The following is a 64,070-nucleotide window of genomic DNA, read 5'->3' as shown; positions in this document are numbered from 1 at the left end:
CTAACCCTAACCCTAACCCTAACCCTAACCCTAACCCTAACCCTAACCCTAACCCTAACCCTAACCCTAACCCTAACCCTAACCCTAACCCTAACCCTAACCCTAACCCTAACCCTAACCCTAACCCTAACCCTAACCCTAACCCTAACCCTAACCCTAACCCTAACCCTAACCCTAACCCTAACCCTAACCCTAACCCTAACCCTAACCCTAACCCTAACCCTAACCCTAACCCTAACCCTAACCCTAACCCTAACCCTAACCCTAACCCTAACCCTAACCCTAACCCTAACCCTAACCCTAACCCTAACCCTAACCCTAACCCTAACCCTAACCCTAACCCTAACCCTAACCCTAACCCTAACCCTAACCCTAACCCTAACCCTAACCCTAACCCTAACCCTAACCCTAACCCTAACCCTAACCCTAACCCTAACCCTAACCCTAACCCTAACCCTAACCCTAACCCTAACCCTAACCCTAACCCTAACCCTAACCCTAACCCTAACCCTAACCCTAACCCTAACCCTAACCCTAACCCTAACCCTAACCCTAACCCTAACCCTAACCCTAACCCTAACCCTAACCCTAACCCTAACCCTAACCCTAACCCTAACCCTAACCCTAACCCTAACCCTAACCCTAACCCTAACCCTAACCCTAACCCTAACCCTAACCCTAACCCTAACCCTAACCCTAACCCTAACCCTAACCCTAACCCTAACCCTAACCCTAACCCTAACCCTAACCCTAACCCTAACCCTAACCCTAACCCTAACCCTAACCCTAACCCTAACCCTAACCCTAACCCTAACCCTAACCCTAACCCTAACCCTAACCCTAACCCTAACCCTAACCCTAACCCTAACCCTAACCCTAACCCTAACCCTAACCCTAACCCTAACCCTAACCCTAACCCTAACCCTAACCCTAACCCTAACCCTAACCCTAACCCTAACCCTAACCCTAACCCTAACCCTAACCCTAACCCTAACCCTAACCCTAACCCTAACCCTAACCCTAACCCTAACCCTAACCCTAACCCTAACCCTAACCCTAACCCTAACCCTAACCCTAACCCTAACCCTAACCCTAACCCTAACCCTAACCCTAACCCTAACCCTAACCCTAACCCTAACCCTAACCCTAACCCTAACCCTAACCCTAACCCTAACCCTAACCCTAACCCTAACCCTAACCCTAACCCTAACCCTAACCCTAACCCTAACCCTAACCCTAACCCTAACCCTAACCCTAACCCTAACCCTAACCCTAACCCTAACCCTAACCCTAACCCTAACCCTAACCCTAACCCTAACCCTAACCCTAACCCTAACCCTAACCCTAACCCTAACCCTAACCCTAACCCTAACCCTAACCCTAACCCTAACCCTAACCCTAACCCTAACCCTAACCCTAACCCTAACCCTAACCCTAACCCTAACCCTAACCCTAACCCTAACCCTAACCCTAACCCTAACCCTAACCCTAACCCTAACCCTAACCCTAACCCTAACCCTAACCCTAACCCTAACCCTAACCCTAACCCTAACCCTAACCCTAACCCTAACCCTAACCCTAACCCTAACCCTAACCCTAACCCTAACCCTAACCCTAACCCTAACCCTAACCCTAACCCTAACCCTAACCCTAACCCTAACCCTAACCCTAACCCTAACCCTAACCCTAACCCTAACCCTAACCCTAACCCTAACCCTAACCCTAACCCTAACCCTAACCCTAACCCTAACCCTAACCCTAACCCTAACCCTAACCCTAACCCTAACCCTAACCCTAACCCTAACCCTAACCCTAACCCTAACCCTAACCCTAACCCTAACCCTAACCCTAACCCTAACCCTAACCCTAACCCTAACCCTAACCCTAACCCTAACCCTAACCCTAACCCTAACCCTAACCCTAACCCTAACCCTAACCCTAACCCTAACCCTAACCCTAACCCTAACCCTAACCCTAACCCTAACCCTAACCCTAACCCTAACCCTAACCCTAACCCTAACCCTAACCCTAACCCTAACCCTAACCCTAACCCTAACCCTAACCCTAACCCTAACCCTAACCCTAACCCTAACCCTAACCCTAACCCTAACCCTAACCCTAACCCTAACCCTAACCCTAACCCTAACCCTAACCCTAACCCTAACCCTAACCCTAACCCTAACCCTAACCCTAACCCTAACCCTAACCCTAACCCTAACCCTAACCCTAACCCTAACCCTAACCCTAACCCTAACCCTAACCCTAACCCTAACCCTAACCCTAACCCTAACCCTAACCCTAACCCTAACCCTAACCCTAACCCTAACCCTAACCCTAACCCTAACCCTAACCCTAACCCTAACCCTAACCCTAACCCTAACCCTAACCCTAACCCTAACCCTAACCCTAACCCTAACCCTAACCCTAACCCTAACCCTAACCCTAACCCTAACCCTAACCCTAACCCTAACCCTAACCCTAACCCTAACCCTAACCCTAACCCTAACCCTAACCCTAACCCTAACCCTAACCCTAACCCTAACCCTAACCCTAACCCTAACCCTAACCCTAACCCTAACCCTAACCCTAACCCTAACCCTAACCCTAACCCTAACCCTAACCCTAACCCTAACCCTAACCCTAACCCTAACCCTAACCCTAACCCTAACCCTAACCCTAACCCTAACCCTAACCCTAACCCTAACCCTAACCCTAACCCTAACCCTAACCCTAACCCTAACCCTAACCCTAACCCTAACCCTAACCCTAACCCTAACCCTAACCCTAACCCTAACCCTAACCCTAACCCTAACCCTAACCCTAACCCTAACCCTAACCCTAACCCTAACCCTAACCCTAACCCTAACCCTAACCCTAACCCTAACCCTAACCCTAACCCTAACCCTAACCCTAACCCTAACCCTAACCCTAACCCTAACCCTAACCCTAACCCTAACCCTAACCCTAACCCTAACCCTAACCCTAACCCTAACCCTAACCCTAACCCTAACCCTAACCCTAACCCTAACCCTAACCCTAACCCTAACCCTAACCCTAACCCTAACCCTAACCCTAACCCTAACCCTAACCCTAACCCTAACCCTAACCCTAACCCTAACCCTAACCCTAACCCTAACCCTAACCCTAACCCTAACCCTAACCCTAACCCTAACCCTAACCCTAACCCTAACCCTAACCCTAACCCTAACCCTAACCCTAACCCTAACCCTAACCCTAACCCTAACCCTAACCCTAACCCTAACCCTAACCCTAACCCTAACCCTAACCCTAACCCTAACCCTAACCCTAACCCTAACCCTAACCCTAACCCTAACCCTAACCCTAACCCTAACCCTAACCCTAACCCTAACCCTAACCCTAACCCTAACCCTAACCCTAACCCTAACCCTAACCCTAACCCTAACCCTAACCCTAACCACCCTAACCCTAACCCTAACCCTAACCCTAACCCTAACCCTAACCCTAACCCTAACCCTAACCCTAACCCTAACCCTAACCCTAACCCTAACCCTAACCCTAACCCTAACCCTAACCCTAACCCTAACCCTAACCCTAACCCTAACCCTAACCCTAACCCTAACCCTAACCCTAACCCTAACCCTAACCCTAACCCTAACCCTAACCCTAACCCTAACCCTAACCCTAACCCTAACCCTAACCCTAACCCTAACCCTAACCCTAACCCTAACCCTAACCCTAACCCTAACCCTAACCCTAACCCTAACCCTAACCCTAACCCTAACCCTAACCCTAACCCTAACCCTAACCCTAACCCTAACCCTAACCCTAACCCTAACCCTAACCCTAACCCTAACCCTAACCCTAACCCTAACCCTAACCCTAACCCTAACCCTAACCCTAACCCTAACCCTAACCCTAACCCTAACCCTAACCCTAACCCTAACCCTAACCCTAACCCTAACCCTAACCCTAACCCTAACCCTAACCCTAACCCTAACCCTAACCCTAACCCTAACCCTAACCCTAACCCTAACCCTAACCCTAACCCTAACCCTAACCCTAACCCTAACCCTAACCCTAACCCTAACCCTAACCCTAACCCTAACCCTAACCCTAACCCTAACCCTAACCCTAACCCTAACCCTAACCCTAACCCTAACCCTAACCCTAACCCTAACCCTAACCCTAACCCTAACCCTAACCCTAACCCTAACCCTAACCCTAACCCTAACCCTAACCCTAACCCTAACCCTAACCCTAACCCTAACCCTAACCCTAACCCTAACCCTAACCCTAACCCTAACCCTAACCCTAACCCTAACCCTAACCCTAACCCTAACCCTAACCCTAACCCTAACCCTAACCCTAACCCTAACCCTAACCCTAACCCTAACCCTAACCCTAACCCTAACCCTAACCCTAACCCTAACCCTAACCCTAACCCTAACCCTAACCCTAACCCTAACCCTAACCCTAACCCTAACCCTAACCCTAACCCTAACCCTAACCCTAACCCTAACCCTAACCCTAACCCTAACCCTAACCCTAACCCTAACCCTAACCCTAACCCTAACCCTAACCCTAACCCTAACCCTAACCCTAACCCTAACCCTAACCCTAACCCTAACCCTAACCCTAACCCTAACCCTAACCCTAACCCTAACCCTAACCCTAACCCTAACCCTAACCCTAACCCTAACCCTAACCCTAACCCTAACCCTAACCCTAACCCTAACCCTAACCCTAACCCTAACCCTAACCCTAACCCTAACCCTAACCCTAACCCTAACCCTAACCCTAACCCTAACCCTAACCCTAACCCTAACCCTAACCCTAACCCTAACCCTAACCCTAACCCTAACCCTAACCCTAACCCTAACCCTAACCCTAACCCTAACCCTAACCCTAACCCTAACCCTAACCCTAACCCTAACCCTAACCCTAACCCTAACCCTAACCCTAACCCTAACCCTAACCCTAACCCTAACCCTAACCCTAACCCTAACCCTAACCCTAACCCTAACCCTAACCCTAACCCTAACCCTAACCCTAACCCTAACCCTAACCCTAACCCTAACCCTAACCCTAACCCTAACCCTAACCCTAACCCTAACCCTAACCCTAACCCTAACCCTAACCCTAACCCTAACCCTAACCCTAACCCTAACCCTAACCCTAACCCTAACCCTAACCCTAACCCTAACCCTAACCCTAACCCTAACCCTAACCCTAACCCTAACCCTAACCCTAACCCTAACCCTAACCCTAACCCTAACCCTAACCCTAACCCTAACCCTAACCCTAACCCTAACCCTAACCCTAACCCTAACCCTAACCCTAACCCTAACCCTAACCCTAACCCTAACCCTAACCCTAACCCTAACCCTAACCCTAACCCTAACCCTAACCCTAACCCTAACCCTAACCCTAACCCTAACCCTAACCCTAACCCTAACCCTAACCCTAACCCTAACCCTAACCCTAACCCTAACCCTAACCCTAACCCTAACCCTAACCCTAACCCTAACCCTAACCCTAACCCTAACCCTAACCCTAACCCTAACCCTAACCCTAACCCTAACCCTAACCCTAACCCTAACCCTAACCCTAACCCTAACCCTAACCCTAACCCTAACCCTAACCCTAACCCTAACCCTAACCCTAACCCTAACCCTAACCCTAACCCTAACCCTAACCCTAACCCTAACCCTAACCCTAACCCTAACCCTAACCCTAACCCTAACCCTAACCCTAACCCTAACCCTAACCCTAACCCTAACCCTAACCCTAACCCTAACCCTAACCCTAACCCTAACCCTAACCCTAACCCTAACCCTAACCCTAACCCTAACCCTAACCCTAACCCTAACCCTAACCCTAACCCTAACCCTAACCCTAACCCTAACCCTAACCCTAACCCTAACCCTAACCCTAACCCTAACCCTAACCCTAACCCTAACCCTAACCCTAACCCTAACCCTAACCCTAACCCTAACCCTAACCCTAACCCTAACCCTAACCCTAACCCTAACCCTAACCCTAACCCTAACCCTAACCCTAACCCTAACCCTAACCCTAACCCTAACCCTAACCCTAACCCTAACCCTAACCCTAACCCTAACCCTAACCCTAACCCTAACCCTAACCCTAACCCTAACCCTAACCCTAACCCTAACCCTAACCCTAACCCTAACCCTAACCCTAACCCTAACCCTAACCCTAACCCTAACCCTAACCCTAACCCTAACCCTAACCCTAACCCTAACCCTAACCTAACCCTAACCCTAACCCTAACCCTAACCCTAACCCTAACCCTAACCCTAACCCTAACCCTAACCCTAACCCTAACCCTAACCCTAACCCTAACCCTAACCCTAACCCTAACCCTAACCCTAACCCTAACCCTAACCCTAACCCTAACCCTAACCCTAACCCTAACCCTAACCCTAACCCTAACCCTAACCCTAACCCTAACCCTAACCCTAACCCTAACCCTAACCCTAACCCTAACCCTAACCCTAACCCTAACCCTAACCCTAACCCTAACCCTAACCCTAACCCTAACCCTAACCCTAACCCTAACCCTAACCCTAACCCTAACCCTAACCCTAACCCTAACCCTAACCCTAACCCTAACCCTAACCCTAACCCTAACCCTAACCCTAACCCTAACCCTAACCCTAACCCTAACCCTAACCCTAACCCTAACCCTAACCCTAACCCTAACCCTAACCCTAACCCTAACCCTAACCCTAACCCTAACCCTAACCCTAACCCTAACCCTAACCCTAACCCTAACCCTAACCCTAACCCTAACCCTAACCCTAACCCTAACCCTAACCCTAACCCTAACCCTAACCCTAACCCTAACCCTAACCCTAACCCTAACCCTAACCCTAACCCTAACCCTAACCCTAACCCTAACCCTAACCCTAACCCTAACCCTAACCCTAACCCTAACCCTAACCCTAACCCTAACCCTAACCCTAACCCTAACCCTAACCCTAACCCTAACCCTAACCCTAACCCTAACCCTAACCCTAACCCTAACCCTAACCCTAACCCTAACCCTAACCCTAACCCTAACCCTAACCCTAACCCTAACCCTAACCCTAACCCTAACCCTAACCCTAACCCTAACCCTAACCCTAACCCTAACCCTAACCCTAACCCTAACCCTAACCCTAACCCTAACCCTAACCCTAACCCTAACCCTAACCCTAACCCTAACCCTAACCCTAACCCTAACCCTAACCCTAACCCTAACCCTAACCCTAACCCTAACCCTAACCCTAACCCTAACCCTAACCCTAACCCTAACCCTAACCCTAACCCTAACCCTAACCCTAACCCTAACCCTAACCCTAACCCTAACCCTAACCCTAACCCTAACCCTAACCCTAACCCTAACCCTAACCCTAACCCTAACCCTAACCCTAACCCTAACCCTAACCCTAACCCTAACCCTAACCCTAACCCTAACCCTAACCCTAACCCTAACCCTAACCCTAACCCTAACCCTAACCCTAACCCTAACCCTAACCCTAACCCTAACCCTAACCCTAACCCTAACCCTAACCCTAACCCTAACCCTAACCCTAACCCTAACCCTAACCCTAACCCTAACCCTAACCCTAACCCTAACCCTAACCCTAACCCTAACCCTAACCCTAACCCTAACCCTAACCCTAACCCTAACCCTAACCCTAACCCTAACCCTAACCCTAACCCTAACCCTAACCCTAACCCTAACCCTAACCCTAACCCTAACCCTAACCCTAACCCTAACCCTAACCCTAACCCTAACCCTAACCCTAACCCTAACCCTAACCCTAACCCTAACCCTAACCCTAACCCTAACCCTAACCCTAACCCTAACCCTAACCCTAACCCTAACCCTAACCCTAACCCTAACCCTAACCCTAACCCTAACCCTAACCCTAACCCTAACCCTAACCCTAACCCTAACCCTAACCCTAACCCTAACCCTAACCCTAACCCTAACCCTAACCCTAACCCTAACCCTAACCCTAACCCTAACCCTAACCCTAACCCTAACCCTAACCCTAACCCTAACCCTAACCCTAACCCTAACCCTAACCCTAACCCTAACCCTAACCCTAACCCTAACCCTAACCCTAACCCTAACCCTAACCCTAACCCTAACCCTAACCCTAACCCTAACCCTAACCCTAACCCTAACCCTAACCCTAACCCTAACCCTAACCCTAACCCTAACCCTAACCCTAACCCTAACCCTAACCCTAACCCTAACCCTAACCCTAACCCTAACCCTAACCCTAACCCTAACCCTAACCCTAACCCTAACCCTAACCCTAACCCTAACCCTAACCCTAACCCTAACCCTAACCCTAACCCTAACCCTAACCCTAACCCTAACCCTAACCCTAACCCTAACCCTAACCCTAACCCTAACCCTAACCCTAACCCTAACCCTAACCCTAACCCTAACCCTAACCCTAACCCTAACCCTAACCCTAACCCTAACCCTAACCCTAACCCTAACCCTAACCCTAACTTACACCAAAATTCATTCAAAATTGTAGATAAATTTAAAATGTGGACCTATCAAAATAACAAGAGGAAAACATAAAAGAAAATCCACAAGGCCTTGAGTTTGGTGATGAGTTTTAACACACAACACCACAAGCCAATCCGCAAAAGAAAAAAATTGATAACATGAACTTCCAAAAATTAAAACTTCTGCTCTGTGAAAGACCTTGCTCAGAAAACTGAATGACAAGATACAAACTGGGAGGAAATGTTTGCAAAACACATATCTGGTAAAAGATCTGCACTCAAACTAGACAAAAAAATGTCAGAACTCAACAATAAGGAAACAAGCATCCTAACTGATAATGGGTAAGGATCTGATATACAGATACAAAAATATGCTCGACCTCATCATTAGGGAAGAAGAAGTTTAAACAACAGCGACAGCACTCTGCACACCTATTACAAATGCTAAATTCCAAAAACAAGAATATCAGTTGCTGGAAAGTGAGGAATGGCAGCAATTGTTCCCCTCGGAAGACAGTTTGGACAGTTTTTCCAAACCTAAATAAGTCTCGTGTTAAGATCCAACAATCACACTTCTAGTGCGACTAGACAACTGCTTTGAAAAACTATTTCCAGACAAACACTCCCATGCAGTTATCCACAGTAGCTCTATTCATAATGGTTACAAACTTAAAGAAGCCAGGATGTCTTTCCATAAATGAATCCATAAGGAAACTGAGTGCATCCATGCGAAGGAAGCAGAATATGCCACCCAAAATATGCCTCTTTGGCACAAGCGTTATTTGGGCTGATTAATTTTAAGAAACCGCAAACATGAGAGAATCTTTGAAAACTGGGTAAAAGTTGTCATTTGGTGACTGAAATGTACACTTACAAAGGAAATCTCCATTTCAAAGCCTGTCTCCCTCTGTATCAGGAACAGAATGACTAAATCTCAGACTCTTACCAAAAGAGAAGGCACAGATTTAAATCTGTGTAACAACCATACCCTCGTTTACAGTGCTCACCTGATAACATCCCTTACCCAATCTCCCCCCTACCCAAAATCTGGTCGTTAGCTGAAGATGGCATTTAGAGTGATGGCTGGGCCACTTCACAGAGTTACTCTGTTTTCCTGGGTATCTCCCATGAATACAGGATGTATGCGTGATATTAAACTTTGACTTGCATTTCTCCTGTTAATCTATTCAGCAATAAAAAGAAATGAACCATCACTCCATACAATGACATGGATGAACTTTACATGTATTTTTCTAAGTGAAAGAATCCAGCCTGAAAAGTTACACACAAGTGACCCCATTTGTAGGAGAGTCTGGAAAAGCCAAAATTTGAGATGATAAAAAGATCAAGGGGTGAATTCCATGATATTTTAATGATTTACACCTCCCACCATGCATTTGTCAAAACTCTAACATCTTGGGGCACTTGGATGGCTCAGTCAGGGGAGCATGAAACTCTTCATCTTGGGGTTCTGAGTTCAAGCCCCATGTTGGCTATTTTTAAAAATAAAATATTTTAAAAACACGAACAAGCATGTTTATAGCCCCAAGAATAAATCATAATCTACTGAAATTAAGTTATTTAGGATGTAGGAGTGTAACAGGAGGGTGTAGGGGCCAAAGCCAGGCTGCCCCATATGTGCCACTTTGGCATATAGATCATTTTAAATAAAAGTTACTTAAGAGACAGCCTATGCCATGAAGACACTCGGACCCTCCTCTATCCCCCTGGAAGCAGGAAATCAATCTCCACATGAAGATCTCTCTGTACCAGGAGGTGAAAAGACTTCCTAATCACTGGAGATGGGAAATTTAGAGCCCAGAAGCCTGCATAAACAACTCTTCTTACTTTTTTACTAATTCACTACCCCAGTCAGAACTCTGTTTAGAACTCCTTACTAATGGAGACTCCCAAGGTTGTTTTCTTTCTTTTGGGAATTCCTCAAAAGAGATTTATTTTCTCTTTGTCCGCAAAATATAAAACCTGCCTGCCTTGGTCATTTAATCATGTGTACATGATTAAACTTTGTGGGTTTTCATTTTCTCCTGTTACTCTGCTTCATGTCAATGTATAATTCCCAATCCAGCTGAAAGAACCTTGAAATGAGCAAAATCTCTTCTGCCCTTCAGTGTAATACAGAATATGACAAATAATCTAACTGTATTGGAAATGTATGAAAAAAGACTCACTGTTGGTTGTATGGCAAAAGATGCTGACCTAAATTAACCTTGGAAATGAGTGGAGTCTGTAGACTAAAGGAAAAATGTACTGTATATACACAGTGGACTCTATTTCATAAAATTCTTTCCCATCAGGGTGGTAACTAACAGTTCTGAAAATACCACATGCGTCAGGAATGGAACAATGAATTAAATACATGGCAGGTGGTGAGAGCCAACGGTCACAATTGGAGTAGAAAGTTACAGATCAACAAAGGGAGAAGATCACAATATGACCAGGTTGGAGACATCAGCATGAACTTGTCTTTGGCTTAATATGGATACAGGCAGTACCACATAGAAATCTTTAAGTATGTGTGTTTACATAAGTTGGAATACATGCATATATGCCCTGCATCATCTGCTGAGCACAATCAGTTCCCACAGGTAATATTTTAAACCATTCTCTAATAAAAGGAGCCCGAGCTCCTTGAAGGAACTGCTGACACTAGGACTGAGACAGTAAATGTAGGAGCCAGGATAATTTTGAAGTATCAGAAACTAAGGAAGTACCAAGAAAAACCCTACAAGGATGGAGTGATATGCACAGAAAACAGGAGCCAATGGGAAGCACCGGTAAAAATAAATGATTTGCTAAAAAGAAAGCACAGGCCCAAAATGGAGTCACTTATGTTAAAAAGACTCAGGTCAGCAAACGAGGACTTACTACTAACCCAACTGTAGTTTCACACCCCCCCACAACCATGTAAACTTTAACCAGTCAACTGAATAGTCCCTTCCGTTCCCCTTAGGAGGGCAACCTTACCTAAAACAATGCATCTTTTGCTAATGATTTCCTTTCTTCAATCCTGTCTTTTATTTTTTTTAATTTTTATTTTTATTTAATTTGATTTTTTCTTTTTTTTAATGTTATTTTTTTTCAGTGTTCCAACATTCATTGTTTATGCACCACACCCAGTGCTCCATGCAATACGTGCCCTCCTTAATACCCACCACCAGGCCAACCTAACCCCCACCCCCCTTCCTTCCAAAACCCTCAGTTTGTTTCTCAGAGTCCACTGTTTCTCAGGGTTCGTCTCCCCCTCCAATTTCCCCCAACTCACTTCTCCCCTTCTCCTAATGTCCTCTGTGATATTCCTTATGCTCCACAAGTAAGTGAAACCACATGATACTTGACTCTCTCTGCTTGACTTATTTCACTCAGCATAATCTCCTCCAGTCCCGCCCATGTTAATACAAAAGTTGGGTATTCATCCTTTCTGATGGAGGTATAATATTCCATTGTATATATGAGCCATATCTACTCATCTGTTGAAGGGCATCTTGGCTCTTTCCACAGTTTGGGGATTGTGGCCATTGCTGCTATGAACATTGGGGTATAGATGGCTCTTCTTTTCACTACATCTGTATCTTTGGGGTAAATACCCAGTAGTGCAATTGCAGGGTCATAGGGTAGCTCTATTTTTAACTTCTTAAGGAATCTCCACACTGTTTTCCAAAGTGGCTGCACCAACTTGCATTCCCACCGATGGTGTAAGAGGGTTCCCTTTCTCCACATCCTCTCCAACACTTGTTTCCTTTTCATCAAGATAAACAGCTTCTGCACAGCAAAGGAAACAGTCAACAAAACAAAGAGGCAACCCACAGAATGGGAGAAGATATTTGCAAATGGCACTACAGACAAAGGGCTGATATCCAAGATCCTTAAAGAACTCCTCAAACTCAACACTCAAAAAACAGATAATCATGAGGTGCCTGGGTGGCTCAGTCGGTTAAGCCTCTGCCTTTGGCTCAGGTCATGATCTCAGGGTCCTGGGATCAAGCCCCACATCAGGCTCTCTGCTCAGCAAGAAGCCTGCTTCCCCCCATCTCTCTGTGTGCCTCTCTGCCTACTTGTGATCTCTCTCTCTCTCTCTCTCTCTCTCTCTCTCTCTGTCAAATAAATAGATAAATAAATAAAATCTTTTTAAAAAAAAAAACAGAAACAAAACAAAACAAAACAGATAATCATGTCAAAAAATGGACAGAAGACATGAACAGACACTTCTCCAAAGAAGACATACAAATGGCTAACAGACACATGAAAAAATGTTCATCATCATTAGCCATCAGGGAGAGTCAAATCAAAACCACATTGAGATACCACCCTGTCTGCTTTTAAAAGCTTTTCTTTCCATGCAGGGCAAAGGAGGTCCTTTCTATTTGCTAGATGGGATGCTGTCCAATTGTTCAATAAAGCCAATGTGATCTTTTAATTACTCAGTTGTATGTTTTTATTAATAGGTTTCACAGTATTTTTTTTTCACAATTGGGGTTGAATAGACCTCTTCTAACAGAATTCCAAATAATAGATGTAGACACTGTCAAGACCTGTGAAGGAGGAGAAGCTAACTCCCCTCCCCTAAAGTGTGTGAGCTCCACACAGTGTCTTCCTGCTCACAAAGACACACCATACACACATGGGAGAGAGTAATTTCATGGTGGGGAAGCATGACCAACACCACCTCAGCCAGATGACCAGTGTTAACACACACAGTTAACACAGTGACAAGTGTTCCCTTGTTATACCGTGATGACAGAGCACTTTACCTCTATGATCCGCTTCTTCAAAACCTACAACCCCAGTCTAACCATGAGAAAAATAAGTAAATCCCAATGCAGGTCTATGTACAAAATGCCTGTCCTCCTCAACATGGCCAAAGTCAGTGAAACAAGACAAGTCTGAGGGACTGTCCCTGCCAAGAAAAGCCTAAAGAGACGTGATGTCAAGTGGTGCCCTGCATGGAATCCTGCATGGGAGCTGGAAAATGTAGAACAGAAGGAAACTGAATTAAGTATGGACTTTAGTAAATAATAACATATCAATATTTTCTCAATTGTGACAATTCTGATGAGAAATAGAGAGGGTGGGAGAGATGGCATGGCTGGGTGATGGATATTGGGGAAGGTATATACTATGGCAGGTGCTGTGAATTGTGGAACTGATGAATCACAGACCTGTATCCCTGAAACAAATGATACATTATATGTTAATTAAAAAAAAAGATTCATCCATATTAAGAAAATAGAAAGAGGGGCACCTGGGTGGCTCAGTGGGTTAAGCCTCTGCCTTCGGCTCAGGTCATGATCTCAAGGTCCTGGGATCGAGCCTCACAAGGGGCTCTCTGCTCAGCGGGGAGCCTGCTTCCCCCTCTCTCTCTGCCTGCCTCTCTGCCTACTGTGATCTCTGTCAAATAAATTAATAAAATCTTTAAAAAAAAAGGAAAATAGGAAGAGAGTAGAAATTAAAGGTCAAATAAGAGAAACTTATTGCATCAGACAGGGAGCCTAGAAGAAATGGGTAATTTCCTAATAAAAATGCACATTAACAAAATGGACCCTGAAATAAGGAAAAAACGAACAGACCAATTAACCATCCAGGGGCCTCTCCCTCCTGCTGGTTCTCTCCTCACTGTTCTGGGGTTTTCCTCTCCTGGGACAGAGAAGGAACAGGGACAGAACCGTTCCAGAGTTCCTCTGAGGCCTGACCCCACTGTCTTATCTTGCCCCAGCCATGGCCTGCCCAGTGAGAACACTGTGCATGGGAAGTCTCAGATTGTCAATCCTGATGCGTAAACTAGCAGTTTTTGAATGGCAAGGGACTGGACACACTTACCAAAGTAAAATAAATCAGTATTTTTTTAATGGTAAAAATACACTAATACTTGCAAGAGACAAGTTAAGAGTGGGTTTGGACCTGGTAGGCCCAGGGGCTCACACTCTCACAGTGTGAGCTGGACCCTCTCCAACCCTCCAACCTGCTAAGTGCTCTGGGGAAGCCCCATTCACAGGCACAGTCTCTCTCACTGCATCTGGGGCCTCTCACAACTCCAGGCTGACATCCACTCACCATCCATTCTACTGGGAAGGGTTTCCCTCTCTTGGGTTCCATGAAAAGTCATGGCTTTAAGTGTTTTGGGCCTGGCTTGAGTCACACTCTCATCCTTGAAGCCATCAGAGACCCAGAGGACAGAGCACAGGGTTGGGTATACTTGGATCATATGTCTATCTTTGAGGTGGGTGAAATGTGGGGTCTGCCCTCTGGAACTGTTTGGATGGGAGGCAGGTAAGATGTGGTCCCCAAAGGGAAGCTGAGATGCTGGATTTGGACATGAGAACAGATGCTGGGCTGGAAAAGCAGTAGGTTCCACATCACTGGTGGGTGACTCCACAGCTGTGGCATCCGAAGCCCAAGGAAGGAAGGGGTGCATTGAGGGTCAGGGGCTGCAGCCACCCATCCAGTACTCTTCCTATCCTCCCACAATGGCAAGACGCTCTTCCAACTGCTGAAAAAGCAGCTTTGCTGTTGCTGGGAAACTCAAGGCTCCTGCAACTGGGCATTGGGTCCTCGCATCTCAGAGACTGGAAGGCACACAGACCTCATTCATGTCCCTGGGAGGAGGGAGCACAGGAGTCACAACCGCCACCCCCCCACACATTAATCACCCATCCCCAAAGAACACACTGGCTCATTTTCCAGTCTCTTCTCTCTCCTTTACAGAGTAGAGACCAAATGTGAGGATGGTAAGGAAATTATTGCTCAGTGAAGCCGTGGAAGACTCAAGATTGTTCCACAGCACGAAATCCGCACTTGGCAGGCCTTCTAGGGTCATGCATGTGGCTGTCCAAGACCATGCAGCCTCGGCCAGAAACTGCCCACTGGGAGACACAGATTCTCCTATATCCTTAATTCCTAGCAAACATGCACGTCAAATATTTACATTATAACCAGAGGCTAAAGGACCGCAGGGCCAGTGTGCTGTGTGGCTATTGTGGCCACAGGCCACATTCAAAGTCTGGAGGGTTATTACTCTCTTGGAATGCTGGGAGGCCACGAAGGAGGAGTTGCTTGTCTCAACCACACAGACATTGGGAATGGAAGCATCCCCAGGGGCTGTCTACACTGCCCACGGACCTTTTACATTGTCAAGAGCACAGTCAGCTCAGCGAATGATCATGGGGTTATCAGGACCTAAACTGGAGGACCAGAGATCCTGCCTGGATGGTCAGAGGCCAAAGACAGTCTTGAGACCTAACTGCCTACTGCTATTGCTTGTCTGGGACAAAGGATCCAGCTGGTGCCAGGAGGGCACCACCAGCCCACAAGAGGGCTGTACATGGGGGCGGTAGGCCACTGTAGCCAGTCATGTATGTCCGTATGTGTCTACTGAGTGCCCATGCGGGTCGGGGCCATGCTGAAACCTGGGGCTGCCCAGGCAGAGTAGGGCCAGTGGCACCCTTCCCAGGTGAGAGGGTAGAAGAACCTTGTATAACCTCTAAGGCTTTCCACACCCTTGACTGCAGTTGAGTTGGATCTGAAACAGACATCTCACACTTCTCCTGTTAGGAGTGAGGGGCTGAAGACCAATGCTCCAACTCAGTATCTGATGCACATGTGACCCTGGGTGAGTCCTGCCCAGCCAGGAGGGCCAGAGAGATGGGGAGAGGGTGGAGAAAGCCAGTGACAGAAAGCCCTGACCCTCATCTCCAGCCTGGCCCTGACCCTAACCCATAAACCATAAAATCCTAATCCTAAATCTTAACATTTTGTTTACACATTCACCACATAATGGACATTTGCATAGTTTCTGCATTTTGGCTTTTGTTAACATTGCTAGGGGTTAGGGGTTCCAGGTTTAGGGCTTGGGTTTGGATTTGGGCTTCAGGGTTCAGGTTCAGGGTTGGCATTAGGGGTTTCGGTTTGCAGTTCAAAATTCATGGCTAGAGGTTTAGATTGGGGTTTGGGCTCAGGGTTCAGGATTCCGGTTAAGGGTTAGGGTAAAGGTTAGAGGTTACAAATTTTCTTTGGTTTGTCATCACAGATAAAAAATTTCTTCCTAAAGTCTAAATCTGAAATCTATTTACTCTGGGTGCCATGAACAGGTTCAGAATTAGGGTCCCAGTAACTCCTACCGAAAGTGTCCTGATGCTCTCCTGCCAGGCGCACAGAGGCCGCCTCTTCCCTCACACACATACCTGTCGCAGAGCGGGGTGAGCCGATGCTAAACCCGGGATCACTGTGTGACTCATGGAGGTGTGGAACCAAAACCAGGAGTCGTGGAATATGAAACAGGAGACAGATAATTCATGGACCCTATTCTTCCACAATAACAAAGACCAAGTTTAGCTCCCAAAGAATCTGATAATGTTTCTCAGGAAGGACTATGGTACTATTGATGAAAAATGAAGAAACCCTTTTAAAAATTTTTAAAAAGAAAGAACAAGTTTTATTTGAGCCCAAGTTAGGACAGCTGCTGAGCATATACAATCTTCACAAAGAGTGTGCTGGGCGGGGGGAGGAATAGTTGGTGTGGGGTCACATATGATTTTTATATAGTTACAAATCATCATGACCAAGCACATTCCAGACAGTTTTACCTTTATCTTATGTTTTTAGTATATGTCAGATTGTGTGACTTTAATTTTATGGGAACCAGGGAAGTTTCTCTTTCTTATCTTGTGCTCAGAATGCTCCTTTTTGGTTTTTTGTTTGTCTGATGAAGCAGATGTACCATGTGCGCTCAGGGCAGAAATAGAGCCCATGCTTTGAAGTTCCACTAAGTCATTTCGACCCTGGTAAATGTGAAGTGTAGCTTTTCTGGTAGTCCAAGAACAAGGCCCACAAACATTTAAAAGGAAAATTTCCTTTATCATTAATCACTACTTGTACCAAAAGAGGGTCGCCTCCCCCCTCCCCCCTGCCTTGCCTTAAACTAAGAATCACAGGAGGATACTGCTTTTGTTGTCAAAAATAAAATTTTATTGGGCGCCTGGGTGGCTCAGTTGGTTAAGCAACTGCCTTCAGCTTAGGTCATGATCCTGGACTCCCAGGATCAACCCCATATCGTGCTCTCAGCTCCATGGGGAGTCTGACCGTCTCCCCTCTCATGCTCTCATGCTCTCTCTCTCTCGCTCGCTCGCTCAAATAAAGAACAAAAAAAGAAAACTTAAAAGAAAATAAAATTTTATTAATAATAATTAGATGCCAGTATACAGTTTGTGGGGGTGTCACCAACATTTTCAATATGCAAATACATACAATGCAGGTAATGTTGTAACACAGCGTTCACTGGAGTAGCAACTACAAGGAGGGCTAAGAGAATAAAAATGTATTTACCCTTACACTCAACAAAAGCATGTTTATGGGCATTTTATGAGGATACCTATCCATAAGACCTAACATCTCACCATAAGGAATTCATCCATCAGAATCATCAAGGACAACAGCCTGCTGCCCTCTGTAACCCACCATTTACCTATAGGCTTGTAATACACACTCCAATCACCAGAGACACACTTCCCAGCAACAGAACAGGACTGACCCACTCCAGGGAACGAATTCTTACAGGTACAGGTATCTTACAATCCTGCTCCTTGGAAATTCCAGCCATTAGAACAAAGTCACAGAAACCATGCCCCAACTTCATAAAAAAGACCGGCATCTCACCAGCCAGATGCCGCAGACCACCACCCCCCTCACGAGGCAACTCCACAGTGGCCCCCAAATCTGTCCTGTTCCCAGGGCTACAGGGGGCACCACATTCTCCCAGTACTCCATCCTTAGAATAAGACTTTTTATTATTCTCGTCAGTCCTGTGCGCAGGCTCAAAGTGAGCCCTACGAAAGCCAACACCGTCGTGAGAGCACTCAGCCTCTCACGCCTACCCTAGCAGGCCCTCTGCCTCACCCCTCTACCAACTACGAAATATCTGGAACAAGTCTGGCCATACCCCACCCACGGGGTATTTCACGCACAGTGAAATGACACTGACTCCTAGGTAAACTGGAGATCCAGGTTGGCCAGGGCTGCAAACCCCACCCCTACTGCCCACACCCCCTTACCCTATCCATTCCAGACCGGTTTCCACTTTGTTCGTTCTCAGCTTCTGTCTCTCCAGAATACGTAATACTAAGCCAAACCCGGGACCTACTCCGTACTATAAATTAATAGTCATTCCACCAACCTCCAGACATCCCCACGCCATCCCCACCAGCAAAGGTTCCTCTGCTTTGGGCACTTGGGACCAGAGCCCTGCGGAGGCTCTGTGTGGGGGAAAAGAGGAATGCTGCTCCCAGATTCTCCTGCCAGCCCTCCAGGAAAGGGTTTTTAGAGGTATTCCAACTCACTCACCTTGCCACGGCTCGTCACCTGTCGCAACCCGACAGGAGTGGTATTAATTAAATGACCTTAAATGGCCTCGGGTGATTTCAAAAGTGCTTTCTGACTCATTAAATAAGACGATCAGTTGCAGTTTGGAAATCCACTGCAGTTTTCGCGCAGTGATGCTCAGGAGTGGAGGTGTGAGCATGAGTGAGTCTGAGGCTGTCCTTACGCGGTCAGCCACCGTAATGAAGCAGAACGCACCTCATGATTACAGAACTTTGATTTCATTGGTGCCAAACAGTCCAAGATGATCAAAAAGCAGCATTTATGCTTGTCATACTCTTCGCCTTTTTTTCTTTTTAAAGTCAGCTTAGGTATCATTAAAATGCGTCACAGGACCTCTTTGTCACCAAGCCAGTCAAACAGAGAGCCCTGAAAATACTTCCAAGAAGCCTTCCCTCCTCTGCTGCCCTCTGGGAGCAAGACCCGATCGCCTCAAACAAGAAACTACCTCCCCGAGGACAACTCAGCTCATCTCCAAGTTCCAAGGTCCCCTTTCTCCACCGCATCTCAAACCTTCTGAACTACGTACGTCTCTTCGGCGGGTGCTTCATTCCCGGGGAAGCAGCAATCGTGCGGTCACCTGGGTGCACGGGACAAGTCCTGTGGCCTGAGGACGGCCCCGGGTCCCCAGTCGTCCAGGACACACTTCAAGGAGCCGCCCCCGCCCCCCCCCCCCCCCCCGTCTGGAAGCCTCGCTTCCTGCGCACCAACACGTCAGCCTGGGCCGAGGTTGTACCACACACTCTGGTCCCCGCAGTCTTCGGTTCTGCGGTACCTTCTGCATTTTAAATTCTGAGAAGTCGGCGGCCTCAGCAAAGAAGAAACACGCACCTCCCCGAGGCCTTTTCCTGGACTGCCTCCAACTCTCGGGACAGTGAGAAAAGTGACCTTTCCCGTCGGCCAGGCCGCTGCTCACGACCACAGAGCGGGACGACGCGGGAAAACGAGGCGGCGGCCCAAACACACGTGAGAAGGCAAACGGGCTCCACCCGTTCCACGCACAAAGCTCCCCGAAAGGCCCAGCGGCCCGCCTGAAGACGGAGAGGGGCGGCCTCCTAGCTACGTCAGCCACTCGTTCCCTGAAACCCACCCTCGGGGACTGGAGAGCGTCCCTCAGCGCGGCCGGACACAAGCAGGGCGACAGCCCCTCGCCGTCCGCGCCGCTCAGAGACCCCCGACCCAGGACTCAACCCCAGTCGGCACCCAGGTACCTCGGCGGGGGGGGGGAGGGGGGGAGGGAAGCAGGTCACGTCACTTCCGGAGGCAGGGCGGGCCGCTCGACACGCTAGCGTACTTCCGGCGAAGCGGCGCCCGGCGATCAGCAACCTGATTGGGCCGCGCCGGAGGGCGCGGGACGCCAAACTTGCTTCCCATCAGCCCCCGCCAGACCGTCCGGCGGCCGCGCGCACGCCCGCGCGCCCGCAGCCCGCGCCTGCGCCGCGCAGCCATTGGGGAGGCCGCCGTGCCGCCGGGCCTCGCGGAGCAGCCGGGGACCGCAAGCGCGGCTCCCGCCGTCCTTCCCGTGTGTGGACGCCGCCGCGGCCCACCGGTGAGGAGCAGGGCGGGCGGGCAGGGGCGTCGCGCGGGCCGGGGCGTCCCGCAGGCCCGGGTCTGAGGAGGCCCGCCCCGGGCGTGCACCGAGGAGCAGGCCTGCTCCGGGTCCGCCGCGGGGTGGGCCTCGGGGCGGGGGGCGATCCGCGCGTTGTCTGCGGGAGGCGGGAAGCACTGTGCGGGACACCACGGGGAGGTCGGAGCTGGCTCTGCGAGGGAGGCGCTCGTTCCGCTTCAGTCCGGGACAGGGTTCTCGCTGCCCCTCGTCGGCGTGAGCTTTTGTCATTGTTAGAAACGAGCTGGGCAGCCCGGAGGAGGAGACCCGAAACCCCGGAGCCGGCCAGGGGCTGGCGTCCGGGTTAGGGGAAGAGCTCCTGCCAGCCAGCGACAGGAGCAACCGGCTTGCAAACGGGTCTTCTCCACCGAAGGCATCGGATGGCCCCGTGAGCACATCGCAGGATGCGCATCAGCCGTCAGAGTCCGGGAAATAAAACCAGAGCGAGGTACCGCGCCACACCCACGGGGGTGGCTGCGAGCGGAGACAGATCACAGGTGTTGGGGAGGGCGCGGGGCGCGTGGCTGGCGGCCACGAAGAATGCTGCAGCCGGTGACTGTAGAAAAGGGGGTCGTGGTTCCTCCGATTTCAGCGCAGAGTTACGTAGGATCCAGCAATTCCGCTCCTGGGTTCGACTCCGAAGGGTTGAGAGCAGGGACTCGGAGCATTCGTTGTACGCCAGTGTAACCAGCAGCTTTGTTCAGAATGGCCAAGGGAGGAAGTGCTCCGAATACATATCAACAGATGGACGGAAAGTAAATTGTGGTTGCACCGTGGGATGGGATTCATCCTTAAAAAGGAAAAGGATTCGGGCGCCTGGGTGGTGGCTCGTTGGTTACTGCCTTCGGTTCAGGTCGTGATCCCAGAGTCGGGGGATCGAGTCTGGCATCCCGTTCCCAGCTCCGCAGCGGGGAAGGACCTTCTCCCCTCTCGTGCTCTCTCTCTCAAATAAATAAAATCTTTGAAAAAGAAAAAAAAGAATACAATTCTAATGCATGCTGTGGTATAGACGTTGGACGTGAAGTAAGCCAGCACACAGGACTAGTGTGTGATGCCGTTCGCTGGGACAGAGAATGGAATAGAGATTACCAGGGGCCAGTGGGAGTACGGGAATGGGGCGTTCCTGTTTAATGGGTGCAGAGTTTCTGTTTCTGGTGATGAAAAGTTCTGGAAATGGATAATGGGGATAGTTGTACAGCATTGTGATATACTATATCACTAAATTGTGCATTTGAAAATTGTTAGAATGGTAAATTTTGTTGTATTTTACCATAATTTTTTTAAGATTTTATTTATTTATTTGACAGAGAGAGACACAGCAAGAGAGGGAACACAAACAGGGGGAGTGGGAGAGGGAGAAGCAGGCTTCCGGCAGAGCAGAGAGCCCGGTGCGGGGCTGGACCTAGGTCCTCGATCCCTGAGATCATGACCTGAGCTGAAGGCAGACGTTTAACAACTGAGCCACCCAGGCACCCCTATTTTACTATAATTGTAAAAATACATGGCGGGAGGCACCTGGGTGGCTCAGTCAGTTGAACCTCTGACTCTTGGTTTCTACTCAGGTCAGGATCTCGGGGTGGTGGGATCAAGCTCCACATCAGGCTCTGCACTCAGTACAGAGTCTCCTTGTCCCTCTCCTTTTCTGTCTTTCTCAAATGAATACATAAAGTCTTAAAAGAGGGACGGGGTCAAAACCAGAGACAATAAGAAGATCAGTGTTTATGAGGATCACAGGGAATTGTTCTGGCTATGAAATTATTCTGTTCCATTGTGTAATGCTGGGTATGTGACACTGCATTTGTGGAAACCCATTGGCTTGTGCAACAGGTAGAATGATCCCCTAACTGAATTCTGCACTTCAGTAAATAGTAATATATCAGTATTTCTTCCTCAGTTGTAACAAATGTACTAATACAGAATGTTAATAATAGGAAAAATAGTGTGCAGAGGAGGAAAGAAGGTAAATAAAGGTAGAGAAGTTTCCTTTCAATATTTTCTTTAACCTAAAACTAAAAAATAAAGTTTACTAATTTTTAATTAATTAATTTTTAGTGGTAAAGAGCAATGCTAGTGGGTATATACTAGTTGAACCCAATTAGCCTTAAACATGCTATCCATACTGAGTTTTTTTTTTTTTTTTTTTTTTTAATTTGACAGAGAGCTCACAAGCAGGCAGAGAGGCAGGCAGAGAGAGAGGAGGAAGCAGGCTCCCCGAGAGAGCAGAGAGCCCGATGCGGGGCTCGATCCTAGGACTCCGGGATCATGACCTGAGCCGAAGGCAGCGGCTTAACCCACTGAGCCACCCAGGCGCCCCCCTGAGTTTTGTTTTTAAAAGCTAGAGCATCAGAAAGTTTTTAATGAGGACCAGGTGTTAGACTTTAAGGAAGCTACTGAATAGGAGATAGGTGTGGTGTGGTGGTGGACTGGCAAACCACTTAGAACTTTTTTTAGGGACAGCATATAGTCTGTAGAGGCAGAAGGTAGGATCAGAGAAACTATTCTTAGTCTGGACTGTGTAGAGTTTACTTTTATATTTAGGCTTAGGAGCTCTGAAATTTAGTGGGGGGTGGGGAATGGTAGGATCTTAAAGCTGGGAGGAATCTCAGTGTCTAGCCTCTACCCAGGAGCTAAATTCTGGACTCATTGTCGCAGCACACCCATGGGAAAGACCTCATGATGTTTCAGCAGAGATCCAGAATCAGGAAATCAGAATCTTATGTGGCTTCCTCTGACCTAACTGTTGTGATCTCAGGCCCACTTTTCTCCATCAGCATCAGTTTTCTCAATTGTAAAATGAAGAGTTTGGACTCCAGTCCCTTGAGGATCCTTTCAGTCCTGTACTGGCCATTGCCTTGTAATTACAAAGGGCTCCTACCTGGCAAAGCAGCTCATTCTAGTCCATGACTGAGTAGTTTATAAAACTTTATCTTGAGCTAGAATCTGTTTTCCTGCTAGTTTCCACTTGTTGCTTCTAGGACACATTACGTATTATCCACAGTTCTTCCATTTTTGAAGTTGATCAGTTTCTTTACTCACAAAAGACATGTTTTTAAAGACTGGCTGCCATCCTGGCTACTTTCTTTTGCATGTTGCTTAGTGTTATGAACTCAAAGTGTCCTTCCTGCCCAGAACTGGAGACAGTGATCCATTGGGACATTCTGCCCCGTGTAGACTGTGGAGTGCAGTTTTCTGTGGATTCATCTTCTTGATTTTGCCCATTATACTGCCTTGTCAAGGTCTTATAGATTCCAGTGCATTAGTTTAGTCAAGATAAATTAGAAAGAACATAGATAATCTGGTCCTTTGTCAGAAGCTGATTATTTGCTTCATCTTGATCACTCTACTTACTGTCTAGGTCTGAATTTCCTCAGCTATCAATTGAAGTTTTGAAGTAGGTGGTCCCTGAAGTCTTTCTACTCTAAATCCCAGTGATTTGAAAACTAGATGGTAGCTCAGGTCTCTTTTAGTTTTAAAATCCTGTGAATCTAAGGTCAGGTCTCCAGTCTTCATGATGGGATGTTTTAGAGGTAACAAACAGATACTTTCTGAGCATATACCATGTACCAGGGATGTGCAAGGGTTGCAGGGATGAATGGGTAGTCCCTGCCCTCTAAGAGCCGGACTCTTAGAGTACCAAAGAGTGATGGCTACACTGGGGGTGTGCACACAAAGAGGGTTGGGGACAGGGGGGACAGAAGGGGGATGGTACAGGGAGCAGAGCATGTGGGCCATTTTTTAAGAAGTAATTCTGCCTGAAGGATGGAGAGACTTGCCTGAGGGCTGGGTGGCAAGATGGGGAGTGTAAAGAAGAGGAAATGCCTGTGTGAAGGTCCAGAGGCTTGGTTTGTCATGGAATTATGGGTGGATCAGTATTTAGAGAATGTGGTCCAGTCACGGCCAGACAGATGGTGAAGAGCTCCATATGCTATGGTATTGGGGATACTTTGAGGAATTGTGGGTAGGCAAATGCCATTAGGTTTTTGTGTTTGGGACATGGCTAGAAACTGTATGGAGTGGATTGCAAGGAAGGGAGACTGGAGGCAGGGAGAGCACAGCTATCAGAATGACCACAGGTAGAGAAATGTGCCAGAACTTATCAGCAAAAGTGTGTTGTGAGCTATTACCTAGCTTGTTTGTGGCCAGTTTTCTTCCTTTCTATTCAAATTAAAAACTTACCCAGACCCTGATACTTTCTCTTTGAAACCCACATGTGAAGAGGCTGGAGTCCTTGAGTTGTCGCTGAAGCACCACTCTCCTTCCTTGTTTCTCGAAGCCTCTTCCTTTGCCCTTTAGTCCTGTTGAATATCTTGTCCCTTCCTCACTGCCTGGTACTTTGCTGCCCTGCAGTGTAGTGTGGATAATAGACAAAACATCAGCTGTTCCTCTAGTCTGTGGTCACAGCAGCAGTCTGCTGAGTGCTGTCCTGTCAGCTGAAGTGAAATAGTGGGTTTGAGAGTGCTGTGGTTATAGACAAGGACGTTAATTCCTTAGTAGGTTTTAAAATAGAGTTAGATGTGTTTGGTATCATGGGTAGTATCCATGGTCATCTTTGGTATTATTTCATTAAAGCAAGTGGGTTGGATCCCTGCCGCTGTCGCGGGGAGCAGAACAGTGAGAGAAATAGGCAGAATTCTTCTGCAGGGGTACAGATTAGCACAGAAATCTAGTTTTGATTACACTTGCTTTATTTTTTTTTTCAGGTCCAACTCTCATCTTTGTTCTTCATGTAATACAGGCTATTTTCTGTAGTTCACTCAGAAGCCATGTAGACTTGCCTGCCCTTTGAAGACATACTCTTAAGACTTCTAGGAATATAAGCTGGTAAGTCTGCCAGAGAAAAGCCTCTTGTTCTTTATTTCTTTCCTGCTTTGAATGTACTTGTCCTGGATTTACAGTGTTGTTCTTTTTTTTTTTTTTTTTTTTTAAGATTTTTATTTATTTATTTGACAGAGACCACAAGTAGGCAGAGAGAGAGAGAGAGAGAGAAGCAAGCTCACTGCTGAGCCCTGATGCGGGGCTCGATCCCAGGACCCTGAGATCATGACCTGAGCCAGGGGCAGAGGCCTAACCCACTGAGCCACCCAGCCACCCCTACAGTGTTATTCTAACAATTTTCCATATGTTTTTGTTTGCCTTTTAACATTTAGGAAAATATTTTTCAGATGTGAACATTTTTTAAAAGTGCTTATGCTCAAGGAAGATGCATGCGCTCGTACATAGTGGTACGTGAATGTGTGCTAGATACGCACATACAGAGTTCAGGGTTTGAGAAGTGGATTTTGTACAATTCCTGTTTTTGTTTTAAGTAAGAGGTTATTAGGGTATGATAATGAGTCCTAGGAGTAGGCAGGTTTGGGTAGACTGGCCAGAAGAGTTGATGGTAGGAAGAGGAAATGGGGGGGACAGGTGGGAGAGATGGGGAACACTGAAGTCTGAGGAGTCATGGAGTTTAACACAGACTAGAGGGAGCAGGATGGTTGAGGAACTGACTGAGTGGCACTAGATGAAGAGGCGAGAAAGCTGATGATTCAACAAACAGTACGAATAAGTACTGTACATATAATAAGTACAGTACAAATAAGGACGGAAGGAGTCAGTCCGATCTGAGAAGCTGGGGTGGCTGGAGGCTGCGGGAGGCGACAGCAGTGGGAATTAGCCTCAGTGATACTCATCAAAGAAGAGTAATTTACAGGAGCAGCTGCAAAATGTAGGGTTAGTGTAGAATTTCCAGAGAGGCAAGAAGCAGATGCAGCCAATGGAGAGCAGAAATAGGGAGAAATGGGGTAGAGCTTTGCCCGTAGAAAGGAGCCGTAACACTTGGGCCGCAGTCGGGATAGAAGGTGCGGCTGAAGAGGAGACCAGCTCTCTACTTGTCTAGCACTTCTAGACAGTCAGTTTTTCACTGGGTAAGTTTGCCAGAAACACCTTCTAAAAGCCTTCCTGACGATAGAATAGTGTGCCCAGTAATTTCTGTGGGAATAAAAGAAAATGCTTTACTCTTACAGTTCATAATCTGATCCCTATATTGTGCTTACTGGGCTTATTGATGACCCTCTATTTTATGAGTTAGTATCGGTAAAAAGTTGATGAGTTAACATACAGGAAAGGAAAAAAGTTTTGTTGATGGGACTTTAAATTAGGCAAAGTGAGGAGAGAGGTCACTAAGTAAAAATACTTTCTCCTACTGTACACCAATTTGTTTGTTTCTTTTTAAGATTTTATTTATTTGGCAGAGAGAGAGGACAAACAGGGGGAATGGCAGGGAGAAGCAGACTCCTGCTGAACAGAGAGCCCAACCTGGACCCTGGGATCAGGACCTGAGCTGAAGGCAGGCACTTAAGTGGCTCGACTGAGCCACTCAGGTGCCCCTGTACCCCACTTTCTTGAGAAGGTGGGGAACGTCTCCATAGTTAACAGTTGGTTTAAGCTTAAGAAACTCAGATCATGAAAGTACAAAGCCTTGCTTCCTGTAGTGAGTAGGACTTGAGTATATTTCAGATGAGATACTGTGTGTTGGTCAGCCTAACTGTACCATGGTCATTGTGGAACATTTACTTACCAGAAAGTGAAGTATTTGTTAGATGCTACCCTTGTAGTTTCTAGTTTAATAATCATAGCTGACACTGAGGGCTCACCACGAGATACTGTTCTACATATGCTACAGAATATTAACATCCACTGGAGAGTCCAGGAAACTGAAGCATAGAAAGATTCAGCAACTTAACAAAGCCATGGAGTGAAACAGGACTCACTCAAACCCAGCAAGCCTGAGGTCTTAACCTCTGTGATGTAATATATTTGATGTAGGGCTTATTGTACTATAATGATGTACTTTAATATCTAATGTCCACCTTATTTAATAGGAACATCCCTCGACTGTTCATTATGGCCACTTATGGCCAGATGGGGTTATTGAGATACTGCAGCCTTTTAACATTCTCGTGGTTTTATGAGACATTGGGCCTGAGGGCATCATTAACCTACATGTTCTTTCTACATGTTTTCCTCATTGTGTTTGTAAGTTGAAGATCTTTTCAGAGGTCTTTCCTCGGTACTAAGTGATCATGTTCTTTTTTTAGTCTGTATAGCCCTAAAAACAATTTTCTAAAAGCCAGGATGGCTGCAGGGTAATTCAGGAGGGTCTACTACTTTCTGAAAAGCACTTGTTTCCTCCACTGTCTTCTCACCTTTTAGACCGCTCCCCCAAAATGCAGATGACACACTGGTGATATGGGTGACAGAAAACCGTGTCATCAATAATAACCTCTTCAAAACAAGTTATCAAAATTAGAAATGTTAAATTTTTAAGTTAATATTTTTGAAATCATCAAAGCGGGAGCCTCTGAGCATAAATAAGTGTCTCTAGTCTTTACTGTATCTTGAGGAGCAGTAATGTGGAAGGAACACATTTTTTTAACCTTGTAATTACTATTAGCACAGAAAACAGTGCCTGCTCTTGGTGGTGGCTGATACTTTTGGTAAAGGATAGGACATAATTTAATGAGGAAGGACTTTATGATTCACTTGGATAAACTCACTGTGTATATTACAGATCTCCTTTAGCACTTGTTGAGTTCCCATGTGGAGGGGAGCATACCAGACGGCACCGGTAGAGAATCGGAGGGAGTCAGAGGTACCTGGCTGGCTCAGTTGGAAGAGTGTGAGCCCCATGTTGGGGATAGAGATTGCCTAAAAAAATTTAAAAATAAAACAGAGTCCAGAATGGATTCCTAAACACAAAATTTAGTAAATGCTAAAGGGAACATTACAGATCAGTGAGAAAAAAGGTTGCAGAGACAACCGAACTATCCATTTGGGGTGGAAAAAAATAGGCCGAATCCCTGTCTCTTTTTACCAGATAGAGTAAAAATACAAATATAAAGGGGTACCTGGGTGGCTCAGCCGATTAAGTGTCTGACTCTTGGTGTCAGCTCAGGGCATGATCCCAGGGCTGTGAGATTGAGCCCCAAGTGGAGCTCTGCCACCCAGGGCATCGAGCCTGCTTAAGGTTCTCTCTCCCTCTGCCCCTACCCCCCAAAAAGTACAAATGTAAAAAGAATGAAATCCTCAAAATCATAGGAAAAAAATATTGATTGCTTTAAAAAGTAATGGAGCAGGAAAGCATAATATATAACAGTCATAAGGAAAATGCCTTTAAGTTTTTAATTTTTACATAAACTAGCTGTGTGTGAAAAAAAGCACATATATATGTACACATACATACCATAAAGTCAAGAGACATGATAAACTAGGAAAATACTTAAAGGGATGACTTCTTTGATACAGACTATTTACAGGTAATTAAATGGACAAGGCACAGCCTACAAAAGAAACACATATGGCTAATGAACAAGGGAAAATGTTCACTCTTTCTCATTAAAGAAAAGGACCTTAAAATAATGCTGCAACTCCGGTCTTTACTTAGAAGTTTAATAATGCTCAGTATTGATGAGGGAGTTGGGGAATTATCCCTGGTATATACACTCTTGGTTGGTATGTAATAGTACTGTAACTTGTTGAGAGTTTTATGAAATGTATCGATTTTAAATGTAAATCACCTTTGAACCAGGTAATTCACTTCTAGGAATTTTCCCTTCAGAAATACCCCCAATTCAAGGTATGCAAGGAAATTTAGTGCTTATTCTCTATATAAGTAGAAACATACACACTTGGCCTACTTTGGTTTCTAGAATCTCTGAAACCTTCTCCTCTTCTCGCCCTGAAGCCTCAGGAGCCTGGTCTTTCTCCAGAGCCACTTTCTCTTCCTTAAATGAAAGCAGTGTGTTTAATATCTCATTCGTGTAGGATGTGTTTGTGCAAGATTGTGTATACATAGAACAAGTGATACTGTGTAAATATGTTGTTCTGCATAAATGACTACATTTTTAACTATGAGCTCCTGTACTTTTCAGCACCCTCGAAGACTTGCTTAAACTCCTAATACTGGCAGGCAAGTTCCTGCCTCAAGGGTGTCATCCATCCGAATTGCCCTTTGCTAGGCAAACTGCTTTTACATCATTCCAGATCTGTGCTTGAGCGTTTTTCCTTGACAGCCATCTGTGCACACCTGGCTTTGCACCTAATGTAAGCACCACAGTATAAGACCTCTCTTTAACCCACGTGCCTAGAAAAACAGGGCATAGAAAATAGTTCATTTATTAAATGAATAAATAAAATACTTGATATTGGGATGGATGAAACATTATAAAATGTGTTGATATTTTTAAAAAGTCATCTTTTCATGTTTTAGTTTTAGTTTAACAAATGCTCTCTGAAGTGGAGCTAGTTTCTTGCTCAGCCTTAAATTGCCTACCGTTAATTTCGGTGTTGGCTAAGCTTTATATGCTGACAGCTACCTTGTTGATTCTGGGGTTCAGAGTTAAGATGTAAGGCACATGCTAGGTGATTCTGGGGTCAGGCTTGGGTCACCTGGGTGAGGCACCTCTCTGAACCTGTTTCTTCATCTACAAATAAAAATAATACTGAGTCATGGTTCTAGGAGGATTACATGAGGTGATACCTCTAAAAGTCACAGTTCCTGGACCTCAGTTAAAGGTTAGTTCCATCTTTCCTTTCTCTTCAAAATCTTTATTGAGGTATCTGATAAATACACATGCCATTCCAGACTTAAAATTACACAGTTATAGAATGGATAGAGAACAGTGTTTTTTTTTTTTTAAGTTGTATTCCCTGAAAATAATTTATTTCTGCTTTATTGCAGTACTGTTGAAAGGTTTTACAGAATATAATCGTGTGTGTTGTGACAGTGAGAGAAATGGAAGTATTCCAGGAAATCCGTAAACCATCATCACGTTTGGAGTGTGACCACTGCAGTTTCCGAGGCACAGATTATGAAAATGTGCAAATCCACATGGGCACCATCCATCCAGAATTTTGTGATGAAATGGATGCTGGTGGGTTAGGTAAAATGATATTTTACCAGAAAAGTGCAAAGCTGTTCCACTGTCATAAGTGCTTCTTCACCAGCAAGATGTACTCCAATGTGTACTATCACATCACCTCTAAACATGCAGGCCCAGAGAAGTGGAATGAGAAACCAAAAAATCAACTAAACAAAGAAACAGATCCTGGGAAAAGCCCTCCTCTTTCTGAACACCAGAAAACACCCTCTAATTCAGAACTCCCAAAACCCATACCTGCCCTCTCCATAGAAGCACAGAAACTTGGCCCAATTTTATCTCCAGAATCCCCAAAACCTACACCTCTCACTTCCCTGGAGCCTCAGAAACCTGGCGCTATTGTTTCTCCTGAGCCACAGATACCTTCTCTTCCTTCTCCTGAGCCTCCAAAATCTTCCTCTGTTTCGTCTCCTGAACTTCCAAAATCAGTCCCTATTGTTTCTGAGTCTCAGAAACCAGTCCCTATTCCTTCTCCAGAACCACAGAAACTTGCCCCTATGTCTCCTGAGCCAGTAAAGGCCACTCTTACTAAACCCCAGAAACACTCCCATTTCCCAGAAACACTGGGGCCACCTTCAGGCTCATCTCCAGAGTCACCAGTTTTGGCTGCTTCCCCTGACCCTTGGGGTCCATCCCCAACTGCATCTCCAGAGTCTCGGAAACCAGCCCGGACTATCTCCCCTGAGCCAAGGAAGCCATCCCCATCGGAGTCTCCGGAACCTTGGAAGCCATTCCCTGCTGTCTCTCCAGAACCCAGAAGACCAGCTCCAGCTGTGTCACCAGGTTCTTGGAAGCCAGGGCCACCTGGATCCCCAAGGTCTTGGAAATCCAGTCCTTCAGCATCGTCAGGACCTTGGAAGCCAGCTAAACCTGCTCCATCTGTGTCTCCTGGTCCTTGGAAGCCGATTCCTTCTATCTCACCTGGACCATGGAAACCAACTTCCTCTGTATCCCCCGCATCCTGGAAGTCTTCATCAGTCTCACCTGGCTCCTGGAAGTCTCCCCCTGGGTCTCCTGAGTCGTGGAAGTCTGGCCCTCCAGAACTCCGAAAAACAGCTCCCACCTTGTCACCTGAACATTGGAAGGCAGTTCCCTCAGTGTCCCCTGAGCTTCGTAAAGCAGGACCGCCCTTGTCTCCTGAGCTTCGCAAACCAGGCCCACCATTGTCCCCAGAGATCCGAAGTCCAGCGGGATCTCCAGAGCTCAGAAAACCTTCAGGGTCTCCAGAGCTTTGGAAGCTTTCTCCTGATCAGCGAAAAACTTCCCCTGCTTCACTTGATTTTCCCGAGTCCCAGAAAAGTTCCCGTGGTGGTTCCCCTGACCTCTGGAAGTCTTCCTTCTTTATTGAACCTCGGAAACCTTCTGGACCGTCTGAGTCCCCTAAGGCAACCTCCGATATATGGAAACCTGTTCTCTCTCTTGATCCCGAACCTAGAAAACCCGCCCTGTTTTCTGAGCCCAGCAAAACAGCCCCTCCAGCATCCCCTGAACCACGAAAACGTGCTCTTTTTCCAGAGCCCCGGAAACATGCCCTTTTCCCTGAACTTCCCAAATCTGCTATCTTCTCAGAATCTCAGAAGGGAGTTGAGCTTGGTGATGAACTACAGACAGATGCCATAGATGATCAAAAGTGTGATATTTTGGTTCAGGAAGAACTACTAGCTACACCTAAGAAACTCTTAGATTCTGACACCTTATTTCCATCCTCAAAGAAGCTCAAGAAAGACAACCAAGAGAACTCAGATGCTGAGCTGAGTAGCAGTGAGTATATAAAAGCAGATTTAGATGTGCTAGACAGCAAGGGCCAAGAATCCAGCAGTGATCAAGAACAGGTTGATGTAGAATCTATTGATTTTAGTAAAGAGAACAAAATGGACATGACTAGTCCAGAGCAGTCCAAAAATGTCTTACAATTTACTGAAGAGAAGGAGGCTTTTATCTCTGAGGAAGAGATTGCAAAGTATATGAAGCGTGGAAAAGGAAAGTATTACTGCAAAATTTGTTGCTGTCGAGCTATGAAAAAAGGTGCAGTTTTGCACCATTTGGTTAATAAGCATAATGTTCATAGCCCTTACAAATGTACAATTTGTGGAAAGGCTTTCCTTTTGGAATCTCTCCTTAAAAATCATGTAGCAGCCCACGGGCAGAGTTTACTTAAATGTCCACGTTGTAATTTTGAATCAAATTTCCCAAGAGGCTTTAAGAAACATTTAACACACTGTCAAAGCCGGCATAATGAGGAGGCAAATAAAAAGCTGATGGAGGCTCTTGAACAGCCACTGGCGGAGCAGCAGATTTGATTTTTACACATGGTGTGGGTATGTGATCTACAGTTGTTTGTTGAAACTGTGTAAAGCATCGTTAAATAGCATAGCTGGATCAGTAGATGTTGATGTGTATGCTGTACTGTGTTTGTCTCCGTAGTGTTACAGAGAATGAACATTTGGGTTGTTGTTTTTTTTCCATGTCTCTGTGGCTATCTTGTAAGTCAATAAATTTGTAACTTTATTCCAATGGATAAAATTTCTCTAATTTCTTTTGAAATATATGTGAATAATATGAAGATGTAGGAGGTCCACTTATCAAGAGCAAGTTGTACTCAATTTAAAACATCTAGTCAAAGTGTATCTTTTTGTGAAACTAACTTCAGACAGTGGAAATTGTTAGTTGGAATGTTTGAGAATTAGGCATGAAAAATTTGAGAAATTTTTTCTCTTCAATATATTTTCAGATCTTAAGTTCCTTTTTGATCATATAAAGTTAGTTTATAAATCTTGAGCAGTTCTAGATGTTTATTAGCTTTTATGTCATGGAAAATTGGAGTCTCAGGGTTGCTGATTTTTTGCAAAAAGAGAGGTTGAGTAAGTTTAAAAAGATTTGTAGCTTTCTCTGGAAACTGGGAAAGATGAGTGTGACTTAGGTCCTGTCCTTAGTTGTTTCCTTCTGAGTCTTCCATTCTGCACCGCCTTCCCCATGCCACCCACTCCCGGGTCTGTTTCTTTGCTTCCCTGTGAGCTCACACCAACAGATGATCCTTAACTGCCAAATGTGTCAGAACTGCACTCCCTGCTCCTGGGCCTAACACGCCCCCTAGGTGGTAGGCCTGGTAATGAGTAGGACCTGAGAGTCTTCCAGATTCACAGTAGAAAATTTTGTAAGGAGACATTTCTGTTTGAGAGTATGTCGATTGTATGTTTTCCACAGTTGTTGCCGTAAATACCTTGTGCCTGTTTGTGGATCATTTTGTTCTAAAATATTTTGTCAAATGTGTATCAACCAAATTAAAAACAAAGGCTTTCATGTGAACAGCACCCTTATGTGTGTGTTTTCTTTTGTGTAATTTTCCTTGTATGATACCGAGAGTCCATGATTCTCCCCCTGTTCTCAGCATGCTAATTTTCCCATCTGGAGCAGCATTTTCTAAGCTGTGTTTTCTCAGTTCTGTGGTCGGGTACATGAGGGAAACACTACATTTTGTGAGAGATCCACATCCTGGCTGACTTGTAAAACCCATGTGAAGCATTCATTGCCATAAGGATTCTCCTATGCAGCCAAGGGCTGAGAGACTACCTTTAATGAAGCTGTTCCCAGACATTTTTGAACAGCAAGCACTTTTTTTCATAACATCCAAATTAATATGCCAATTGAGAAGACATTGTGTTTATAGAATCCTGGGAAGATGTTGGTGTTTATAGATTCCTGGGAGGACGTTACAGGCTCCAGGTCGCACCTCTTTGGTGAGTAGTTGATGTCAGTTTACATTGGGCCCCTTGAGAAAAAGCTTCCAGTACTGGAGTTTCCTTCTAGGCCAACAAGAAGGATAAGTAGGATACCTTGGATAAGACCGTGGTCTTGGGACACCTGGGTGGCTCAGTTGGTTAAGCAGCTGCCTTCGGCTCAGGTCATGATCCCAGCGTCCTGGGATCAAGTCCCACATGGGGCTCCTTGCTTGGCGGGGAGCCTGCTTCTCCCTCTGCCTCTGCCTGCCTCTCTGTCTGCCTGTGCTTGCTCTCTCCCCCTCTCTGACAAATAAATAAAAAAAAAATCTTTAAAAAAAAAAAAAAAAGACAGTGGTCTTGTTCTCATCTAAACTGCCTCAAAATTAGGACTGGAAAAGACAAAGGTGTGCAGCACCCAGAAACCCTTTTGAAGCCTTCGGTCTCAAACCTTAACTGTTAAGTGTAACAGATTATTTTCCTTAGGACTTTGCACTTCTGGTGCAAACTTCTCACAGAATCCTTCCTAGACCTTTGCTCAAGGTGGAGGCCAACCATATCCCATGACTTGCCATCTTATGTGGGTTTTTCATAATACAGAAGATACTATGCCAAAGTAGGAGATGGACGAATAGTTTTGGCCTTTGGTTAAGCTGGTGTGTTCTTGGATCACCTCACTTATGGCTTTCCACTTTTTTCTCATTTTACCTCAGGATCAAGATTACCCCACCCCTTTTTTTTTTAACCTTGGCAATTTTGCCTGCTATACAGTAGCTTTAGTCAATGTGACCCTCTAGTCATTGTGACCCTATCTACATTTTCATTTTCTAGTCAATGTGACCCTATCTACATTTTCATTTTCCTCTGTAATTACAACTATTTTAAATGAGCTCAGTCCAGTGAGTTTTATATAATATGAAAGATTACTAGACTTCACTCAACATTCATGGAACTGACACTTATATTTTAGGTGACCTATTGACTTATCTGGGATCTGGCTATAGCAGATACTGTTCTGTTTTTGTTTTTGTTTTTTAAGGTTTTTTTTTTTTACATTTTTAAGGTCTACACCCAACGTGGGACTTGAATCCACATCTCTGAGATCTAGAGCCTCATGTTTTGCCAATGGAGCCCACCAGGCACCACACTCCTTTTGTTTTTAATATTCGTGTGGATTCTACAGCTTTGTCTTAGATGAAGACAGAAGGATGCTTACCAACTCAGATCTGAATTAATTTGGAATGAGAATGAAAATCTATTTTTGTACATAACCTTTTTAAAAATTAGAAAACAACTAAAAACCATCTTAACCCTACCTGCAATTACTATTAAATTGTGGTATATTCCCTGTATTTTTCCTAAAAGCTTGAGTATTTTTATGTTTGTACCTCTTAACCTCCCTTCACCCATTTGCCCAGCCCCTCCAGCCCCTTCTCCCCTCTGGCAACCACTGGTTTGCTCTCTGTACTTAGGAGTCTGTTTCTGTTTGTTTTGTTTTTAGATTGTACATAGACGTGAAATCATTTGTATTGCTTTTGTTCTGATTTATTTCACTTAGCATAAAACCCTCTAGGTCCATCCATGCTGTCGCAAATGGCAAGATCTCATTCCTTTTTTTTTTTTCATTCCTTTTTTGTGACTAATATTCCATCATCTGCATATATACACGCGTGTGCTTGCCCACACACACATATATATGTAACATCTTTATCCATTTATGGATGGATGGACACAAGCTCCTTCCGTATCTTGGCTATCGTAAATAATGCTACAATAAACACAGGGGTACATGTATCTTTTCAAATTAGTGTTTTTGTTTTCTTTGGGAAAATAACCAGCAGTGGAATTACTGAATTATATGGTATTTCCATTTTTGGTTTTCTCAGGAATTTCTATACCATATTCCACAGTGGCTGCACCAATTTACATTCCCACTAGAGCAGTGCACAAGGGTTCCCTCTTCTCCACATCCTCTCCAGCACTTGTTACCTCTTGTCTTTTTTATTCTACCCATTCTGAATACTAAGTTTAATAGAAGTGTGATCTCGCATTGTGGTCTTAATTTGCATTTCCCTGATGATTGGTGATGTTGTGAACCTTTTCACGTATTTTTTTTTTTTTTTTGAAGATTATATTTATTTGTCAGAGAGAGAGAGAGCACACAAGCAGGGGGAGTGGCAGAGGGAGAAGCAGGCTCCCGGCTGAGCAAGGGGCCCAAGATGTGTGGCTCAATTCAAGGATCCTCGGATCATGAGGCAGATGCTTAACAGACTGAGCCACCCAGGTGCCCCCTTTTGACCATCTATGTCTTTGGGAAAATGTCTTCTCAGGTCTTCTGCCCACTTATTAATCAGATTGGTTGTTTTTCTCAGAACTGATACAATCTTTATGTATTTTGGATATTAACCCCTCATCAGATATGTCATTTGCAACTATCTTCTATTCTATAGGTTGCCTTTTTGTTTTGTTCGTGGTTTCCTTTGCTGTACAGAAGCTTTTCATTTTGGTGTCATCCCAAGAGTTTATTTTTGCTTTTGTTTCCCTTGCCTGAGATGCAGCACCCACCAATATGTTGCTAAGGCTGATTTCTACAAGATTAATGCCTATGGTTTAGGAGTTTTACGGTCTCAGGTCTCACATTTATGTCTTTAATCTGTCTGGAGTTTATTTCTGTGTGTGGTGTAAGAAAGTGGTCTGATTTCATTTTTCTGCCTGCAGCTGTCCAGAACACAGCACTATTCGTTGGGGAAATCTTCTTTTCCCCGCTGAGTATTCTTACTTCCTTTGTTGTAGAACAACTGACCCTCTACTTCACATTGGTACACATCTTTTCAGATATTTTCTAGCACACACAAACATCCAATGTGCTTAACTACTTAAAGCACATCTTGCAATTCTAACTTTGTAACACACTGTGGACATTTCAGTGTCCGTATTCTGCCAGCCAGACATTTCCCATTTCTCCTGTTACAGCAGGGCATAGGGACAGCCGGTGTGCTTACTGTCTGTACTTGTGCGGGTCTGTATGTAGGATGTAGGGTTAGGAGTTCACATGCTAGCTGGAGGACATTTCCACTTTATGTTTTGATGTGGCACTTTTGCCTGAGGAATTTTCTTTGTAACACAGGAATGACCAAATCTTGTTTGGATGATCCAGGAGAGGGGAGCCACCCCTGGGTTCCTTCCTGCACCCTCTCAGTCCTCAGGTTTCCTGGGACAGGCCTGTCTCACTCAGCTCCAGCCACTGTTAACAAAATACCATGGATGGGCAGCTTCAGACACAGATACTCATCTCACAGTTCTGGAGGCCAGAAGTCCAAGATCAAGGTGCCAGGTATTTCGGTGAGGACTCCCTGGCTTGCAGACGGGCACCTTCTGGTGTCTCCTCTTACAAGAACACTAATCCTACCAGATCAGGGCCCCATCCTTATAAGCCCATTTAACACTGATTACTTCTTCACTCCAGATACACTCGTACGGGGGAGGGAGGAGGGTTAGGGCTTTAATACGTGAACTCTGTGGGGACAAAGTTCAGCCCATAGCAAGGCTTGAGTCTGGATATCATGGTTTCTACCATCTGTTAAGACATCCAATAAATGCCAGTTTGGTACCCAAACATCTCCTAATTGGCCCTCACAGCCCAGAGTGGCACAAGAACCCTTTGGCAAATCAGTCGTTCCGCTTTTCAGTTCGGAAAAGTAGGGTCAAGTGATGTAGGAAATGGCTACCTCATGCGGTGTGGCAGGTAATTGTATGTAGGCACACGGCTCCCGGTTTGGCACCTTGACATGACAATAATTTGAACTGTTCTACTAAAAATGCTATTATTGTTGAAAAATGCCATTCCTCTATGGGAGAGACTGCTTAAGTCTGCCGGGACATCTTTTATTGCTTTTGTGATACAAAGTTACTAATGTAACTATTTTTCCTTTAGATGTGTAACAGTGAAGGATTTGGGGAGAAATTTTAAACATTACATGATAAACACGCTTTCGATACAAAGGAGAAGCACTTACAAGAAGCTGTTAGCTTTCCACCAAAATGCAGCCCAACAGAAGCTCACACAGAGAAGACAGCATTTCTCTAAACTTCACTGAAGTGACAAAATTTTAAAAATAAAGATTTAAAACTGAATCTTCATACAGCAATTACTATCATTAGAACTTGCTATAGCTGGGACTGGGTTGAAGCAATTAACTGGTGGATTGAAGTAGGCTAATTTGCTTTAAAAAACAAAACAAAACCCTGTTGGCTGAATACTGTTGTGAAAATAAACTTATTTTCTCTCATTTTTCTTTCTTTTTTTTTTTTTTGCTATTAACACAGGTCAAACAAATCAAATACCTAATTCTTCACTTTAATCTCTGACATGTCCTTAATTTTAAAGATAGGAAGAACAGAATAGCAAACAAATCTACTTAAAGTGTAGATAATTCTCTCTCCTTTTATCAGAGTTGAGAAAACAGATACAAGTGAGAATTTCATGACAGGCGAACCTAAAAGATCCTTTCTCATAGTGTGATGTGAAGAAGCGGATGCTCTTCACCAGCTGGGTCCCCTACATGTGCAGGACTCGGCCAGAGGTGCCCCCAGGCCACGGCCACACACCCCGCTTTCCTCGTGGAGATCTGTACAGAAAACCTGTTGCCCATGAGCTGCCTCATCTTACTCCAAGGGTCTCACTGTCACGTGACTCATGAAGTGGGAGATGATGACTCGGTAAGCACTATTATCAAGCAAGTGAAAACTTGTTTCCAAAGATGTAAATGAGATTCTTCAGAGTGCCTAATTCATGTCAGATTTGAGGAATTCCTTCAGTTAGCTGCTGTTTATAATTTCCTAGCAACACTGAGATCCATTAAAATACTGATAGTTAATGTTCTGCTTTGCTATATTCACATTTGAATATAATTATTAAAATTACTAGATAGCCAAATAAAACCAGACTGGGATCTAAAATGAGAAACAATAGAAAAAAAAAGAAAATTTTGCAAGGCAAATATAGAAGGCAAACCAAAAGGTGGCCAGCCCCACACCGCCCCTCAGTCACACTGAGCACTGTATTCCCTCCCCGTGATGTAGGCTGCAACTCCCATGGGCTATGTCCATGTGAGGAACATTTCTACCATTTCTTAGACATGTGGCAAACTCAGAAACCTTTTTTTCTGGGTAATTATTAATAAAAACTTTACAAATATGAAAGCAGCTTCTGACTTTGCCAGCAACAGGTGCTAGACATCTCTAAACCTGTTTCCTAGTTTATAAAAGGGAGTTCATCTATGTCCCACCCAACCAATCTTAAAAGTGAGTCTAAGCCGAAACTGGGAAGTGTATATGGAAGTGTTTTATGCCAAGGTAACCCATCATACAGATGTATTATTGTTTTAAATCAGTAATCTCAAAGTGACTTTCGGGAAGCCTTGGGGACAGATCTCAGGAAACTCTCAGAGGGAGTACTACGTTTTTACCTACTTATTTTCCAGCTTTGAGGTAAAACTGACAGATCTGTAACAGTTAAAGTGTACAACATACTGATTTGTAAAATGTATACATTATGAAAGGATTACAATGAGTTTGTGTCACTTCACATATTTGCGTTTTGATGAGAAAATTCTACTCTTAGCAAATTCCAGTTATACAATACAGTGTTATCAACAGTCATTATGTCGTACATAAGATCCTTGACCTTAATCTTATAACTGAATAACCTAGGACTTTCACTAACCTCTCCCTATTTCCCTCACACACTAGTCCTGTCAGCCACCATTTTACGGTTTCTAGGAGTTGGACTTTTTTTTTTTTTCCCACACTGTACCTGTAAGTGACACTATGGAGTATTTGTCTTTTTTGTCTGGCTTATTTCATTTAGCATAATGCCCTCCAAGTTCATCCACATTGTTGAAAATGGCAGGGTTTCCTTTTATGAGGCCACATAATATTCCATTTTCTTTATCCATCCATCCACCCATCCATCCATCGTGGACACTAAGGTTATTTCCATACCTTGGCTACTGTGAATAATGCTGTGATAAACGTGTGAACAGATATCTCTTTAAGGTAGTGCTTCTGTTCCCTTTGGACCTATGTCCACAGTGGCATTGCTGGATCATATGGTAGTTCTATTTTTAATTTCTTGAGGGATCTCCACACTGCCATACCGTAGTGGCTTGACTACTTGGCGTTCCCACCAATGGTGCACAAGGGTTCCCCTTCCTTCACAACCTTGCCAAGACTTGCTCTCTTGTCTGTGTGATTTTAACTACTCTGACAGGTGTGAGGTGGTACTTCCTTGGGGTTTTGATTTGTATTTCTCTGATGAGCAATGGTGTTGCGCATCTTTTCATGTACCTGTTGGCCATCTGGGATGTCCTCTTTGAAAAAGATCTATTCGGGTCTTTTGCCCCCTTTTTTATTGGGTAATTTTGTAGTTTTTTTGCTGTTGAGTTGTATGAATTCCTCACATATTTTGGATATTAACCCCTTATTAGGTATCTTGTGTTAAGATATTTTTTTCTCTCCATGGGCTGCATTTTCATTTTATAAATGGGTTCCTTTCATGTGAAACTTTTTTTAGTCCTAATGTAGTTGCATTTGTTTATTTTTATTTTTGTTGTCTTTCCTTTTCATGTCAAATACAAAAAATGATCGCCAAGACTGGTGACAAGGATCGAATCCTCTATGTTTCTTTCCAGGAATTTTATGGTTTCAGGTCTTATGCTTGAGTCTTCAGTCCATCTTGGCTCCACTTGTGTTTCCAGATCAAAGCCCTATATATAATAAGCAGTGAGAACACAGTGGCTTACTCATTGGGAGTTCCACCCTGATCCATACTCTAAGTAGGAGTGAGCAAACTACAGTCCACAGGCCAAATACAGCCTACTGCATGTTTTTGTAAATAAAATTTTATTGGAACACAGCCCTGTCCATTCATTATGTATTGCCTAATGGCAGAGTTTACAACTTGTAACAGAGACCAGAGAGTCTGCAAAGTCTAAAATAGTTACTACCTATCCCTTTTCCATCAGTGCTGGCTGTGCTGGGTCATCACATGGATGTCACTAAATCACAGCGAGTCCTTCTCACCCCTCCCCCACCAAATTCTTGGAGTCCCAGAGTCAAGAGCAAGAGCACAGCAATGCCATGGGACAGAGTATATGTGCAACAGCCAAATGTCTTTAACAATAAATGAGTAAGTCTCAGGTTGGTTGGTTGGTTGTTTTTTTTTAAGATTTAATTTACTTATTTGAGAGAGAGAGAAACAGGGATAGGAAGAGAAAACACAAGCAGGGTGGAGGGGGGGAGAGAAACAGCCTCTCTACTGACCAGGGAGCCTGACACGGGGGTTGATCGCGGGACCCAAAGTTCATGACCTGAGCCATCAGGTGCCCCAAATTCTCAGTGTTTTGATAAACATTTCATATTTAGTAAGGAATAATCAACAAAATACTCAGGTAATTAAAGCTACATTTTGAAAAGCAGTATTTTATTATGTAAAATTCAATGTAGGAAAAGTACCGTAACTGGAATTCGAATCCACAGCAACTAAAATTATTTAATATGTGGTCCAAAGCAAAGTACCAAAATACATTAATGTTTAAAAATTTCACTAACATTAAAAAATACTGTGAACACATAATTGCAGAAAGCTCCATTAAGTCCTTTCAAAAATAAAATGGCCTCAGACTGCAAAAAGGAAAACCCCAGATGCTGTACCTAAGTTATCCCTGTCCCCAAATAATGCCCTTATGTTACTTCAGCAGCCCTTACGTAACAGCAGTTATACACCACGAGCAGCACACCCACTGAGAGACTGTGAAAAAAGTCAGTGGCCAAACTATTGAAGGGGCAATGCTTCAAGCCGTGGACTTCACGTGGTGGCAACGCTCCTGTCCTAGGGGCTACAGCACGCAGACGTCAGAGAATGCTCCGGGGCCACAGCACAGCTTACAATGGCATGAGCGCGGCTCCCTCCCCTTTTCTAAAGTACAGTGCACGCGCGGGCGCACGAGATCCAGATCCCAACAGATCACTTACTTACAACTGTGTAGAACTCAAAGTACAGGTTATTCCCACAACATGTTTCAAGTGCTTCAGAGTTCACACTGGTACAATACTAATTTTCTTCCCTGTTTTAATCATACTTTCTACTTTTCAAAAGAGATTATGTGTTCTGTTTTGGCTAAACAGTATATACTAGTTTATACTAAAAACAGTAAGATCTATGACAACTTTTCAATTTTTTAACAGATTGCTTCTTTCTTAAGAATGGTTTCTAGATGTTTCTATACCACATTTATATTTCTAGTTTCTGATCTCTTTATAAGGAGTTATACTCGAGTTATACTTGCGAGTTATACTCGAGGCTAATTGATACACTTCTGGATGCCCTTTCTAACCCATAAAACGCTGAATGGGAGCTTCCCATCAAGCGTGCGCGCTGACTCACCCTGCCTCTTCACTCTTCTGAGAACCAGCCCACGCCGAATCTTCAGCCTCGCCCCTGCTCCCATCATGGCCCTCCACGGAGACTCCCCCACCAGTTTCTCGTGCTCGGATGCGAGCTCCTGGCTGGTACAGCTGCAAGGCTGGCCGGTCCTGCCAGGACAAAGGCGGGGGCAGTTACCCTTCCAAAGGCAGGCAATGTAGGAGGGAGCAAAATGCCTCTACTTCCAGGATCTGACGATCCTAATTAGCTAAAGCAAATCAGTCTTGCGGCTAAAAATCTGCCTTTTTCACGTCACTATCTCAGACACCAGGCATTTTGAAGCCAAAAAAAAGCCATGAAAAGGAAGACAGTTAATATTTAAAATAACCTAAAAGAAGGTAAAATTAGTATCTGGGAAAATGTTATGCTCAAACCCAGAACACCCCCAGAGCCAGTGGAGTCATGGCGTTCCCCTCCCAGGTGGAGAGGTGAAGATTTACACACACGTCTCAGCCCCTCCAACTCATCAGGCAGGGTAAACACACAGCCTGAGACAAAGCAAGGCATGGCCAGAGGTGGCTTTTTAGGGTCATGAGCCAAATTAATAACATCTATAATGAGCACTTTCCATGGGGCTTATTCCTGAACTTTCTCCACCTGACTGAACTGAGTAGAGGAACACAGCGATGCTTGAATAACGTGTGTAAAAGGGGCGTGTGTGGGGCTCCGTCACTGAGCGTCTGCCTTCAGCTCAGGTCATGATCCAGGGTCCCGGGATGGAGCCCCATGTTGGGCTCCCTGCTCCCCCTGCTTGTGTTCCCTCTCCTGCTGTGTCTCTCTCCGTCAAATAAATCAATAAAATCTTTGAAAGAAAATAAAGTGTGTAAAATACTACTGAACTCTTTCAGGACACCGGGATGGTGAGGCCAGCGAAGGACCAAGGGACACTGAAGGTTAAGGATCAAGAGCACCAGTGGGAAGCCAGCCAGCTCTGCCCTGTAGGAGAGGGGATCAACCAACCCGGGCTCAGGGAAGCCTCCTGCACCTGCACCCCTTCCCTTGGCCACTGGGGGCCCAGGCACATCCCGCAGGATGTCGCTCACCAACTCACCTCTACCTGCCCGCAGACCCCACCGTCACCACCAGGGCATTTACCCGCATGCCCTTTTCCTTAGCGGAAGCCTGGCCGGTGAAGAGAGCGGGAGAGGTCTTGGGCAGGGGCGGTGGGTCTGAATCCCTGTGCACACAGAGGCACAGGGGTCCCATGCCATCTCCTGCCTGTGGCCAACACACACGGTCCTGCTTTTCACCAGGACAACACTGGCTGCACAGATGGAGAAAGGACACCATAACCAGCCAGGCCTCATACAAAAGGTGCCATTATGCACAAGGCACCTTATTACCTCCAGAGCCTCACAGTTAACTGAGAGGAGTCCCAACACCTAAAGATCTGCAAATACAGACCACTCACTGCCGCATCAGAAGGCAGCTGAGACACAGTGTTCATGAAACAACTCCCACCCAAAAGACCCACGGCTAGACCTGCTGTACCTGCACTTCAGGTAACTACAGAAACCTCTGAGTGATACAGACGTGGTTAGTCAGGCTGCAGATAAGACGGCTCCCCTCGGGGCGCCAGGGGGCTCAGTCGTTGGGCATCTGCCTTCAGCTCAGGCCATGATCCCAGGGAACTGGGATCGAGCCCTGTGTCAGGCTCCCTGCTTTGCGGGAGGCCTGCCTCTCACTCTCCCATTCCTCCTGCACATCCCCCCTGTGTTTCCTCTCACACTGTCTCTGTCAAATAAATTTAAAAAAAAAAAAAAAAAAGGCTCCCCTCTTGCCAGTAGCTCTACCTTGCCTTTACTGGGAACACTTTAAAAAACCACCATTACTGATACCAGCAACGCCTTGGGTGGATCTGAAGGGAATTCTGCTGAGTGAGAAAGCCAATTTCAGGTCACACACTGTGTGCTTCCACTTCTAAAGCAGCCCTGAAATGACAAAATCATGCAGACAGAGGACAGCGTGCTTGTTGCGGTCGGGGATGGGGTGGCAGGAGGGTGTGGACAGCAGCCCAGGGAGCCTCGGAGCCCTCGGTCATCGGGTGGTTGGGTGGTGGGGGGACTGGCTGCACCATGGGGTCTGGCCCTGGAAGGGAGGGGACTCCATTAGTGGTGCTTCTCTGCAACAATGTGATCTGAATAAAAATTAACCTCAAACTCTTGGGGGGAAAGAAAGCCATTTGGTGGTCTAAGTGGACAATTCCAACCCTTCTACATGCATCCCACTACACGCATCTGACGCATATTTATGAGCCACTGACTGTCTCCTGATAACTAGTTTGTTACGAGTAACATAAGAGAAAGCTCCAGAGTGTCATGAAATGCAACCTCCTGGGCAATGCACTCCCTGAGAGCGCAGAACCCAGTAGGGGCAGACTTCCCACTGTCAGAGTGTGTGATCCGAAATCTCAAGACTCCTAATGTAGATTTCTCTGTTTCGGCTAAACAAAGGAACTTCTGTTTGGCAAAGCAGGTGTAAGCCTACAGATGTGCAGTTTATACTTTTAAGGCTGATGAATGAGCAAACAAAAGAACCTTGTTTCCCGGACGCTCCACTTTGGGTGCTGGGCCGCCTTCATTCCTGTGCTCTCTCCCGGGCCACTCTGCTGCCTCCACAGGGACGCCACTGTCCTGTTTCCCCTTCTTCCCTGTGTCTGGGGGGACTCCTTTCCCCCATTTTGGCTCTTCTTCGTTTCTCCTTGAAAACTTGTCTAACTCACAGGGAGCTCTGTGCTTTCTACTGTCGTCCACGTGGCATCTTTGTGTTTCAGGCTCTTTTTCTCGAAACCTTCTCTCCACCTCCCTTTGCTCTTTATCACTGTCATTCTGTGACCTGTGATTCAATACAAATTCTCAGTAACCTTAGTTAGGTATACTGCGTGTCGAGGACCTGTCTTCCCATCCAGACTACAAGTTACCAAAGAGGCAGGGATGCGCGTCGCAGGCATGCACGTAACGGGCACAGCACAGGCATTCAAGAAAAAATTGTTGAAAGATGAATTGACAATAGTAACACAGTATCTACTGTTAACCCTGAACGACATACATAACAGGCATATATACTTAGTTTTCTAATTATCAGTAACCCCCCAAAGTAAATCTAACTCCCCCCTTTACAGATAAAGTCCAGGAGACCAAACGGCTCAAGTGACTTTCCGAGTGGCCCAAGTCCACATCCATCAAGACACAGAGCGGATACTGATGGCTTGATTTCTGCCTCAGGTGTAGCTAAAATTAACTGCAATTTACTCATTTTTATACATATATTACACTGGTAAATGCACAAAAAATAAGTAAGTGGCTGCTTAGCTCCTTTGGTTCTTAAAGTTTTTCCCTTCACAACCCACAGGTAAAAATCCTCACATGCCATCTGTGGCTGCCCCTCAAAACAAAAGCAGCAGGACTGGTGGGGAGAAAAAGGTCCATAAGCAAAGTGTAAATCCATGCCAGAAACATGACAAAAGGCACTGCTATAGTATCATAAGCCATAACACAAATCCCTCCAGCAGAAACCATAGTGCTAACAGATCATAGATTTCATAATCATGTATGAATTAACTTCACAAACAAACCAATAAACCAGAACCCCCAAAAAGAGGAAAACTTTTTTTCTTTTTTTAAATCACAAGTCTGTGTGGAAGAAAGACAGTAAGAAGTCATTCAGATTGCTGTTTCTAGGAGGCAAACGGCAGCCTAAACCCATGACCCTGCCATCCTGCCTGCAAACGTAAATTCACTTCCAGACACCTCAGAAGCAGAGCAGCCCTGGTTCTGGGAAGCTCCAGCGTGTCCTGATGCAGTGCATGCGCAGGAGCCCTGGGCCAGGGGAACAAGGAGCCTCAATACACTTTGCCCCATGGACTGTGGAGGTGATCGAACCTTGAGGCTCAGGGGCAGGCTCGGAGGCAGGAGGGAGGGGCTCCACCTGACAAGGATCTGACAGGTCTCTCTGGCCCCTGTGCAGAAACTGTGTCTGTCCCATTCCCACAGAAGCCCCGCTTGAGCTCCTTTCATGAGCAGCAGGTCACAAGCAGGCCGAATAGTACGAGCCCAAGGACCCACAGCCTGAGACAGGCAGGGCTAATGGAAGACCAGGCTCCACAGCTGCTGGTCACATTCCACAGAAGGGCCACAGGGATGTTAACACCAACAAAGGAATCCTAGCCCTTGGACAAGAGCGCGCGAAGGAGATCCTGAAGACCTAAAGGGCGATAACGGGAATCCAAAGGAAGAGGCCAGGACAGGCACAGCTAAGGAACCAGGAGAAGGATGTGTCCCTGCTTGGAAGACAGACTTGAAGCTGCAGATAAAAGGAACGAAGTTCCCAGTGTGACCAAGGAGAAATAAAGGTGTGGAGGAGCATATCGTGGTAAAATCCCTGAATTCCATAAGCAGTATGAAATACAAGCACTTGTACCAAGACACGACAGTCTGTGATCCTTCACGTGGTCAAAGCAACAGAAGCGCGGGCTTACTTTTCCCTGGGCTCCTCCACCAAGCTCCCAAAGGGCGTGGGCTTCAGGACAGCACAGCCAGCACTGGGCTCCCGTTTTCCATCTCCAATGTCCACTTCCTCTGCTCTTTCTTTTGGCTTTTCAGTTGGTTCCTCCCCCTTTTCTGGTTTCTTAAGAAGCTAAGAAATTATAATGTCAGAAGAATGTCACTTTTGGAGTATTTTATAAATGAAGATGTTTAATAATAAATTAAAAATAGAAAACAACATTGAGCACAAATGTCTGGAGAGCAAAACAATGTGAGCTAAAGGTGCAGCAACGAGGTTTTTGGTTAAATACTGAGGGGAGCATTCAGTCAATGAAATACTATAGTTATGAAGAACGATTTGGGACAGCTGATGTGATGAGATGATGTTCTTATTGACGAATGAATGCCCTGGTCTCTATGTATATGTTTCCACACACAGAAAACCATCTAAAAGGCCAGCAACACTGTGTTAATGGTGATGATTTTTAGGCGGTGGTGGAACCGCAATGACCTTCTTTCCTTTTTTCACCAAGTTCTAGTTTTTTCTAAAATGAGCAAGTGCTGCTTTTGTAACATGTAAAATATATTGTTTAAAACGTTGCTTTTACACTGATGACTTTTAGAATAACCTTTTTGAAAACACGTCTTATTCTTACTTTAATCAGCCTGAGCAGGTTGCTGTCTTTGAATCTGGGCCTTCCCCCAATTCTCTGCATAGTTTTCTCTTTGAAATTCAAGTGCCACAGGTAAGTCAGTTTATAAAACAAAAGTAGAAGGCATACTTTGGAAATTTTTTCCTAACTTATAAAAGTGAGCATATTTTAAATTGTACTACAGCAAAATTACACACAGATAAATTTCAACTACATAAGTTCATTTAAGAATGAAACAGAGAAAAGGTAAGACCAAATATGGAAAGTTGCTTCTCATCACAGATGTGCACTATGCTAACGTACATGCTCTTATTCTGCCTGTGGGGTCTGGGAATTTAAACATCTCCTTTCAGATATCTATTGATATTTATGTTTTAAGGTTTTATTTATTTATCTAATAGTGCACGCACAAGGAGAGGGAGTGGCAGGCAGAAGGAGACGCAGACTCCCCGCTGAGCAGGGAGCCTGTACTTGCAGCTAGATCCCAGGACCCTGGGATCATGACCTCAGCCAAAGGCAGACACTAAACCGAATGACCCACTCAGGCGCCCCTATTGACATAGATATATTTTTTAAAGATTTTATTTATTTATTTGACAGAGAGAAACACAGTGAGAGAGGGAACACAGAAGAGGGAGTGGGAGAGGGAGAAGCAGGCTCCCCACAGAACAGGGAGCCCGATGTGGGGCTCAATCCCAAGACCCTGGGATCATGACTTGAGCTGAAGGCAGACGCTTGACAACTGAGCTACCCAGGTGCTCCGACATATTTTTTAATTAAAATGGTAACATATGCTGGTAATAAAAGTAAATCACAGGGAAGGGTAATAGTTTATGTTTCCACCCATCCATCCAACAAATAATTTTGTGCATCTGTGAATCTTTTTTTACCTCCAACACTTCTGAAACCAAATGTGTGGTGTCCTTTCCAACACCATTTCTCCAGCCCTCCAACACAGACTTGGGCGTCCTATAATTCCATTCAGTTTTGACACTAGCTACCTGGAGTTAATGTCAGGTTGCACAAACCTGTCCCCACTTCAGATGTCTGAAGGTACCCATGGCCTCAGCCACCTGTCATCTCACTGGCATATGGAAGACACTCCAGAGACGGCAAGGATTTTAAGAGCTATGTGCCAGGAACCGGGGAAAAAGACTGTGTCGGGTACTAGGAATATAGTTGTGAATAAGAGACAAGTGCCCACCATGAAGGAATTCACAGGACGTTCTAGCTGAGGCAGTGGTCGCCATGGGGGGGAGGGGAGTATGCAGTAACAAAATAGAAAAAGTGAACCAGATATTCTTAGGTGTCATGCTACAAACATCTACCAAAACAGGAAAAAAGCACAGAGAGATGTAGGGTGAGGAGTGATGGCTTCTCAAGGGGTTCAGGGAGGGTCTCTCTATGGAGTTAAGACAGGATGAGGAAACACTTATAAGAAAACTTAAGCGTTGGGAGAAAGCTCCCCGTGGAAGGAATCAAGCAGAGACCTAGCGTGAAATCAGACTGGCAAAGGGAGGAGGAGATAGGGAGGAGACAGGAGGGAGGAGGAAAGAGGGAGGGAGGGGAAAGGAAGGGAAGGAGGTAAGAGGGAGGGGGGAGGAGCCAGGCACCAGAGGAGGTGGAAGCAGATGCCATGTTTTCTGTGTGTCCACCCAGCCCACATCTGTTTTTAATAAGTTTTGTGAAAAAGATCACACAACTTTATTAATAATGTAATCTATTTCCTATACGATGTGTATATTCAGGAATTTTATTTGTTAACTTTGGTAAACTAACTTCCTACTTCAACTTAAGCTCATTACTTAGTTTTAGAGTCCTCAGAGGAAAATAAAAACAGCTGGGTTGCTTATATAATAGTTTTCTTTATTGTTAAAAATAGCCATGAGGATCTCTCTCTGCAGCTGTCATTTTTATGATATTAACACAAACTCTTTTAGCATTTCTTCACTGATTTTATTTTTCAGTTTAAAAAAATTTTTAATTCTCGAAATGATTTGTATATCAAGACATCCCTCCAACTAGTGAGCCCCCTGTGACCACCTATAAGGAGAAACTGATTTAGAAGCAAAGGCCTAGAAAAAAGCTTCGCCTCCCTTGAAGAAATGGCATGTTTTTTCCTCACGGATAATGAAATTGTTTCCCATCAAGCACATCAGAAACTAATCTATGATGGATAAAGATGTAAAACAAATATACATACACGCATGTATGTACACACATACACACACACACACACACATATACAAGTATACATGTTTATATACATGTATATATTACATGAATATATGCATACATTTATGTAATCATATATATTTATATATACATTCAATATACATGTATACATGTTTATATACACGTGTATGTTATATATACATGTATATATACATGAATATATGTATATGTGTATTATATATTCATATATATTCATACATACATTCAATATATACGTATACATGAATACATGTTTATATATACATGTATATATGCATGAAAATATCTATCTCCAATGGAATATTATGCAGCCATCAAAAAGAATGAAATCTTGCCATCTGCAACAATGTGGATGGAACTAGAGGGTATTATTATGCTGAGCGAAATAAGTGAATCAGAGAGACAATTATCATATGACTATATAGTATCACTCATATGTGGAATTTAAGAAATAAAACAAGATCACGGGGAAGAGAGGAAAAAATAAAACAAGATGAAATCAGAGAGGCAGACAAACCATAAGAGAAGATCATAGGAAACAAACTGAGGGCTGCTGGAGGGGAGGTGGGTGGGAGAATGGGCTAACTGGGGGATGGGCAGTAAGGAGGGCATGTGATACAATGAGCACTGGGTATTATTTAAGACTAATGAAGCACTGAACTCTACCTCTGAAACATAATACACTATATGTTAACTGAATTTAAATTTAAAATATATATACATAAAAAAAAACTAATCTATGGCTCAGTTATGCCAACTCTGACCTCTTCCCCATCCTCTCCCTTTCTACTCTATCTTCCCTCAAGTCCTGATCTTTTATTTTCTTTCTTTTTAAGATACAATTTTAATGAACCCCTAAAAGTACTTCAAAGCCTTCTTGGAATGAAGGAAAATATATATTAGGTTGAAATCTAGGTTTGGTAAGGTCACCTGAGCAGATACTAACAAGGACGGGGGGACTCACACTGGAGCACCCTATTTTACATGGGGAAGAACTACTTCTGTGCACTAACCCACTCTTCTAAATGAACACATTAGTCAAAGGAGAAATTGGGCAAGAGAAACCACTACTGGTACTGTAAAAAAAAAAAAAAAAAAAAAAAAAGGTAAAACCCAATCCCAAGAGTGAACCTTCACATAGAAAGGCCAGTATACACTGAGCCAGTAGTTTCCAAATGTGTACATTTTAGGCAGGGAGTCTTTTCTCTAAAAGCAAATGTAAGCAGAAGCCCAATCTGTGACAAGTAAGTGTGGGGTTCCTTTGGATGAAGTGCTGCCATCACATCCAAGAGGCCAGGCCCCTCCCCAACAGTATACCCAAAGAATCCCCAAGGCTCAGGGAATACGGTTTGAGAACCACTGCTGTACTGCAGAGAAACGGAACCATAATAGCAAAAGAGAAGGCTAACTGAAAATGTCCTTATAAGTTAGAAGAGCTAAATACCTGAAAGGCACAACTGTAGCAGAACTAGCTTTGGAAAAAAGAAATGAGCTGTTTCCTCAAAATTACCTTAATCCTTACTTCTCTCTCAGCAGCTCTCTTCTGTCTGTCTGCCTCTTTCCTCTTACACCTCTCCTCTTCTCTCTTTTTTCTCTTTTCTTCTTCCCGTAAACGCTTCTTCTCCAGCTCCCTTCTTCTTCGTTCTTCTCGCTTCTCTTCTCGAATCCTCTAGAGACGTGGAAAAGCATGTGTATAAATTATCTCTGTGGACATGGCAGGGACAGGAAGGGACTCATCAGGTAAAGGGTGGACCTACCTGCTTCTCTAATTTTCTATTTCTAATATATTCCAAAAGAGGTGTGGTTCTTCTAGCTAAAACACAAAAATTGTAATATAGTATTGAACTTTAAAATAAGATTTCTTTTCTTCATCTTAAATACTTGTTTCCAATTTAATCTTTAGTCAGGCTGGCTATTTCGGAAGAGCATGCGACTCTTGATCTCGAGGTGGTAAATTCAAGCCCCATGTTGGGTGTAGAGACTACTTAAAAATACAATCTTATAAACCAATGAATAAAATTTAGATGAGCATACATTGTATTGGGGGGAGTTCCTATTCCATCACTATAAAGTCAAGTAATTTGGAGGCACTGACAACTCTACAAATAGTAGGCAACGAATTCCTGATTCTCAAGGGAGTCTTGATATTACTTACAAAGATGCTATAAAAGCAAAAAAGAAGAATGAGTACAACACATTAGACTTCCCAAACACTATGAGCATCTTCCCATTTTTGCAGATATTTTAAAACATTACATAACATGGTTATAGATTCACTTTGATTCAACACATATTCTGGAAATCTCTTCCTTTTCTGCTTTCCAGACAATGATGATAAACAACGTAAATTCTTGTCATCTCTTGTATACACTCCACAAACCAAAATAACCAGATGTAAAAGTTTAGACAGTGACTCCCCAGGGTACTTCATCTAAGCAACACTAACCACCCAGGAATGAATCTCTCTGTAAACTCAACCTCAATCCTCAAGCTTTCATGCCCCGGATGCGTCTGATCTGCCCTGGAATTTGGTGCCCAAATACCAAATATGGCGGGCCTCAAGGCAGTCTCTCCGGGAGAGTGGTTTTGAGAAACATGTATTCTCCATGGCAGTGGCTCACAACGCAGGTGGGAAGGTGGAAGATGGTGTGGGTCTCTTCCACAGCTCTTTCAAGACCTTAGATTAAATGAGGGAAGGAAGAATCCCTGGATACACCTGAAGACTGGCCATGACATTTCCCGAATTCTGAGGATCAGGAATTAATCAGGAATTTTATAAGAGAGCCCCTGGGCAGGGATTCTTAACTTGGAATTAAGGACTCCTAAACACCTTGACATGATGTGTCAAATGGCTTCTGCCAGGAAAGCTCTGCCCCAGATTTAGGGCTGTGTAAATGTCCACATTTCATCACAGGTGCAGAGGCCAAGAAGAGCCCATTACCTCCCTGGATGTCTCCTATGCTAATCACGAACTCTGGCTCAGGATGAGCACAGCTTATGCCCTCTGGAACAGGCAGTTGCCTCAAATTAGGGAGGACTCTTGCTCTGCACCATGGGAGTTTTGGACTTGTTGGCAAAGAGCAGGAACAAGACCTCCCTGGGTGACTGGAGGAGCTGACAAGATGCCACCCACCTACTCCCTTCGCCAATGAACTACCTGCCTTGTTACCCCAAAGGATGAATATGACAAGGGTAAATGAGACCCTGTATTAGAAAGTGCTTTACAAACTATTAACTATTTGTTAAACAGAAGGTGCATGGCCATGTAATACAACGCTAATTTAACCAACAACCTAACTGTTACCACTTACAGAAAGCTGCTGCATCCTGGGCACTGTCATGATGACCTGGGAGGACATGGGGATGCTAAGCCTCAGGGCAGGAAGCTGAGCCCAGGTCTGTCTGCTCTACAGACCCTGCTATGCCACTGCATTAACCTGCAGCTTCAGAGGGAACTAATATTTCCATTTATTAAATAAAAGGAAATTATGGAATTTCAATTATGGAAATTAGTATTTCCAACCCTCATTGCTCTGACTAGATCACAGAATCCAGTAAAGGCCAAAATCTAAGAAAAGGGCAATTTGCCTTGAATTGCCAGATAAAGATCCAAACTTTGATGGGCAAACAGGATCATAGAAACAAAGCTCCACAAGCCTCATTCTGGGCTACTAATTGTGAATAACACTTACTAACCCCATAAAACACTACAATGCACCTACTGTGCACCAGGCACTGGGAAAGGGGCTGGGGAAGGGAGAGGATACCTCTCCACTGTGGGGGGTGTCTCGCCACCAAGGACTATCTCAAAACTGCCCACAAGTGGAAGACCCTGGTCCTTTTCTGTGGTTATCCTGTACAAGAGAATTTACAGCAAGGTATGCGGGGCGGGGAGTACTATTAATAATTTCTAAGCTGTTTTTTTTTTTAGCTCTTCTTAAATTTAACATGTTCTACAGTGATATCTTGATTCACTTCCAGTAATGTTTCTTCCCTCCCCAGTCTGCCCCTGTCAGTAATGGTGCTTCCACCCACTGATCTGTTCAAGTCAAACTCCTGGGGACCTGAATTCTTTCTGTTTCCTTTCTTCCCACACCTAATCTGCCAGAGCATATGCAGACTCTGCCGGCTAGTGTAAGAAGCCCTCCCTGGACTGGAGCAAAGTCTCCCCACTCCCCAAAGCCTGGTGTTTCCTCAGGGCATCCACAATCCATTCTGTACGGAGCAATATGCATGGAGTGATGGGGGGAAACTAATCAGGCTCCCTTAGCAGTCTCAGCTATCTCTCAAACTCCAAATCTCTTCCCCACCTGCCTCTCCAGCCACTCTGCCCCCGACCCACCACATATCAACCACATAGGAATATATCCTGTTCCTACAGGCCTGCAGCTCAGCTTCCAGCTCGGTCTCTAGTCCCTTCTTCTTCCAAGTCTTAGCAGGGCTTCTCTCAGAGGGCCTTTCCCTCCCAGGACTGTTTCGTCACACTGTGGCACTGATCACACAGACATGCCCTGGCTTAAAGCCTGATTACTGCTGCAGGTGTTTGCTTCAGTTTTTCCCATGAGCAGGGCAGATATCTGACAGCACAGGCCTCGTGTGTCCCTTCATGCTCACTCTGCACACCTACGCTGAGTCAGTATCCACTCAACATGTGCTGACCAAAAATGATCACATGCATGCTAAGCAAATCTTTGTAAGTATTAATTTTAGTGATTAAAAGATCCTTTGCACTACACACGCAGTAAACCAACTGCTACAAAATATAAAACTCCATTCTCCACTCCTCACCTGGGAACATCATAACTGTGAACAAATAAATGTAACTAAAACCTCTGGTGCTCTCCCTTAGTGGACTGGACAGATGCTCAGAAATATTCTTCCAGGTTGCCATTATTTTTTTACAACCAGAAAACACTGTACATCCCTGCTAAGCCTGTCATAAGTGTGAATTTTTAAATAATCCTGAAAAGGAAATAAATATATATCTCAGCAAGTAAAGAGAAGGAATGAGCAAACAGACCAATAAGTTCTCTAGTCTTTGCCTCTATGTCTCCCAGGAGAGTTTCAGGATTGGCATTAGGTTTCTCTTCCTCCACACAGTAAGTTTCCAAAAACTTCTTATATTCTGGATCTGTAAATTAAAAAAGAAGAAAAGAAAAGAAACATACTCCTTCCCATATACGGGAGAGGAATTATATTTGATCGGTGTATTTACTCTGGCAGTTTCATAATGCAGCCTTTGTAAAGGGACTCACCGTCTTCAATGCTTCCAGTTTTGACATCTTTTTTCTTTATTTTCTTTTTGGCTATCTTCTGGAATGGGGCAAACTCTACCACCGCAGGATATTCTAGGCCTTTAACAGAAAACAAATGGCAAAAACCATTCTAATATCCCACTATATTCATTTTGGAAAATAATGATTTAGATTTCTTTCTTTTTTGGGGGGAGATGGGGAGGCAGAGGGAGAGAGAATTTTAAGCAGGCTCCATACCCAGCAGAGCCCAACATGGGGCTCAATCCCATGACCCTGAGACCAGAGCCAAAATCAAGAGTCAGATGCTTAACTGACCAAGTCACCCAGGTGCCCCGTGATCTAGCTTTCTTAAAGATTAACCATAACAACTTTACTGTTTAAACTATTATTTTCAAGTACCTGCAAACTTAGCATGTCAAACTCCAGATATGAACAAAGGACGAGTACTTACTTATTAAAGAAAATGATTTCTCATGTTGCAGTAGTGGTTACATAACTGAGTGCATTCAGAATTCATCAAGCTGCACACCTTAAAATGTCAATAAACCCTTCTCTCCATTCCTAAAGAGTTTATCATAGAATTCCTTTAACTAGGTTCCTTAGTCACTTTTTTTTTTAATTTTAAAAGGTTAATTCAAATGATCAATCTGTTATATGAGTTCAAGGGAATTATTATGCTCAGAAGAGATACTTGGCTAAAAGAGGGGTCTCAGAGGGAACACGCAACACTCAGACAAGGTTTGCTTCAAACAGAAAAGTTCAGAACAAAAGCCAAGAGAAACTGATTTGGTTATTATGTGTGGGTGCGTGGGAGTGGGGTCCAGGAACATAACGAGAAACGTTCACTATTTACTTAACTGATGGAACACTTCCATGTTGGTACTGAATCCTTTATCCTTGTCAGGAATGGTCAGGTGACCATGATATTGCAACTCTTATTTATCTGGACAATAATCTTGTGTTAACCTTAACTATTCAGAATAAAGTCAAGGACCAGCAGGAGAGCAGGGCTTTGGACAGACAGGAACAATGTCTGATTCCCTGCTGCACCCACATGACTAGTACCTAGATATTTACTAAGTAGGAGTTGACACACTTCCTGACTTCAAAACTTCTTACAAAGCTATGGTAATCAAAACAGCATGGTACTGGCATAAAAGAAGAAACAGATCGATGGATTAGAACAGAGAGCCCAGAAATAAATCCTCACATACATGATCAAATGGTTTTCTATGAGGGTGCCAAGGCTATTCAATAGGGAAAAGACAGTCTTCTTTAACAAATACTGCTGGAGGGCACCTGGGTGGCTCAGTCAGTTAAGTGTCTGCCTTCTGCTCAGGTCATGGTCCCAGAGTCTAGGGATCGAACCCTGTGTCAGGCTCCCTGCTCACTACAGAGTCTGCTTCTCCCTCTGCCCTTCATATTGCTCATGCTCTCTCTCTCTCTTGCTTGTGCGCTCTCTAATAAATAGAATCGTAAAAAAAAAAAAAATACTGCTCAAGAAACTGGATATCCACATGCAAAAGAATGAAGCTGGACTCTTACCAGATACCACAGACAAAAGCTGACTCAAAATGGGTCAACACCTAAACATGAGACCTAAAAATATAAAACTCTTGGAAGAAAACATGGAGGGAAAGCTTGACATTGAATTTGGCAATGATATCTTAGATGTAACATCAAAAGTGCAGGCAACTAAAGTAAAAACAGAAAAACTGGACCACATCACATTAAAACCATCTGAGTGTCACAGAATACGATCAACAGAATATAAAGGCTACCTATGGAATGGGGAAAAAAAATCATACATCTGATGAGGGGTTAAGATCTATAAAAAAAAAAAAAAAAAAAAAAAAAAAACTACAACTTAACAAGAAACAAACAACTCAATTTAAACATGGGCTTTCCTCCAAAGACATACAAATGACCAAAAAGCAAAGATATTCAAAACCACAAAGCATTAGGGAAACATAAGTCAAAATCACAGTGACATACTATCTCATACCTATTATGAGGTCTGCTATCAAAGAAACAGTTAACAGCACTAGGTGGGAGGATGTGGAGAAACTGGAAGCCTCGTGCCCAGATGGTGAGGATACAAAATGAAGTAGCCTCTAAGGAAAACAGTATGGCTGTTCCTCAAAACATTAAAAACATACTTACTATATGATCTAACAATTCCACTATGGTTATACCCAAAAAACCTGAAAGCAGAGTCTCAAAGAGATACTTGTACACCATGTTCACAGCAGCACTATTCATAACAGCAAAGAGCTGGAAGCGACCAACGTGTCCACTGACAGATAAACAACTTGTGGCATATACCCACAGTAAAGTATTATTCAGCCTTAAAAAGGAAATTCTGAGACATGCTACAGCATGGGTGAACATAGAAGACACCATTTGATGTAAAATAAGCCAGTCACAAGAAGAGAAATGCTATTTGATTCCACTTATATGAGGTATGTAGACTAGTAAACTCATTTAAAAAAAAGAAAGGAGAATGCCAAGGGCTAGGGGTCAGGGAGAGGTGGGGAATTATTTAAAGAGTCCAGAGTTTTAGTTTTGTAAGATGAAGAGAGTTCTGGAGATGGGCTGCACAACAGTGTGAATGTACTTAACACTACTGAACTGTGAGGAATGCCTGGGTGGCTCAGTCAGTCGAGCACATAGAGCATCTGACTCTTGGTTTGGGCTCAGGTCATGATCTCAGGATCGTGGGATTGAGGCACTGGCCTCGAGTCTGCTTGTCTCTCTCCCTCCGCTTCTGCTTCTCCCTTCACACGTGTGTGCTCTCTCTCAAATAAATGAAATCTTAAAAAAAAAAAAACTAAGATGATAAATTTATGTTATCTTTACCGTAACTTTTTGAAAAATAAAGGAAAAAGGCACTTGAACAAAGAAGGATTCAACACAAACATCGAATAGTTCAAGATTACATCTGCTTCTCCTCACAGGAAAGACTCTCTTGGCCTCAGCCTAGTCACTCTTCAAGGGTATTTTGTTAGCTCTCAGTGAGGAAGAAAACACTTATCACCAGTGGAGTTGGGTGCAGTGGGAGGAGTTTGGTTGGTGAGGTGGATACAGAGAATACGCTCTTACAGGTGTAGAGGCTTGGTCACAATGGACACAACAGGTGACAGTCTGACGGGAAGGAAGACAAAGGCAAGATCCAAAAAGCACAGAGAACCAGAACCATTTAGAGTGGAGGTAAATATCCCTGTCTCAGCAGGCAACGCTGTTCAACAGAGTCAGAAACTTACGTTCATTATTACAATCCCCTCCCCCATGACATTGTCCAGTAATGGTACAATTATGAGGAGTACTCTGTTTAACATTCTTATTTTTTAAATTTTTTTCAAGGTGTAAGTTTACTTATTTTATGGGTGCTGGACTGCTCAGTCGGTTAAGCCTCTGCCTTCACCACAGGTCGGTCCTGGGATCGAGCCCTGCGTGGGGCTGTCTGCTCAGTGGGGAGCATGCTTCTCGCTCTCCCTCTGCCTGCTAATTCCCTTGCTTGTGCTCTTTCTCTATCAAATAAATAAAATCTTAAATAAAAAGATTATTTACTTATTTTAGTGCGGGAGGAGGGGCAGAGAGAGAGAGAGAATCTTAAGAAGCCTCCTCATTAAATACAGAAGCTGATGCTGACAGCATGACCTGAGCCAAAATTAAGAATCACATGCTTAACTGACTGAGCCGCCCAGGTGCCCCAAGATTACTCTGTTTAAAAAGACAGAAATGTAAGTGAATAATATACTTTAGAAAATTTCTGTTGCACAAGAGTAAAGTGATTTGGTTTTGGAACATAAGAAAGTGAAGTTCACGTACCCAGAAAACTCACTTATATGAAAAACTTAATATATATACAATATATATATATATATATATATATAGGTTGTCTCTGATACAAGGAATTGATGGGAGTTCTTTGGTTTATGTATCTTAATTTTCAATGTTTAAGCACATAACCACAGCAATACAATTGAAATTTATGAGCTTATTTTACACTGGTATCCGAGAACTTATTTATAACTCACAAACATTTCTAGCAAAACTTAATTAAGGTACTTGGGAGAGTACAGTAAAGAGTTTAGAAAGCCAAAGATCCAACCTTTACTGTCGATGAAGATATAGCCATCGAAACGATCTCTAAAAAGAAGGATGTCATCAGGATTTCTAAAATTAATGTATGCTCTTGAGTAAAGATGAGGATAAAGACTGAAATAAGAGAGAACAGTGAAAACAGTTAGTAAAAAATGTAAGTTTTCTTTAATTTTGCCTCTTTTTCTTTTATAGATACAACAAACTGAAACCTATACGTCACAGAATACCTCTCAGCTAATTGTAATCTGGGTATTCTTTAGCAAAAAAACAAAACAAAGCAACACACACACACACACACACAAATAAGGAAAACATTACCCAAGATCTTTTTAATGACTTGGGAAAGACGCTTAATGTCAGTATCTTTACTACAAAGAACCAGGCTTAAAATACTGGTTTTCCACGGCTGAAAACCAAAGGCAAGGTCATTCAAAGGTCATTCCTTATCCGGAGGCAACCGAGCTGGGATCAATCACAGATGCAAACGTGGCGTCGCACAAGGGAGTCTTCGCTGACCCCGCCAACACCTTTAAGCACTCTAAAGGGATCGTAATTGTAGCGCACGATATGGCGACTGCGCAAGAACTAAGCTTTCTCCTCCACCTCACAACCCACTTCCTTCGTCGGCAGGAACTTCCAACCCATTCCACAGAGGAGAACACTGAGGCTCAGACAAGCTCAGCACCTACAAAGGGGGCAACCGGTTAAAAGCTGGGACTGGGACCGCGACCCGCGTCACTCCGGGGCCACCGCCTGTTCTTTAACCGCACCAGTTTTCTTAAACTTCAGTCACTCGAAGCTCATCCATTATTCGTTTAAACCAAACCCGCCCTTCCCCGTTAGTGGTACGTCTCTTCGACGGGACCGAGCGTTGTCACTTGTGCGGTCAGCAGGGCTCACGGGGCTCCGAGGATAACAAGGTACCGCGACGGCCCAGGGCGCGGTGACACCGCGAACCGCACAGTGTGCCGCCGAACTGCCCCTGCGGAACGTCTAACCCGAGGTCCGCGTCCTCTGCTCGGGAGAGAAGCCGCGGGCGTTCGCGTGTCCTCGGCGTCCCCCTCCTCCGCGGCGTGACCGCGAGCCCGAGAAGAAGCCGGAGGTGTAGGGCGGGCGTGACGGCGGCGGGCGCAGAGCACACGGGTCTGAGCCTGGACACGGGCTCCCGCTCCGGAGCCGCACGCTCTGCCGCGGGAACCGAGCGAGCGAGCCCACGTCGGCCGGCGCGGGCGGGCAGACGCGGACATGGCTTCCGCCGCACCACAGCCGCACCACAGCCGCACCCGCGGCAGGGCCTCCCGCGTCTCACTGCAGGCCGCGTCTCCCTCAAGTCGCGTCTCACCTCAAGTCGGCCGTGAAGAACTCGAAGTAGTCGTGCGCGGGCAGCGGGTGCAGCTGCTCCTCCAGCTGCTCCTTGGTGAGGCCGGGAGGCAGCCGCCGGATCACCACCTGAGGAGACGACGGACGGGGGGCTGGGCGGCCGTCCCCGCGCGTCGGTCCCGGAACGCCGCCTGAGCTCGGGCTCCGCGGGGGCGCTGCGGCGGGCGTCCGGCGGAGACGGCCCCCGTCGGGAAGGCCCAGAAGTCCGCGCGCGGACACGGCACGGCCGGCAGAAAGGGCTGCGCCTCACACAGCCCCGGTCTCCGGAACCTCGACGACGGTGCGCAGGACCGGACCGGACCACCCCGCGGACCTTGCCTGCCCCGGGCGCAGCTCTTCCTCCCCAAGCCAGGAAAGGCCGCATGAGGCCGGGCGGGAAACGGCCCCCGTCAGTCCGCTGCCCGCGGTGCTGAAGCTGCCGGCCACCGCCTTGCCCCCTCGGCTCCTCCCCAAACCCCGAGTCCTCCACGCCTTCGCACGGGACCGTCCCCCTTCTCGAGAGGTTTGCCCGCTCACTCGCCTCCGGAACACACCACCCTTAGCTCCGCCCCCCGCCTCCAGCAGCATCCCGCCCACCCTTGGCCCCGCCCCACCTCGCTCAAGATCACCCCTCTTCTCGCGAGGTTTGCACGCACCTCTCCGTTTTTGCTTCGACCCACCCTGTTGAAGGCCCTCCTCCTATCGCGAGGTTTGCCTGCCCCGCCCCTTCCCCCAACCTTGCTCAGGACGGTCTTCTTCTCCTCGCGAGGTTTGCTTGTACCGCCCCCACAGGCGAAGGACGAGGCTGGTGGCACCTCTGGTTCTCGCCGCGGCGACTCTCGGCGGAATTGGACTTCCACAGCAGACACCTTTTCCCTCCCGCTCGGGCCCTGCGCGGCAACGGCCGCCCCGGAGCCTCCCACCCCCTCCTTCTCTGAGCGCATCTTGCACCCGCTGCGGAGTCAACGCTGCCTCCCACCCGGGGCCGAAACGTCGCGAGAACTGGGCCACCGCCCCTCCCCCCGGCCCATGATGCTCCACGTCCAGCACCCCACCCCCCCACTGCCCCACCAACGTCCCAGGGCCTCGGGCTTGCAGCGAACCCGAACTTCTAGACCCGGAGTGCACAGAGTCAGAAAACCGCGACGGGCGCGGGCACCCGGGTCTCGGGACGGTCTGGGGGCGGCTAGGCGTGGGAAGGCCTCGCCCAGTAGCCGGTCAGCTGGAAATCAGTGACCAACAAGGGTACTCGATCACAGGACCCCAAGATCAAGACCCCCGTCGAAGGCAGACGTCCTACTGACTGGGCCACCCAGGTGCCCCTCATTAACCAGGTTTAAGAAATGGTTTCACAAAAATCACAGAATTTTAGAATTCAGGTTTGACGAAATTATTCTGAAAATAAAATCTAATACAAATTTCAAGATCTAGTGAATGAAATATACTTGTAAAATAGCTTAAGATTTTATATAAGAAATAAGTATATCACAAAATCTAGCTTCCTAGACGTCATCACCAAGCCTATTAAAATGTTTTACATACACTTAGAACTACAGACAAAATAAAGCCAAATCTCCAAATGTCAGGAGCATAAAGTGAATGAATAAAGTAGGTTAACTCTGCCACACATGAATGTGGTCCTGGAGTAAATGCTGGTCACATTTTACTTGGGAGCACATCTAACTGGTTAATGGCAGTGGGTACCATATTCCTCTGAAAGTAGCAGTACAGTCACTTTGAAGTTGGCAAGAAGGATGCCTGTTTAGGAAGCTACCATTGTAAGAGTACAAAATTGGACAGTAATAAAAAAATACTTGACAGTACAACTACATATTACCTTTCTCTGACACTCTCTGAAGCCTAAACATTGGCATTAACTGCTGATCTGAAAAACAGCTTGGCTCCTGCCTTTTATTTCTTAAAGCACTGACAATATGGTAATGGCTCCTTTATCAGGACTGTGGTTTTTCAGATAGTAAAAAAAAAAAATCATACCACATGATCAGTGAAGAAATTACACAAAGAAATATTTTGGTCTGGAAGGCAAAATAAATGTGAAAACTATTACTATTAGTACCTTAATTTTTATCTATTTTAAAAACTACTATTTTAGGGACGCCTGGGTGGCTCAGTTGGTTAAGCAGCTGCCTTTGGCTCAGGTCATGATCCCAGCACCCTGGGATCGAGTCCCACATCAGGCTCCTTGCTCGTCAGGGAGCCTGCTTCTCCCTCTGCCTCTGCCTGCCATTCTGTCTGCCTGTGCTCGCTCTCTCTCCCTCTCTCTCTCTCTGACAAATAAATAAAATCTTTAAAAAAAAAAAAATTACTATTTTAAATTCATTTGGTTTTCTAGCCCTAACTAAAGAGGAGAAGCCTAACAATAAGCACATGTGATCGCTGACAGAGCAGAAACCAAAAAGTCATTAAATAAAGATGAAAACTCAAAACCTCCGTATTTGAGTCTAAAGTGCAAGTGCATTATCACTGCATTAAACCGACATTCACTGTGGTAAGCCGAACCAGAAGAGCCTGGATGCTGGGCTCCAGAATCATTAACAGCTGCATTCGGACTCCTCAAATGTACAAAGCCTTACTCAAAGACCTCCTGGAGTCAGCAAGTTGGGAATCTCAAGGAACACAAGCCATTATCTTTCTGCCTTGATTTAAGGTAGATGTATATGGAATACATTTTAGGTGAAGATAAAAGTTGTGGTGTTTAAGGGAACATTTCAGATGCCAGGAAAAAAAAAAATTAAGTGGGCTCCACTCCCAGCATGGAGCCCAATATGGGGTTTGAACTCATGACCCTGAGGTCAAGACCTGAGTTGAGATCAAGAGTTGGTTGCTTAACCAACCAACCAAGCCACCCAAGCGCCCCAGAAAATTCATTTCTGTACAATACTTTGTTAATCATGCTCTGAGTAAATGTCTCAGAATCCATTAAAAAATAGATACTGTAGCTGCTGAAGTCAGAAGGAGGGCTTGCAAGATTTTGACAAATGAACCATACAATCCTATCTCTATTGGATGACATATTAGATGAATGAGAAACACTGTCAACCAAAAACTTCATATCTGGCAAAACTGCTCAAGAAAGAAGGAGAAATTAAGACATCCTCAATAAATAGAAGTTAAGGGAGTTTATCACTGGTAGACAAGTAAAAGTGCCCTTCAGAAAAAGCTAAAGGGAGCCCTTCAGGCTGAAATGAAAGAATGTTAAACCATAATTTGAAATCCTATCAAGAAATTAAGAACAAGGGTAATGAAAACTACACAGGTAAATATAAAAGCCAGTATTAATGTATTCTTGGTTGGTAATTCTTTTTTTCCTGTATGATTTAAAAGGCAAATGAATAAAGCAA

At 45.0% G+C, this 64,070-nt stretch overlaps 2 protein-coding genes across 16 annotated transcripts; one reads left to right on the top strand and one right to left on the bottom strand.

Moving 5' to 3' along the window:
- Positions 1–20,318: 20,318 nt before the first annotated feature.
- On the top strand, positions 20,319–33,746 carry CHAMP1 (chromosome alignment maintaining phosphoprotein 1). 2 transcript variants are annotated; one of them, XM_047720518.1, is made up of 3 exons: positions 20,319–20,458; positions 25,216–25,336; positions 30,237–33,746. In XM_047720518.1, the coding sequence occupies exon 3, from the start codon at positions 30,291–30,293 to the stop codon at positions 32,733–32,735; it is 2,445 nt and encodes an 814-aa protein (XP_047576474.1). In that variant the 5' UTR covers positions 20,319–20,458; positions 25,216–25,336; positions 30,237–30,290; the 3' UTR covers positions 32,736–33,746. The 2 variants fall into 2 exon arrangements, with proteins under 2 accessions (XP_047576474.1, XP_047576475.1); XM_047720519.1 differs by lacking the exons at positions 20,319–20,458; positions 25,216–25,336 and adding exons at positions 26,869–26,906; positions 30,015–30,070.
- On the bottom strand, positions 21,209–61,684 carry UPF3A (UPF3A regulator of nonsense mediated mRNA decay). 14 transcript variants are annotated; one of them, XM_047720520.1, is made up of 11 exons: positions 61,446–61,684; positions 60,692–60,798; positions 59,357–59,463; positions 55,243–55,341; positions 55,008–55,118; positions 51,745–51,800; positions 51,498–51,656; positions 47,114–47,271; positions 45,174–45,471; positions 42,598–42,746; positions 21,209–21,474 (listed from the first exon to the last, which is right to left on the bottom strand). In XM_047720520.1, exons 1-11 carry the CDS (start codon positions 61,650–61,652, stop codon positions 21,351–21,353), a joined length of 1,575 nt encoding a protein of 524 aa, XP_047576476.1. In that variant the 5' UTR covers positions 61,653–61,684; the 3' UTR covers positions 21,209–21,350. The 14 variants fall into 14 exon arrangements, 13 of the variants coding, with proteins under 13 accessions (XP_047576476.1, XP_047576477.1, XP_047576488.1 ...); XM_047720521.1 differs by having other exon boundaries at positions 51,510–51,656; XM_047720522.1 differs by lacking the exon at positions 21,209–21,474 and adding an exon at positions 26,127–26,485.
- Between the last annotated feature and the right edge of the window lie 2,386 nt (positions 61,685–64,070).

Source organism: Lutra lutra, chromosome 3 (genome assembly GCF_902655055.1).
Source record: "Lutra lutra chromosome 3, mLutLut1.2, whole genome shotgun sequence".
Taxonomy (NCBI): Eukaryota; Metazoa; Chordata; class Mammalia; order Carnivora; family Mustelidae; genus Lutra; species Lutra lutra.
This window is presented reverse-complemented; position numbering and strand designations above follow the sequence as displayed.

What these genes read in the sequence shown, in the direction of transcription:
- UPF3A (XM_047720520.1), bottom strand. Translation starts at nt 61,652, where the DNA reads ATGCGCTCAGAGAAGGAGGGGGTGGGAGGCTCCGGGGCGGCCGTTGCC. An exon ending in AGAGAGAAGTAAGGATTAAG is followed by an intron (nt 47,272 to 51,497) that starts GTAATTTTGAGG and finishes ATAATTTCTTAG; the next exon opens with CTTCTTAAGAAACCAGAAAA. An exon ending in TGGAGCGTCCGGGAAACAAG is followed by an intron (nt 42,747 to 45,173) that starts GTTCTTTTGTTT and finishes TTGTCCTGGCAG; the next exon opens with GACCGGCCAGCCTTGCAGCT.
- CHAMP1 (XM_047720518.1), top strand. Translation starts at nt 30,291, where the DNA reads ATGGAAGTATTCCAGGAAATCCGTAAACCATCATCACGTTTGGAGTGT.